This window comes from Dasypus novemcinctus, chromosome 2 (genome assembly GCF_030445035.2).
Source record: "Dasypus novemcinctus isolate mDasNov1 chromosome 2, mDasNov1.1.hap2, whole genome shotgun sequence".
Lineage (NCBI taxonomy): Eukaryota > Metazoa > Chordata > Mammalia > Cingulata > Dasypodidae > Dasypus > Dasypus novemcinctus.
Genome location: NC_080674.1, coordinates 181,967,178 through 182,037,314, shown reverse-complemented (window position 1 = coordinate 182,037,314; position 70,137 = coordinate 181,967,178). Strand labels below are relative to the sequence as shown.

Below are 70,137 nucleotides of genomic sequence, written 5' to 3'. Positions count from 1 at the left end.
TCATTACTATTTCACTGGGATAGTAAAGCAGTAGAGGCAAGGACACCCTGCCACTTACTGTGTGGCCCCTGCAGTCTGCTGAACCTCTCTGAGGGGAGTTTCCTTCCCTGTAAAAGGAAATAACCCTAATACCAACCTCATAGGGTGGTCAGGAAACTTGAATGTGATCCACGAGTTAAGTGCTCAATAAATGTTCGTTATTATTTTATTAATCGTGTGGGCTTTACTTTTTCAATTGATTTGTAATGCTTGGAAAGTGCCCCCATTAACCACTTCTTCAACTGAGTCCCCAACGCCAACTAACTGCGGCTGCCAGATTCCTGGTCGGGAGAATGCTGAACTCTGATTGGCTGGATTAGCCAAGACTCTGACTGTCCTGAATGGTTGGCACGTGAGGGGGCGTGGCCCATTCTCTAGCTTGCACTTGCCAGTAATTCTTGGGTTGTGATGTCAAACTGTGGATTTGGCTCTTTACCTGGGTTATTGTTGTGGTTTTTTTGTTTGTTTTTTTCTTTTCCAGGAAATCTCACCAATGTCCAGCTCTAAGATTTCTGCAGATTAAATTCCTCCAACACACATCTGTCCTTACAAAATGCCTAAATGTTGAGGTATTTGCCCAACGGCACTTGGATGACTGAAATGGGAACGCCCTTGCGTGTGATGATGGCGAGTTCCATATTCTCACGTCAGGCGGGAAGGTGTTCTTGGGGTCCTAGCCCAAGGCACCTGCTCACGTGAGGTGCCCCTGGTTCTCCGTGCAAGAGGGCACACCCATCTGCCAAGCTATCCTCTGGCCAGGCCCAGGAAGTCACTTTTGAACCTTGAAATCAAATGGGGAATTTCTGCACCCCCTGCCCTTCTGAGACCTGGAGTAACTGTGATTATCATTCATTCATTCACTCACTCACTCGCTCATTCTCTCACTATGCATTAAACGCTGTGCTGAGATCTCAGCAGAGAAGAAATACAATACCAAGCAATGATGCTGAGAGAACACATTGTGAAATGATATTTAAAGGCAATATAAGGAAGCAGATTTGGCTCAACTGATAGAGCGTCCTCCTACCATATGGGAGGTCCAGGATTCAAACCCAGGGCCTCCTGACCTATGTGGTGAGCTGGCCCACACACAGTGCTGATGCACGCAAGGAGTGCCGTGCCACTCAGAGTTGTCCCCCGCATAGGGGAGCCCCACGTGCAAGGAGTGCACCCTCTGAGGAGAGCCACCCCACTCAAACAAAGCTCAGGCTGCCCAAGAGTGGCGCCGCACAAACAGAGAGCTGATGCAGCAAGATGATGCAACAAAAAGAGACACAGATTCTCGGTGCCACTGACAAGAATGCAAGTAGACACAGAAGAACACACAGTGAATGGACTGAGAGATCAGACAACTGGGAGGAGGGGCAGGGAAGGGGAGAGAAATAAATAAAAAAGAAATCTTTTTTTTTTAAAAAGGAACACACAGCGACTGGACACAGAGAGCAGACAATGGGGGGAGAAGAAGAGAGAAATAAATAAAAAAGAAATCTTTAAAAAATAAATAAAGGCAATACAGGGTAGAACTAGGAGAGGCCGTTGAAAATGTTAAAATTCTTCATCTCATATTTGAACTTTTTTTTTTTTGCCTCAGCTTCTGGTAAATATTTAAAAGGTTAATATTAGCACTGAAAGTGTGAAAAACCAGGCCCTCCCATATGCCATTAGTGGGAATACAAATTGAAACAAATATCTTTGGAAGATAATTGAGCAAGTTCACATCTGGAATTTATCTTAAAAACTAGGCACACACACAAAGATAAGAATGATGTGGCATTTATAATAACAAGAATTTAGAAATAATACAAATGACCATCAAGAGAGAATTAACTAAAGTATGGAGCAATAATTCATCCAGTGAACCAAAAGGGGAAAATTAGCGACTATGAAATAAAGCTAAGACAAATAAGTTAAGAAGCAAGGTTAGAAAAGTCTACAGTGTCTATGAACATTAATAAATATATATATATAATATGAGCGATTATATAGGTGGAAGATATATGGATATTTTATGGAATATTCTGGAAATTTAGATACTGGTGGAAATCAGAGGGAGCAGTAGGTCACACCCCCATCAGGCCCCCTGAAGAGGAAATGTCAGAAGTTGTGCGGGAAAGGGCAGACTGTGTCAAGGAAACTTGAGCGCGAAGGTAAGAACTTTTTCTTTCGTAGATTGTTTAAGGTGGGAGCAAATGCCAGGCCAGAAACAGAAGCTGTGTGTGGCCCACACTGCCATTCTCCGCGCCTGCTCCCTTAGCAGACATCATCAATCCATCCTGGCATTCTCTCTTGCTGAACCCGGATGTGCCTAATCTGGATCAAACCACCTTCCTTTGCAGATGACAAACCGGGGGAGTGGCGGGCAGCTCCATTATATCGTGCTACCTCTAGAACCCAGCAGCTCAGCCAAATGCCATCTGACCACGTGAACTCTAACTGGACAGGGGCCACTCCTCCCTTTCCTCTCCAGGGGTCCCACCCACACCTGCCTGCAGGAAACGCAGTGCCCTCCTGAGGATGCCTACCTTCCCCAGTTCCCTGAGTCCTGTTCCAAGGCTCTTTCTTGGTTGCTTCTGCCTTTCTGATCACCCCTGCCCCCAGGGGCTGGTGCCTATCTGTACCAAGCGTGCACACGGCCCGCTCTCCTTCATTCCCCAAAGGACCCCAGGCCCAAGGCCTTGGCCATGACAGAGGGATATTGCTGCAAAGAACAAACATCAGTTTAAAACTGGAGGGAAGGTCAGGTGTCCCTACAGCCCACTGGCCCTCCACCCTGTCAACAGCCATCTTTGGCATGTTTTGGGGAATCCCTTCTCTCCTCCTTCTACCCCAAGAAACCCACACTCCTACGTTGGAGCCCCTCTAAAGTGGCAGTTTCCCTAAGCAGGATGTGGTCGCACAGGCCCTGATACGTCCACGAGGGTCCACTAAACCAAATTGCCTGCAGGTCTCCACAGCCCTTCCAGGTCCTCCCCGAGCCCTCACTCTTCCTGTCCCTGCTGCCAGTTTCACCTTCCCCTCTTGCTTCTCCCCCTTCCTACACTCTCCTAACCCTTCCAGGCTCCGGTGAGGTTTGCCCTCTCTTGGAGACCCTCCCAGACTGAGTTAGGGCCCCTGCCTCAGGGGTCCCCCAGGCCCTTTAAAATATACTATCACAGAGGTTATAGGCCAATGGCTGGGTTTGGTCCACAGGTTTGTTTGTCCTGCCCAGATTTTTTTTTTTTTCTGAATATTTAGCTTTTCTGATCAATGCCTTTTCCATATATATATATATATATATGGGAAATATATATATTTAGGTGCTGGGGCCAGGATCTCGTATGTGGGAAGCCAGAACTCAACCACCAAGCTGCCTTGGCTCCCTGAGTTGGGTTTTTTGTTGTTGTTGCTTATTTGCTTGTTGTTTTGTTTGTAGGAGGCACAGGGAACCGAACCTGGCACCTTCCCATGTGGGAAGCAGGCGCTCAATAGCATGAGCCACATCCACTGCTCCTCCTACCTCCATATTTTTAAAAACATTTAAATTAGTTTTCCAGTTTTAGAAAATGGGAGAGGTCACATGAATATCTAAACTTGATTTGACCTTAAAAATTAGAAGTTCTGACCACAGCGTTCCACATTCCCACATGACAACAAATGACTAGAGCTGACAGCAGCCACCATCATCCCATTCCATGGCGTGCCCACTGAGGTTTCGCCGCAATCCCCACCGCTCCCTATTGCTTTATACTTGGCTCCCTTCACTTGCTTCCCTGGCCCTGAATCATGTGGGCTTGTGACCTTGGGCTGTTGGCATCCTCTGTCCCTGATCTGCCTTCGTCTCTAACCAGACTGGGAGCTCCTTGAGAGCACAGCTGCACTCATTTCTGCCTTTCCAGGGCCAAGATAGACCCTGGCTCATAGCTGAAGCTCCAACCATTGATTAGTCAAGAAAATACCTCAAAGCCTCTCTTCCCCACTGGAGGTCAAGGAAAAGTGTCTGCAGCCCCCGAAAGCCAGTGGGACAGATCTCTCCACTCCTTCTCAGGTTCTCTCTGAATGCTGAAAGACCCAGATCCCCTCTCTTCCCTTGCCCTCTCTGTCAGTCAGGGAAAGCTAGCCTCGGAAGCGGATAACCCAGACTCCTCAGGGGCTTTACCCAGTAAGGTGCTCCATTCACATCCTGGTGCTCTCAGCCAGGCAGTCTTCCATGTGGTCATCCGGGGACCCAGGCTCCTTCCATCTGTGCTCCACCCTGAGGCCCTCAGACACCTCCCCTTTCAGTCAATGGGTGAGAAAGGAGGGACGCGTGGGCAGATTTTTACAGGCCCAGAAGTGGCACACATAGCTCACACCGCATTCCACAGCCCAGAAGCCGGTCACATGGCCACACCAAACTGGAAGAAAGGGAAGAGCAGCTCGCTGTGTGGCCGGGAAGAAAAGAACACATGGACTCAGAGGCACGGCTGGCCAGGCTCTGCCGAGTCCTCCTTGTCCTTCACTCCTGCTCAGCAGGAATGCTGGGGAAGTGCCCCAAACTCTCGGAAACTTTGGTTCCTTAAAGAGCAGGAAGCCAAGAAGGAAACAGTTATCTAAGTGTACCCCCAGCCTTCCTTAGTGATCCCTCACAGGTGTTATATCACCTATCTACTGCCTAACGAATCACCCCCAAACGTGGTGTCTCAAAGCAGCAACCTAGGCTGAGCTCACTGGGACATTCTTCTCCTCCATGGTGTCTGCTCAGGCTGGAAGGTCCAAAAAGGCGTCTTTACTCACATGTCTGCCACGTCGGCTGGGATGGTGGAACAGGTGGGGACCGGCTGGGTATTTTTCCCTTTCTCCACCTGGCCTCTCCAACAGGGTAGCCAGAACTCTTTATTTGGTACATCCAAGAGGGAGGACCCCAAACGACAAGCCTCCATGGGTAAGCATGGAAGTCTCTGATTGCAACTGACTTGTAATGTCCCACTGGCCCAAGCAAGTCAGATGGCCAAGCTAGAGTCACTGTGGGAGGGGACTACACAAGAGCCCAGATACTGGGAGATGTGCTCTGTTGGGCCAATCTAACAGGCTTTAGCAGGGCATAGTCAAATCATGCAGGATTTTTGAGTCCCGCTAACCAGGGTACAAATTCCAGGTCTGACACCGGCTGTGCAACCTTACACACACCACTCAACCTCTCTGAGTCTGTATTTATTCTTCTGCGTAAAGGGGTGAAAGCATGAAAGCTCCTACCTCACAGGGTTGCTGTCAGTGCCGTCAAGCTTAACATTGGTTCTGGGGAAGCGGACTTGGCCCAGTGGTTAGGGCGTCCGTCTACCACATGGGAGGTCCGCGGTTCAAACCACGGGCCTCCTTGACCCGTGTGGAGCTGGCCCACGCACAGTGCTGATGTGCGCAAGGAGCGCCCTGCCACGCAGGGGTGTCCCCCCACGTAGGGGAGCCCCACGTGCAAGGAGTGCGCCCCGTGGGGAGAGCCACCCAGCTCGAAAGAAAGTGCAGCCTGCCCAGGAATGGCACCGCACACATGGAGAGCTGACACACCAAGATGATGCAGCAAAAAGAAACACAGGTTCCCGTGCCGCTGACAACAACGGAAATGGACAGAGAGGAAGGCGCAGTGAATGAACACAGAGAACAGACAACTGGTGGGGGAGGGGGAAGGGGAGAGAAATAAATAAATAAGTGTTTAAAAAAAAAACTAAAAACACTGGTTCTGGTCCCCAAAAGACACTCAACACACCTTATTAGTTCCTGTGCCCTTGTCCCCAGCCTGTCCCACCACACAGCTCTGCCCAGCTGCAGGAGATTTCTTGTACATAGTGCAGTTGATCCTACTTACTCCAGCGTCACAGCAGAAGGCAGAAAGTCCCAGAAATTCAACTCCTCCAAGGGAACAGTGGGGACCCCACGTAGGACCTGAGATTTGGCAGTCACCCCGCAACACTGAAAAAGAGCCTCACCGAGCACAGGGACCATATCCACCCTGGGGCTCCCAAGCTGGGCAAGCTGCCATGATGTCATAGATTCAACTCAACCCAGAGAGAAGAGGTAGCATAGCCTTGAGGCAGGATTTCTTCTTCTCAAAACCACAGTTGTTGCTCTTAAGGCCTTCTGTTGATTGAATGAGATCAACCCACGTTATCAAGAGTAATCACCTCTATTAAAAGTCAACTGAGGGAAGCGCATGTGCCTCAAGTGATAGAGTTTCCACCTACCATATGGGAGGCCCTGGGTTTGATCCCTGGGTCCTCCTGGAGAAAAAGAAGGAGAGAAAGCATGCCGGCACAGCGAGCCAGTGCCCGCGTGAGTGCCCGCATGGTAAGCCAGATGAGCCTGTGCCCTGCACAAGTGAGTCACCCAGCAAGACGATGATGCATCAAAAAGGGAGACAAGGGGGGAGTTAAGGTGAAGCGCAGCAGAAACCAGGAACTGAGGTGGCACAATTAACAGGGAACCTTTCTCCCCATCAGAGGTCTCCAGGATCGAATCCCAGTGAATCCTAGAGGAGAGAAAATGAGAAGAGAAGACAACACAGACAGCAAAAAAAAACAGCAAGGTGGGAAGAGGGGAAGGGGGGGAAATAAATAAATAAATCTTTTTTTTAAAAAGTCATCTGAGGGAAGCAGATGTGGCTCAAGCCATTGCACTCCCATCTGCCATATGGGAGGCCTCGAGTTCAACTCCCGGGGCCTCCTGATGAAGGCAAGCTCATCCATGTCGCAGAGAGCTGATGGCCCATGCCATGGAGAGCTGGCACAGCAAGATTACACAGTAAAGAGAGATGCAGAGGAGAGACCAGGGAACTGAAGTGGCTTAAGCAATTGTCTGTCTCCCACACTGGCGGTCCCAGGATCGGTTACCAGTGCCTCCTAAAGAGAAGACAAGAAGAGAAGACAAGCAGACACAGAAGAATGCACAGCAAATGGACATGGAGAGTAGACAGCAAGCACAGGTGGGGAGGGGAAGTGTGGGAATAAATTTTTTTAAATAAAAATTTAAAAAATAAATTTAAAAAGTCAACTAATTGCAGATGCCAATTACTTCTACAAAATACCTTCACAGCAACTGGACACTATAGCCCAGCCAACTTGACACATAAAATCAACCATCCCAAGGGCCCAAATCCCCTCAAGCTACACTTCGGCTGTCACTGCCTATGGCAGCCTTTGCATCAGAGGATCTCCAATCAGGGTTGGGGCCTCCTCACCAGGGGACAGACTCTCGCTGCCCAGTCACCAAGGCCAAGAGTTGAAGCATTTACCCCAGTCTGGACCAAGAGAGGACCTTGCTCTTGTCCCCGAGTCATTGCAGCATGTGGAGTGAGCAAGCAGTGGACTGGATGCCAGGAGGACTGGGCTCCTCTGTCCTGCCCCATCTAGCTCTGTGACCTTGGGCAAATCCCTGCTCCTCTCTGGGATCCAGAGAGGGATACACTCCATCAGGGGTTTGCAAACTAAGGCCTGGGGAGCCCAAGGGTTCAGTGCTCCTCTCCCACCCCCTCGCTTCCACCCACTTCTTTCTCTTAATACTAGGATCCCAGATAAGATTCATTTGAAGGAAGGGAGGCAGTGGAAGTATAGAAGTGAAGAGTCACGAGCTCTGGACGCAGACAGCCTAGGCGCAAATGAGTAAGTTTAGACAAGGCAGTTTAGCTCATCGAGCCTCAGTTTCCCCCTTTGTAAAACATATCCCCATGGGGTTATTTGAAGTGTGGGTGAGATCACAGAAGCAGAACTCTTGGCGTGGTGCCTAGCATAGAGTGAGGGCCCAAGAGATTTACCTACTATTCTACTAAGGTTACTAAAAGAAGCTACAGACTTTCCGATTTTTTTATTTTATTTTGTGGCAACCATTTACTTGGATGGTCTCTGAAGCCTCCGTCTTAGCTCCCTCCCAACTCTAGTTCCCATCCCAGCCATCAGCGCTACCTTGGGGGCTGCCTTTGGGGCCCACCGGACCTGGGATGGACCCTGGCTGGGCATGGAGGATGGTCCCAGTTCTGTCACCTGCCGGCTGGGCAGCCGCGAGTGAGTCGGTTCACTTCTCCAGGGCCTCAGTTTCATCATCTGTTAAGTGGGGATAATGCCAACATGCGCCTCCTCGGCCTGTTGTGGGGGTTGGCTTAGCACCGCGCCTGACGCATAGTGAGGACTCAGTAGATGGTGGCTATGTGACCAAGGTGGGTTGGGTAAGCACTTCTGGGCTTGGGAGTTTTCTTCGTGGTTTGGGGAGTGGTGGGCGCCCTCTAGTGGTATAGCCCCACAGGTGGGGTGCCTTAGCATTCAGCCTTGGGGTGGGAGGGGAGAGGAGGGAGGACAGCTGGGGCCTGTAGTCCAGAGGCGGACCTTCTTGAGAACAAGGTGAGTCTCCACCCAAGGTCACCACAGCTGGACTAGGGACCAGTGATGTGTAAGCTGGTACTGCAGGGAGCACAGAGCAGAGGGGTCCAGCTTGGACCAAAGAAAGTAGGGTGCCCACTGTGGAGCCCGGGGACAGGACGAGTGGGACAGTGGAAGTCGCCATTCTTCCTCCTCCTACTGCTAAATGCACCCTCTCCACCACCTTCCACCCCATTATACAGATGGAGAAACCGAGGCCCACAGAGGTGAAAGGACCCTCCTGAGGTCACACGGGACATCCATGGCTGAATGCAGGCTGTATGGCCCGGACTCCAGGCCCAAGGCCTTTTGCCCTACACTGCAAGGTCAGCTTGGCCAGACCAGGCCATGAGGAGCAGAGGACAGTTCATTGAATCATAGAGTGAAGCTTCGAGGAAGGGAACAGAAAAAAGCAGCAGCAGGCGGAGTTCCCAGGGCTGGAGGCCTGCCCAGTGGGTCCCAGGGCGCAGGGAGGGCGGGAATGACGCAGCCTGGGCCTGCCGAGGTCTCAGGAGCACCGTTCGCCGGGAATCTGCCCGCAGTGGCAGCCAGGAGGGCTGCGGAGGCTCCGGGAAGGATGCTGAGCCGGCGGCCCGGGCTGACACCGCGGGCGCTGCCACCAAGCCTGGGGACAGGGCCCACGCTCAGGATCCTCCCAGGCCCCCGCGCACCGGGGGGCACCAGGCCAGGCAAGGAGGGGTGCTCGGGGTGCACAGCTGTCCCCTCGGGGTAGGCAGCAGGAGGCCCGTCGGCAAGGAGGGGGTCAGCCTGGAGCAGAGAAGTCCCCCAAGGCCCAGGAGAGGGGGCGGCCGCGAGCAGGAGTCCAGGCCCAGCTGTGGCCTGAGGCGGAGGTCGGGAGGCTGTGGACACACCCAGCTCACTTCCTCGGCTCAGGAGGGCCTCCAACCGGGCAGGCCTTGCCCGCTGGGTCCTGAAAGCTTTCTCACGCTTTACACTCATCTGAGACTCTCAGCGCCAATGCCAGATGGTCCCAACCGATGGATAGGGAAGCAGCGGCTCCGTGAGGGGCAGGACCGTGGAGAAGCTGGAGGGCCATCTCTGCACAGCACCACTGTCCATCATTCCCCTTTGGCATCTGGGGCTCTGTGGAACTGTGCTAGGTCGACGAGGGAGTGGATTCTGCTCATTCAGAGAAGGCCGCTGGCTTCCAGAACCCTGGTGAGACGCTAGCTCTAGCCTTCACCCCCGCACTCACCAGCCAGCAGCTCCCAATGAGTGTGTGATCCCAGGGCTGGATCTGGAAGGAGATAATCCATGATGATGGGAAGGAAGCAGACTTTGGCCACAGCTGGACCTGAATTCGAATTCTGGTTTTAACATATGTTTGCTGTGTGACCTTGGACATGTCATGTAAATCTCAGCTATCCAGTTTCCTAAGATGGAAAATGGGCACAATGGCCTCTGGACAGGGTATTTTTAGTAAAAACAATAACAGCTACCATTTAGTGTAGCCTTTTTGATCAGGGGCTCTAATCACTGTAGCTGCATTGATTGATCCAATCATTTCAGCAGTCCTCTGATATCTGGACGGCTCTGTTTACAGAAGGGGAAACTGAGACACACCTGGGAATAGGGCAGAGTGAGGATTTGAACTCAGGCTGCCTGGTCCTTTAAACATCAAACTACACCATCCATTTATCAGGTATGAAAAGCACCTCATAGACAACAGAGAAGCTATGGGGCTGGAGACGTTGGGTTGAGTGGTGGTGACATCACCAGGAGGAAGGAGAGCTTGGGAACAGCTAGGGCTCAGAGAACAGCTCAGACGGGAGTGCCCGTCCCTGCCAGGATCCCCTGAAGCCTGGGAGAACAGGAGGAACCGTCCGGGAAGGAGCCTGGCTGGAGTCTGGGGTTTCAACGCCCAGCTCCTACCTTGTCGCCTTACCAGACTCATCTGCTGCTCGGTGACGATTGAGGTCCTCCTCTGGGCAGGGCTCAGGCCTGGACACGCGAGACACAGCCGAGAATGATGCAGACAGGGGGCCCAGCCCACGATTCCGTCATGGTGAGGAGGCAGGAAACCAGGGCATCCCTGCCCAAGGCGGGGGCTGTCCTGCAGGAAGGCCCTCAGCTCTGACCTCGGGGCTGACAGGCTGAGGTCTGCCCTTTGCTCCTTTCCCAGCCCTGGAGCTGCGCAGGCTTGGAGGTCTGGCCCTTTAAGAGAGGGGCTGGGGCGAGGCTGCCTCCCACCCTGTGCCCCCTCCAGCTGCAGCTGCAGGACTCCTGCCTTTCACACCCAGCTCGGGATGGGGAGCCCCCGTGCTCCTCCCTTGACCTCGCAGCTCCCGCTCGGGGGCCGGCGCCTGGGTCCCGGCCGGCCCCTCGGCAGCCCCGTCAACCCATCCGCTCTTGAACCCGTTCCCTGGCTGGGGCTCCTGGCCGGGGCTGCGCAGCCCTTCCCTTCCCACTCCGTGCTTGGCAAAGGGGTGCGTGTCTGTTCCTGAGCCGAGGCCCAGGGGACCGGCCGAGGCCAGGCAGTGGAAAGGGGGGTGGCTGGGGGGCAGGGCTGTCTAGAGGGAACCCCTTTCCTAAGAAGCTAGCCCTGCCCACCTCGGAGACGCGGGGTACGGGCCCAGCCTGAGCAGAGAGCTGGAGAGCATGCATCTCTGCGGAAGCCCGAAGCAAGTGGCTGGGTTTCTAGAACTGGGTAAGCACGGGTTGTCCAGCTCCTGCAGGAGCAGAACGACCCCATCTGCCTGGGCAGGCCTGGCCTTCCCCTGGGGTATGGCAACCAGTCACCCATCCAGGCCACCGCGCTGTGCCTGGCACTTCATAGACCTGACCCCAGTCCACACGTGTGCCTGCGCCCCGTCCCACCTCAAGCTCCCACCCAAGTAGGAGAACAAATCAGAACCTGGGTTCTGGAGTCGGACAAATTCTGGGTTTGAATCCTGGCTCCACCGCTCACTACCTGTGTAACTGTAAACAAGGCAGGTCGACCTGCCTGGGCCTTAGTTTCCCCATCTGTAAAACAGGGATGACTGTCCTCTCCCCCTAGGCCTGCTGAGAACGTGCAGTCCATGTACCTTCTCCTCCTGGAGTCCAGGCTGCTTTCTCTGCCTGCCCCTGCACCCCCATCCCTGCCTGGCTGGTCCTAGGGTAGCCCCAGGTGAGGATTCCCACCCTTCAGCCACAACGGGCAGGTCTTCCCCTGGGCTCTGCCACCCCATGCTCCGCCAGGGATGTGCAGAGCCACGGCGCAAGCCTCTAGCGCACAGAACTGCACACTGTCCCCACCGCAGAACCCAAGTGAGGCTGAGAGGGGCCCCCCCCGCACCGACGCAGCAAGGCCCAAGGTCAAGTCTGTGTCTGCCGCTCATTAGCAGAATGACCCTCCGCCCTCCTGAGCCTCGTTTTCCCAGCCTGCGAAGTGGGGCGGACGGGAGGATTCCCCAAAGATGCTGGCATGAAGGCGGCGCGGGGCCAGCGAGGACCAAAGCCAAGGGATTGCCGAGTCGGGACTGCCCTCGCCTTTGTTTGCTTTTTGGAGTAAAAGAAAATACTTCGAGCATTTTATGGGGACTTGGGGAGGGGAGGAGGGGTCAGGGAGAGTCTCCATCCAAGAGAAACAGCCTCCAAAGAGCATCCTGCCAAGAAAACCCGAGGGCAGGGGCCAGGAGGGCTCTCCTCCGAGCGCCGTGGACGGGAGCCTGAGGGAGGGGCCGCAGGAGCCGGCAAAAGAGGAGCCCCGAGGTGGGCAGGAGGGCGCGCGCCCTCAGCCTCCGCGTCCTCCCCCACCAGGAGCGGCCCAGGCAGCCCCTTCTTGGGTCACGGCCTCCTTTCCTGCTGCAACTGCCACCTCTGCCCCCAGGACCCCCCGCCCAGCTCACCCACTCACCCAGCGAGGGCATTCGTTCCCTCGTGCAATCCTTCCGTAACCACTGGCTCGTTCATTAGCACAGGTAGCCCCTTTCCTGCTCACCCCATCACTCACTCATTCATTCCCTCTAGCTCAGTCATTCGTTCCCTGATGTGCTTGCCCAAAGACGAAAAGCCACAGATGCTGCTCTCGGAGGGTTCTCGGGAGGGCCTCCTCAGACAGCCTCAGACCCCTCTGCCTGGGCCGGGCTGTGGAGGCCAGCAGGGCCAGGGCATCGCAGAGAAGTGGGGGACCTGGAAAGGTGAGTGGGAGGCCCTGGGCGGTGAAGGGGGCAGACAGCTGTCCAGGAAGTGGCCCCAGCAGGGCCCAGGGTAATGGGGTGAGGGAGGGAAGAGCAGGTAGGTTCAGAAGGGGTACAGGAGACCAGAAAGGAGACGGGGTGCACAAAAAAAAGGCCAGCCTCCACCCCCAACAGGACACTCCACGCCCCCTCCCCACCCCCAAGCTGCGGTGGCCACCACCCCTGAGCCAGGATCCTCTGGAATTTCCCAGCATTTCCTTCCGGCCTTTCCTCTCCAGCTCTTGCCTCCTGGGGCTTAACCCAGACTCCAGTTGGGCCCCACCCCCCGCCCCCGCCATCCTGCCTGGGTAAACCCCAGGGCTCCCCATCTCCCTACTCCTCAGGAAACCCAAGCGCTTCCTGCAGCAGAAGCCGAGGGAGCGGAGAACATGGAAAATGCGGGGCGAAGCTGGCACCAAGCCTGTAATCCCCCCAGCCCCCCGAAAGCCCCTCAATGGTCCCTTCTCGACTTAGCACCTAAAGGCATAAAAAGTCCCGTTCAGTACTCCTGCTGCGGACCCCGGCTGCCACCCAGACCTCCAGGGGCAGGCCCCCAGAAGGCAGGCGCGCTCTCTATCTACTTCTCTCCCTGCAGGCACGTCTCCTCTCTTCTGCCCCTCCACCTCAGAGCCGAGCAGGAAGAGCAGGCTCTGAATGCAAGGGCCGTCCCTGCTCCTTCTTGAGTGGTCTCGGGTCAGCCAAGTAGGACCATCTCAGCTATGACAGGAAGAGTAAATATATTTATTGAGTGCCTGCTACTTCCAGGTCCTGGGCTAAACACACGACCTCATTTAATCCTCATGACAATTCTTTAAAGTAGGTGCTTCTAGTGGAGCAGGTAGAGCTTAGTGGTTGAACGTGTGTTTCACATGTATGAGGTCCTGGGTACCTCAATCCCTAGTACCACCTAAAAAAATTAAAAATAAAGTAGATGCTTCTACTATTGCCATTTCACGGATTAAGAACCTAAGCTCAGAGAGGTTAACTTGCCCCAGTTGACTCATGCAATGAGGGAAAGAGCAAGGATTCCAGCCGCATTGCCCGGGCTCTAGAGCCTGCAGACTGTACTACTATGCTGCATCTTTCAGGGTTGTCACGCATTCAGTGACCAAACAAATACTGAATATCTTTTTGTGCTGGGTACTAGACACAGAGGGATTAAAAATTGTCTTGTTCTGTTCTCAAGGAGCTTCCAGGCCAGTGGATGAGCCAGATAAGACACCAATTATAATGCAGTGTGATTGGCATTATGAAAGGTGAATTACAAGACGCTGGGGTTTTAGTCAGGGGATTTCATGCTAGCTGCTTTAACAAATAACTCCAGCATCTCACAACATCATGGTTCACTGCCATGGGCTGGGCTTCTGCTCCATGCAACTATTATGAGATCCAGTCCTCCCTGGAGTCCTCTACTGATGTCAGTCAACAATCCTCCAAAGGTCACGAAGGACTTCATGGAACATTTTATGGCCTGGCCCAGATGGTGTACCTTGCTTGCCCATATTCCATTGATCAGAACCAGCCACTCCACCCCAACTTTACTGCAAGAGAGGCTGAGAAGGAGGAACGGTGTGGGTGAATATCTTGCGGGCCTCTGCCACAATGGGGGAGACCAAAGAGAAAGTAGCTAACCCTCTCCAGGTTGGGTTGAGAAGCTCCCCAGAGGACACGATGTTTGAACCGGGTCCAGCAGTGAAGTGGGGCAGTGCGGACGGCATTCCAGGCTGAGGTGCATTCCAGGCATGTGCTAAGAACCGTGTAATAGCATCTATCGAAAAATGCTTTGCAACAAATTCTATACATCTTGTTTTTTTTAAGATTTATTTATTTCTCTCCCCTTCCCCCCACCCCACCCCGGTTGTCTGTTTTCTGTGTCTATTTGCTGCATCTTCTTTGCTTCTGTTATTATCAGCGGCACAGGAATCTGTGTCTCTTTTTGTTGTGTCATCTTGTGTGTCAGTTCTCCCTGCGTGCGGTGCCATTCCTGGGCAGGCTGCACTTTCTTTTGCGCTGGGTGGCTCTCCTTACGGGGCGCACTCCTTGCGCGTGGGGCTCCCCTATGCGGGGACACCCCTGCGTGGCACGGCACTCCTTGCACGCATCAGCACTGCGCATGGGCCAGCTCTACACGGGTCAAGGAGGCCCGGGGTTTGAACCGTGGACCTCCCATGTGGTAGACGGACGCCCTAACCACTGGGCCAAGTCCACCGCCACAAATTCTATACATCTTAATTATTATGATTGAGTAATTCCCTAAGAAACCGAGGGAAGGACGGTATGTTAGGTCAGGTTGCCCAGAGCAGCCAAGGATCCAAAGGCAAGTGATTTATTAAGGAAGTGCTTTCAGGAAGGGGATGGGTGGAGGAAAAGGGGGAAGGGAAAGAATTCAAGCCAGGGTCTGAGCTCAGCCCGGCCGACCTCAGCCTGAGGTCCAAGGGACACTCGAGCGTGTAAGTTACCCCTCAGTTTACTCAGACTCGAGGCAAGGGCACTGGGGGCTTTCAGACTCCAGACCAGGCAGTCACCGGCCAAGGTCCGCCCTGGTGCAAGGAGGGAGGAGAACGCAAGCTCCCAGGTAGGACAGTCCCTGGGCGTGTGGGGAGAGCACCTGCCGTCCTGGGCAGCCCTGTGGAGAGAGAGCAGGAGCAGATACTCGAGAGCATCGAAGCCCAGGGAGGGGCACCGAGAACCAGGGAAAGGGGGCCGGGGGCTCTGGGGAGAGCAACAGCTGCATCCAGCACAGAAGACAAAGAGCAGAACTCCAGGGGGAGGTTGCCCTGGAGTGGGGCTGGGGGCTGGCAAATCACAGCAAATAACAAAGACTCACCCCCCAGGGCCTCTCTAACTAACGCAGGAAGAATTGGGGCGAGAGTTATGAATGCAGAACCTGAGATCTGACCCTGACTTCATGTGCAGTGACCCCATCTGTCAAATAGACACTGAAACATTAACGTGGGGGGTTGTGCCAAAGAGTAGAGGTGGGGCCAGGCGCACACAGTAGGTACTCAATAAATGGTGACTCTCCTTGGTCACAGTTGCTCCTCAAATTCTCACCCTTAGCCCCGACACGGTCTCTAGCCTTGTTACCTGCCGGACTGTGGGAAAAACATTTAGAGTTCCCCAGCCCATGAGCTGATTCCCACCCACTTCCCAGTCCTGAAGGCCCTGGGGAGGGGGGGTGGGGGTGGGCAAGAGGGAAAACCAGAGCCAGGAAGCCTTTGCCAAGAGATGTCTTTCCATCCTGCAACTCAACAAAGATCCCCCAGTCCCAAGCTGTCAGAGCCAGAAGGCACCTTACAGATCATTTGGGCCATCATTTAACAGATGGAGAAACTGCAGCCCAGAAAAAAGAAGACATTTTCCCAAAGTACCACAGTCCCAAAACTTGGACTGGCAAATAGTTTCATCTCATCTGCCAACTGCAGTCATTTGGTTGTGGCTACCTAGATAAGATTTCTGGGACTTGATCTGGGCTCAATGAGAATAAGTGCCAGGATCGACTAACCATGTCTGCCATGGGCAAGGGTTGAGAGAATAGAGACACATTTGCCAGCAATTTGCTTTACCGCAGTAGTAGACGAAAAGATACATTGATCTTCCTCACCACCTTTACCTTCTCCCTAAAAAGCTTAGCAGCATCATAGATGGTGGTTCCAAAATAAGTTAAAAGGACTTAAGGAGACAGAAACCTAATGTCCAAAAGTGTGAAATCCCTTAACAAAAGCTAGAGTGTAGACCCTTGCAGTAATTATAACTCTTAACTGTTACCCAGACCTAAAACCCTCGATCTAGTAAGAGTTTCAAGTGTCCTGAATTATAGCTGACACTTGTGGTTGCCATTTCTACTTCTTAACAGCATCCCCATTTCCTCTTGGAGAACTGCTGTTCCCCCTTGTACATAGTCTGATGCATCAGTTCCAACCCACTCCACCCAAGCCTGAAATCTGAATCTTAAGCAGAGGGGCAAGGAGACTGGAAATGGTAGAGGCCGATCCGTTCCAATGGTAGCTTACTAGAGCAGCTCTTCATGCTCAAAATAAAGAGGTGCCTCCGTCAGAGATCTTGTCACACAGCATCGCAAGAGTCTGCAGCCTGCTAGACAGTAAGTTCCTTGAGAATGGGAATCTTGTCTTGTTCGCTGATGTAGTACCAAAGCCTAGCAAGATGTCCACGTATAATAGGGATTCGACAACTTTTGTTATTCTTGAATGAATAAATTGATGAATATGAGAAACATCACCTAAGTTCTGGATCAAAGGACAAGATTTAAATACTAGCTCTGCTTCCCAGTAGCCATGTGCCCTTGGCAAGCCTCTCAACTGACTGAACCTCAGTTTCCTCTCTAGAAAATGAGGACAATCCCACCCACCCACTGTCCAGGGTTGTTGACAAGCTTAAATGAGATAAGGGATGTGAAAGCGCTTTCTGAATGATCAGTGATGTGCAGGGGGTAATTACTCCCATCACCAAGGTAGAGGTTGGTAAAAGGCCTGAATACAAATAACAAACTTGCCTTTTCAGATAATCAGGGTTATGATAAAGCAGGTATTGTTCTTGTCCAAAAACAAGTCTGTGATTTGTTGTCTGTCAAGTCGAAAGTCATAGAAAGCTTAACTCATACTAGCTTAGTCATAAGAAGAATCTGTTAACTCAAGACAATGGAAAACATTGGCCCTGGCTTCAGATACGGTTTGATCCAGTAGTTTAATTGATGTCACCAAGAACCCAGCTTCTGGGCACAGAAGACCCTGTGGCTGAACATCAACTGGTGACCCCATTCCTGAGCACATGGTAAGTGCTGAGAACATGTGTGTTGAAAAAATTTATTCTGCATGCCCTTAATCAAACATGCAGAATAAATATTAACTTTGCAGATTCAGGTATCAGGGTCTTTTGCTTGCATTCAACAGAAACAAACTAAGGCAAAAGAAATTCATTGGAAGGATTGCCAGGAAGCCTGGTGAATATGGCTTTATTTATTTATTTGTTTATTTCTCCCCTCTCTCCCCTGTTGTCTGCTCTCTGTGTCCATTCACTATGTGTTCTTCTGTATCTTCTTGTATTCTCATTAGGCGGCTCCAGGAACTTATCCTGGGGCCTTCCAGAGTGGGAGAGAGGTGGTCATTCTCTTGCGCCACCTCAGCTCCCTGATCTGCTTCATCTCTTATTGTCTGTCCTCTGTGTCTCTTTTTTTGTTGGCACAAGGAATAAGGCTTTAAACAGACAAGAATTAAGGATTGGTAGAGTCAGGTCAGTAAGGGCCTTTTAAGCCATAGTGAATAGTTCCCATTGTCCTGAGGACAATAGGAAATTTAAGTAGGAAGGTAATATGCTTCCAATTGCATTTTTTAAAAAGATTTATTTATTTATTTCTCTCCCCTTCCCCCGCCCCCAGTTGTCTGCTCTCTGTGTCCACTCGCTGTGTGTTCTTCTGTGACTGCTTCTATCCTTATCAGAGTCATGGGAATCTGTGTTTCTTTCTGTTGCGTCATCTTGTTGTGTCAGCTCTCCGTGTGTGCGGTGCCATTCTTGGGCAGGCTGCACTTTCTTTTGTGCTGGGCGGCTCTCCTTACGGGGCTTACTCCTTGCGCGTGGGGCTCCCCTACGGGGGGGACACCCCTGCGTGGCAGGGCACTCCTTGCGCGCATCAGCACTGCGCATGGGCCAGCTCCACACAGGTCAAGGAGGCCCAGGGTTTGAACCTTGGACCTCCCATGTGGTAGGCAGACGCCCTAACCACTAGGCCAAGTCCGCTTCCCTCCAATTGCATTTTTGAAGAATCCCTCCGGACGCAGCCAGCAGGAAAGTGGGCGGCTGGCGCAGGGGTGGTGGTGGCGGAGACCAGAGGTGAGACCGGTGCTGTAGGCCAGAGGAGAATTGATGGAGACCTAGATGGGGCATCCATCACGAAGAGCTGGAGAAGAGGAAGGATCTCAAAAATGTTCATAAAAGAGAATCAACAGGATATGGAGATAGATGGGCTGTGGTAAAAGAGTCAAGAATCACCCCAGGTCTCCAAGCCTGGCCCTGGGCAGGCAGGGGCACCTTTCACTGAATGGGGAACGTGGAGAAAGGATGGCCTCACCCCTGGGGCGGCGGCCTGGTTCAGCTGGCTCCGTGTGTCCAGCAGAAGGCCTGGAGCAGGCAGCCGGCCCAGGGAACTGGTTGGAGAGGGATAGGCTAGAGAAGGACGCCCAGTTTGGTATCAGACATCGGGGTAATTCCAAACCCTTTTGGGTACAGAGATGAGCCCCCAGAGCCAAGTTCTGGGATGCTCTCTGCCTCTGGCTTCCTGCCACGGGCATCATCTGCAGAGAATATTCAAAGATGTAAACATGATGATTTCATCAAGGTCCGCGTGTTAGGGACACATGTGCAGACGATGGCAGCCCATCAAACCGTGGAAATTCTGAGCCGGTAGGTTCAGACACAACAATGCGGAGGCTTCCCTCCCCCGCATCCCCTCTGGCCTGCACCCAGTTCTCAAACGTGGTTAATTAATGTAATGAATTATGACAAACGCGTACGGCGCCTCTGATTTGCTGACAGCTGATACAAACAGAGGCGGTGGCCAAGAATCCCAATGCGTACATTACACACACACAACTCCACCAAAAATAGCTTGCAACTGGGTTTGTAATTCAGTGACTTTTCCATCTGCACTGGAACAGGGCAAGAAGTGACTGCTGCTGTTAGGGATGAAGGGAAGAACTGGGAATGTTTTACGTTCCCCAATTTTTTTTTTAATCACAAAGCCCTCCTTCTCTTCCCCATTGCTACCCCCTACAACACACATTCGTTGGTTACCTTTAGCCAACCCTGCATTCCATGAAGGAAGGAAAGGAGTCAGATTCACTGGGGACCTACTATGCACCAGGGCATTACTTACCAAACCAGAACTCTTTTGGTTGCAAGCAACAGAACTCCAATTAAATCGATCTAGGCAAAAACAAAGGGGTTTAAAAAAAAAAAGGATGTTGAAACGACCTTGAGGGAAAAATAAGGACCTTGAAATACCTCATATAACCAAACAAAAATTGAATAATTAAGCCATGAAAAGAGCAGGGAGCCAGTGACTCAAACCCCATCAAAGTGCTCTCTCATTCTCTTGCTCTCTCTCCCTCTTTCTCTGTGTAGCTCCTGCTCCTGCTTCTCTCTCACTCCAGCTCAGCGTCCTTAGCCGGACAAGGAACACGGCTGCAAACAGCTCCCAAGCCTCATGCCTCACAGCTTCTACTACCAGAGAGGGACTTTTCCCAGTTAGAAAAATTCCAAGGAAAAATTCTAGAGCAACCCACTGCAGTGGGGGTGGGAAAGGTCACATATCTACATGTGTCTCCCAACTAAACCCCGGCAAGTAGAGGAAAAGCAGTTCCTAAAAGAAGCCTCTTCTCATATGATTGGAAAGGGGACTGAGTAAACATATTGCTCACACACTCATGTGCCTTCACATACATTCATACACACTTACACGTACGTTTATTTCATTCTTATCATACAAGTTTTACCATATTCACGTACCCCCTAATGTGAACCAACTTAAAGCTTTCCTTAAAGGAAATTTTTCTGCTTGTAAAATTCTGTCACATTTATAATTCACCCCAAATTTATAATCCTACCATATATAGAAATTGACCATCACAATAAATGCACAACTGTGTAAAATAAAAAAAACAAATGTTAGTACACAAACCATCTGAAACCTTCCTCCCTAAAACTGATCATGCATTTAGAGACACTGGTTTAAGTTTTCGTCTCTGTCCCTGGACTGGGTGCTCTGTTCAGAGGGGACCACATCTCATTCACTCCAGCCCAGCTCCAGGCACTAAGTGGGTCCTCAATAGACATTTTCTATCTAGGCTAAGTTTGCTGCTCCCTGCATCTCCCTCTCCGGCACATTTGGAGAGGAGCCTGAAGGAGAGGAACCCCCCCCCCCCGCCCCCCCAGGAGGAATGGAGGGTGAAGGGGAGGTAGGGAGAGGGGAGAGGGAAAACAGGTTCTGGCATATTGAGCCTCACTTCTCTAAGGTAGACCTTCCAGGAGCCTGCCACCCCCCCCCCCCGCCATGCACTTTTCCCATTTTCTTGCACCTGTGTCAGGGTTGTATCCTCCCCCTGCTGGGAAGTTCTCTCCCTTCACTGCATGGCTCAGTCTCCAGGTTCTATCTCCTCTTCTGTACCAGTTGGCAAGCTTTTGGCAACACCTAACATGAAATCCAACTGAAAGAGACTTACAGGAAAATGTTATCTCAGGCAGTGAGAATTCCCAAAGCAGGCAGGCCACATATAGGCTAATTCAAAGCTGAACAGTGTCATCTAGGACCCAGATTCCTTCCATCTCCTTGCTCTGCCATACTCAGTGCTCTCCTCAGATGGCCACAACAGCTGCAGACATCACGCCCTCACCAAAATCATGAGCCAGAAAAAGCTCATGATTTCCTTGTGCCTGTTTTTAAGAGTTAAGATAATTTCCCTAGAAATATACCCCCTACTACCACCCCACAGATGTCCCTCATAGCTCCTGGACCAGAACAAGGTCACACACGCCTTCTTCGGTCACTTACTGTCATGGGGAAGCATGCTAGCACGATCGGCTTTGTGAATCAAGGCTCTCTGGGGAAGCACACTTGGCCCAGTGGTGAGGGCATCCGTCTACCACATGGGAGGTCCGCGGTTCAAACCCGGGGCCTCCTTGACCCGTGTGGAGCTGGCCATGTGCAGTGCTGATGCGTGCAAGGAATGCCCTGCCACGCAGGGGTGTCCCCCACATAGGGGAGACCCACGCGCGAGGAGTGCGTCCCATAAGGAGAGCCGCCCAGCGTGAAAGAAAGTGCAGCCTGCCCAGGAATGGTGCCACACACGGAGAGCTGACACAGTAAGATGACACAACAAAAAGAAACACAGATTCCCATGCCGCTGATAAGGATGGAAGTGGTCACAGAAGAACACACAGCAAATGGACACAGAGAGCAGACAACTGGGGGGGGAGGAGGGGAATAAAGAAATCTTTTTAAAAAAAAAGGCTCCCTGAGGATGAAGATAGGGCAAGGCTCCTCTGAAGTCCATGTGGACACAAGGGAGCAGAGGAAGTTGGCCACAGCCTTTTAAATATTTCCCCTTTAAATACCTACCCTTCAGGCCACTTGGATAGAATCCCTTTGGTCCATGGAAACCTCATGGCCAATGGTTTGAATGTTTCCAGTCTTGTCTCCCCTTCTAGACTCTTCTGCACAAAGACACTATCTCCTTTGTCTAGACTTGTTGAATTAGGTTGGACTTATCCCATCGCAGTACAATTTATAATTTATCTGGTTGCACGTCTGTCTCTGTCACGAGGCTGGGAGGTCCTTCCGGGATGGGCCAACATTTTACTGGGATCTAAGAGCCTGGCGCCTACGGACAGGCTGGCCCAGAGGAGGTGCCGGGTGAACGCCGCGTACCCTGGATTTACGGAACTGAATTGTGAGGGCAAGGAGGAGGAGTTTTTGAGGGAGAGAGAAGCAAGAAAGAAAGAGAGAAGAGAACAAAGCAGTAAATAAAACACAGGCTTTGGCTGCAGACAAAACACAGGCTGCCTCCAAGAGCCAATTCACTAACAAGGCTGGAGATTGTGTTGTGGAAAATAATCATCTGTTAGCTTAAATAAGCCCCTTTACCTCAATCACATGTAATCGGATACAAAGGTATTGACTCAGCTGAGGAGGAAGCAGGAGTTCAAATGTACCACAGCTTCCCTAGCAGGCACTAATTGCCCCCAAGGCATAGGTCAAAGGTTACTGCCGGATTAAGAACTGACAGTGAAAATAAAAGCGAGGCCTTGACTCCTGAATTAGCTAATTGCTCCTCTCGTCTGAGGGCTGTACCCTGGCTTCATCTCTAATGGACCCACTCTGTTGGCTGGCTCCACTCAACAAAGCCAATATTTCCCACCCTCTCCCTGTTAACCTGAGCCCTCATTAGAGTCCAGCCCCTCCCCAAACCGTCTAGAGGTGCAGAGGGAGTGAAGCATTGGAGGTTGCAGGGCAGAGACGAGTGGAAGCAACTTGTCCTTAGCATAATCACATTTGGCATAAAAATCCTGGAGCCATTCACTGCTGGGAGCTTCACAGAAACCATCTCTCTCTTTCTTTTAGAAATTTATTTTATTTATTTATTTCTTGCCCCTGCCCCTGCCTGCCCCCCCATTGTTTGCACTTGTTTTCTTTTTTAGGAGGCACCAGGAACCGAACCCAGGACCTCCCATGTGGGAAGAAGTTGCCCCATCACTTGAGCCACATCTGCTCCCTGCTTATTGTGTCTCTTACGTGTTCCTTGTTGTGTTGCCTTGTTGCATCAGCTCACCATGCCAGCCCATCACATCAGCTCACTGTCTTATTCATCTTATTTAGGAGGCATCAGGAATCAAACCCGGGACCTCCCATCTGGTAGGCAGGCACCCAACTGCTTGAGCCACATCTGCTTCCCGAAATCATCTCTTTTAAACTTAATAAGTTCTAACATTCTCCATTAAAATAAACCAGGGCTCTGGGAGAAATAACTGATTCCAGGTTGGGAGTGGGAAATATACAAGCTGAACCCAGGACATCTTGTCACGCCAGGAAGCAAAGACACAACAGAGAATTCAGGGGCCACCTGAAGCAGCTCCCGCTGGCTGTGGATTGAAACACATGAAAGAAATAATCCTAAAGTTCATGGTGATACTAAAACAAGTGCATTGGTCATCTTTGGAAAATGCACATGAACTAACTCATTCTAAAAACTGAGTAAGAATGAGGCTCTTGTCCTGTCGTTCCTCTGTGAAACATATCTTGGGGAAACTGAATCGTCAATGGGAGGAAGTTCTCATTTATAGAAGAATTCAAGCCAAGAAATGCAGAAGAAACGTGATAGAATTAGAAAATCACTATTTTGCCACCCTCCTGAAATAATGGATCGGGACCAGGGTTTCACAACCTTGCCACAATTAAAAAATTTTTTAAAGATTTTTTAAAAAATTTCTCTCTCCCCCCAGTTGTCTGCTCTCTGTGTCCATTCGCTGTGTGTTCTTCTGTGACCGCTTCTATCCTTATCAGCGGCACCGGGAATCTGTGTTCCTTTTTGTTGCATCATCTTGTATCAGCCCTCCGTGTGTGTGGCACCATTCCTGGGCAGGCTGCACTTTCTTTCGTGCTGGGTGGCTCTCCTTACGGAGCACACTCCTCGCGCGTGGGACTCCCCTACATGGGGACACCCCTGCATGGCATGGCACTCCCTGTGTGCATCAGCACTGCACATGGGCCAGCTCCACACTGGTCAAGGAGGCCCAGGGTTTCAACCGCGGACCTCTCATGTGGTAGGCAGACGCCCTATCCATTGGGCTGAGTCTGCTTTACCCACAATTAAAATTTTAGGCCAGAAAATTCTCTGGGGGAAGGGGCAGACTGCCCCACCATTGTAGGGTGTGCAGCAGCTCCCTGAAGGCTACAGGAACCAAAATAAAGCCCCTCAGTGCTCCCAGCTGTCAAAGCAGGCAAGTGGCCGGTGCCCAGGAAAATGTCCATAGCACTGAGACTGTATGTGTATGCTTGGGTATAGGGTGTACAGATGCATGGTTTGAACTAGAATGAAGTCTTCAGATTATTTTGCTCATGAATTGCCTAAAAAATTCGGTAATTATAGATTTTCAGTAGCATCCATATCATACTCAATTAATTAAGTTCATCTAAATGGAATAAGTGCACAATGAACGAGCAAATGAGCAGGGACAAGTGACAGCAAATAAGAGATGTGCACCCAAATACAAAATGAATGTGGATTTATAGTAGCCAATAATCTTTTCGCAAAGTCAAATGAAAATATTTCCTTTACAAGTCTGCATAGATGTTCAAGAAAATAGAAAACACTAACTCCCTTCTGATATGGGATATTTTACTCAATGATTGGTAGGAAGTAAGTGGCATTTCACCTTCTCCTCCTCAAATACGGGCAAAATTATGACTCCATAAAGACAGACGAAGAAAGGCATGCTGAGAGAGCACGCCAAGCTCTTTCTCACTACTGAACATGGTAAAAACACAGGTGAATGCACTTTCCCCAGATGAGTTTGCCTAGAATGCTTTTTCCAAATCTTAAATATTGTAATTCTAAGATGAGATGGTAGGTAAATAGGTAAAGATAGATGATTGAAAGACAGACATAGAGATAGATGATAGAAGATGATAGAGATCGATAATAGAGATGGATAGATGGATGGATGGCTAGATATATTAGATAGGTAGATTGATATGATATATATGATTGATATGATAGATGAGAGAAAGATAATGGGTGGGTAGATGGATGGATGGATGAATGGATAGATGATGGATAGATATGATAAAGATAATAGATATAAATGGATGGATGGGTAGATAGATAATAGAGATGATAAGTGATAGATATAGATAGATAAGATAGATGATTAGATAGATGGTATAGGAAGACAGACAGATGATAGTGACACCAAGAAAGAGAAGGCATGAAACTTTTTCACGAGTTTATGCTCCCTGAATAAACTGTTACTTCCACCATCAATATTTCTCTTGCTTTCACAAGACCCTCCCTCAGGAGTGAATACATTCAAGGACAATAATTAGGGAATAAAAGAAAAAAAATTACCCATTCCCCCACCATCACCTGGATTTATGACAATTGCACTTGGGCCAAAACAAGAGCCACATTTTGTCATCCCAGAAGAAATCAGTATTTAAAGTAGGGCAAGCAGGAGGCCTTGCCCCAAGTTCACGGCACCATGGTAAAGGGCAGTCCCCCATAGGGATGCTGTCCCTTCATGGGTGATCTGAAGTTGCCTGCACCCCAAGGTGGTGAGAGGCAGGGGGCGGTGAGAGGTGTACCTTTCTTTTGTAAAGTGGAAGAGGGACCCTGTGAAAAGGGAAGTGGGAAGCCGAGTCAGCCAGCCAAAAGAGCATTCCCTGGCCGATCAGGTCAGGGAAGAGCACTTGGGCAAGTTGAGGACCTGTCCATCAATTCCTGTAAGATTACTGAACCCATGTACCTCCTGGAAAGTCATCGCACACCCTGGACAGAAACACTTCCCTTACGGCAAGGGTATACAACAAGGGAAGCAGAGGTGGCTCAAGCGATTACGCTCCTGCCTACCACGTGGGAGGTCCTAGGTTCGGTTCCTGCTGCCTCCTAAAGAAGACGAGCAAGGCAGCAAGCTGATGTAACAGGCTGGCGTGGCAAGCCGATGCAACAAGGTGATGCAACAAGAGACACAAAGAGGAAACATAATGAGCGACACAATAAAGCAGGGAGCAGAGGGGGCTCGGGTAATTAGCCACTAATCAAGTGATTAGTCCAGGGTTCGGTTCCTGGTGCCTCCTTAAAAAAATAGAAGAAAAAAGAAGACAGTGCACCATGAGCAGACACGGCAAGTGCAAACAATGAGGAGGTGGGGAGAAATAAATAAAGGTTAAAAAAAAAAAGTATACAACAAGAGATGAGAATAAGAGAAAGGCGCAGACCACTGCTTCTCAAAGTGTGGCCTCTAGCCTAACAGCATCATCCTCTCCAGGGAAGTTGTTAGAATTGAAAATTCTCCAGCCTCCCCCTGATCAAACCTCTAGGGCTGGGGCCGGGTGATCTCTGTAATAAGCCTTCTGGTCAGGCTCAGGTGTGGGCCCCACTGGTGTAGGCTTTCCTTGCTTTTGTCCCTTTCTTCCCGTAATAATTCTTCCCCATTCGTTTGTTCTCATTTTCAGTCCTTACGGTTTGGTGGGACTGGCTTATCCCTGCCCCACACCAGCTCCAGGGACCGCCCATGGCTGAGACCTGGCTCCTCCAACTATCCTTTCTCCCTGATGACAGTGGTTGCTTCAAGGATATGCAAGAGACAGAATTGGGGAGCAGATGCAGCTCCAGCAGTTGGACGCCCTCCTCCCACGTGGGAGGCCCCAGTTCAGTTCCCAGTGACTCTTAAAGAAAAAACAGACAATGAGCAGACAACGAGTGAAAAAAAAAAAAAACAAAAACAAGTGGACAATGAGCAAGAACAGTGAGCACAAACAATAAGGAGAAACAACGAGCAAACAGACAAGGAGCCATCGGGCTGGGAGGGAAGGGGGTGGAGAATCAGAATTGATCCAGTCAGAGTCAAACCTGGGACCCTGAGCCAGCGGGAAGGATATGTGCTCTTTCTGCATCAGTTATTAAGTCAGTAGAATGTAAGCTTGGAACTATAGCAACAAGAGCCTTCCTGAGAAGGAAGCCAACCTGGCAGAGGACAGGGAAAGGAAGCTGAGCACCTGGGCACAGTAATGCCTGGGCAGATACATTTCCTTATTAATTTAAGTCAGTTTTCACATGCTTCTGTCACTTGTAGCCAAAAGAATCCTGAATAATACAGGGACAAAAGTAGAGGGGAATGAGGAGAAGAAAAGGCAGGGGAGAAGAGGAAAGATAAGGTTCTAGAAACTGGTAGACCTCGTTTTAAATCCTGGCTTTACCATGAAACAACTGTGTGACTTTGAGCAAGTCACTGTGCCTCTCTGATTCTTCATCCTTGTGTAAAGCAGGAATAACACTACCTCCCTGGGAGGTTGCTGTGATAGTTCAGTGCTGGACTGGGGGCGGGGGGAGGAGGGTGTCAGACAGATGACCTTGACCAAGTGACCTCCTTTCTCTGAGCTTCAGTTTCTTCATCAATAGGAAGCAGATAAAAATAACTACCTTAGGTAAACAGATGTTTTTCAAGCAATTGAGCACTTGCCTACCACTTGGGTGGTCCTGAGTTCAGTTCCCAGTGCCTCCTAAAGAAGACGAGGAATACAGTGTGCTGATGTGATGGGCAGGTGCAGCAAGCTGACGCAGCAAGATGACACGACAAGAGACACAGAAGGAAAACATAATGCAAGACCCAACAAAGCAGGAGGCAGAGGTGGCTCAAGCAATTAGGTGCCTCCCTCCCACAGTGGAGGTCCTGGGTTCAGTTCCCAATGCCTCCTAAAAAGAAGACCAGCACACAACAAACAGACACAGCAAAATCAAACAATGGAGGGTAGAGAGAAATAAATAAGTCTTTAAAAAAATAATACCTTAGAAGATTGTGGTGAGATTTGAATGTGGATGGGGTGAAAATGCCTGGCACATAGTTGGGGCTCAGTGGGGCTGGGGGATGAGACCTAAGCCTGTTAAGGTCTTTATGAATCAGCCTGTCCCAGAGGGTGCTGTGGCCCCTGCAGCTGCAGAGGGGTCAGCCTGAGCAACTGGACCACTGAAAGAGCTGCTCCTTCTACAGGCAGTGGAGCTGAGGGGAAATTCTAGCAAGTGCTAATTGGGTCCATGAAGCTCCTCCGGGAGAGGACAGAACAGCTGATTAATTACTGGCTTGCTCTGCAGGGGGCCACACACCGGGTTTACCTGCTGCCTCTGTCCTGGCCAGAGCTTGAAAGCTCAGGCAGGAAGTGCGGGCTGGTTCCCAGCCGAAGGTAAGCCCTGCCGCCATCTGGTCCCCAACTCACTGCCTAATGTTTGTACCAGACCCGCTGCCTAATTGCAGGGCTGGGAGGAGCTTTCACAGCTTTAGCACCTAATTCACTATTGTTTCTTTGGAAGTCCCCATCCCGAACGCCCCCCCTCCCCAGCTGGTGAGGGAGGGGCTTGGGCCCCTTTATGGGGCTTTCAAACCCCTGGCACCCCGGCCAGGCCTCGTGGGGCTCCAGCTGGGCAGGCAACCAGGAGGGCATCCCCCCACTTCCTGCACGTGGCTTGGGGCTGCACCCCCATCCCCACAGCTTACGTGGTTGGCGGGAACACCCTAAAATGGGACCCCTCCTAGTGGCTGTGCGAGAATCCGCCCCACGACCCGGCAGGGGCACTCGGCTTGACCTCCCCTAGCTTGGGGGTTCCATTCCCCGCTTCACCCCAGTCAAGGTCGGGAAGGAGAGAAAGGGCAAGTGAAAAGGGAAACCGGGAGGCCCGGGTTGCAGTCTCATCTCTGTCACTCTCTGCCTTGAGACCTGGGGTGAATCACATGCTTCTATGGGCCTCAGTTTCCCCAGCTTCAAAATAGACATCAGAATAGCGGTCTTGCTAGGGTTTCGTGTAAATCAAACGAGAGAGTAGCAAATAGCTAAGGTGCCAAGAGCCAACGCTGCTCTAGAACGACGCTGAACAGAACGGGAGTACATTCCCGTGACGCTCAAGGGCCCATGCAGAGGAGGTGCCGGAGGAACATGGGTGGGTGGGAGGGGTGGCATTAGAGGGAGAAGACGATGAATCCAATCAAGGCCCAAGTCTGGGGCAACGGAGCGGGCAGCCTCTTCCTTCAGCCCACTTCTCTCCTGGAGACTGGGGACCCATCCCGCCGTTCTTTTCTGCTTGCACCTCACAATGCTGGAGCAGGGCGCTGCCTTTCCTGGCTCCAGGGCCTCGGGCGCACGACTCCGTCAGAGGGGTGGGCAGGCAGAGTGTCCAGACCAAGGGGCTCCTCGTGGAGACCTCGTCGTCGTCCTCCCTGCTACTTCGGATCAGAGAAGCCGACTTGGGAAGGGCCTGGCTGGCCCCTGAGGGCACCCTGACCCCTGCACTCCCTGGAAGAGCCCCAACGCCCCTCCTCTCGCTCCACGCCCCCGTCCTCGTGGCTCCCGGCCCTCCTGGGAGCTGGCCGTGTCCTGGGCTCTGTCGTGTACTCACGGGTCTCGTGAGCTGCCCTCGGGTCTCGGTTGCCCCCTCTGTAAGGTGATGAGACAGAGGCGAGATGGACACAGCACCCCGAGAGGATGAAAACATCCACACCGGGCAGACACAATCCCCAACGATTTGCTCTGCTGTCTCCATGGAACATTCCATTGGCCTCACAATAGGAACAACTGGGTTGACAAGAGGCAGAGCACATAGCAAAATGTGACCAGCCCAAGGTCACACTGCTGGAAGAGGGGCTGAGCCAAAACCAATCCTGGATCTCTGGCCCCTCCGTGACGCCGACATCCTGGGGACAGTCCCGAGGGTCAGAGAAGGGCTGTCACCAGGCACCTGGCAGTATGTCCCTATCTGCCTTCTCCCTCTGGTAGGTTGGGAGAGGATGCACGTCTAGGCAGGCTTGGGGGACGGGGGAGGCGTGGAAGGACTGCCACCCTGAACAGATGGCCAGAGCTCCAAGCACCCGGACTTGGGTCATGCCACAGACAGGCCTGGGTTCAGATCCCAGCTCTTCTATTTACTAGCTGTGTGCCCTCAGGCAGGCGATTCCACCCCTCTGAGCCTCCTCTAGAAAGTGGGGCTAAAACCTCCGGCCCCAGTGGTTGGTTAGGCAGATTCAGTAAGATCATGCTTGGTACACAGTAAGTGCTTTGAAAGTGGGGAAGGCTTAGTACTCCGGTCCCCACCCAGCTGGACTTGGGAAACGCTTGCCGGTCTCCTCCCTCAGGTTAGCGTTCCTAAGAAGACACCACCCGGGGCAGGGAAATCTTCCCGCCAGCCCACTGTGCTCATCATTAACATACTTCTCATTGCTAGAGAATGTCCAGAAAGCTCTGTCTATAGTATAAGAAGCTGGAGCCACATCTTCCAAAGGCAGGAAGTCTCTGGAAGGGCAGGAAAAGGAAATAACCATGGGTCCCGCTGCCTCTGGGCTGAAGCCGTGTCAAGGTCTGAGGGTAGGAGGCACCAGCAGCTCCAGCCACGGATCGAGGCCCAGGGATGTGCTGGAGTGGGGGTGGGGGACGCAGGTGGGCAGAGCCTGCGGCAGAAGGCAGTGCAGGGGAGAGATGAGAGCCGAGGTTATGGAATCAGACAGCCCCCGCCTGAACTCTGCCCGCCCTTCCCCGCTGTGCAGCCTGTCCTTTCAAAGTGTAAGGGGCGTCACCTTTGGCTCCTCGTCTCACGCAGCCTCGGGTGCCCTACCTGGTCTGCCTCCAACACTCCTCTCTGCTCCAGCCCCACTATTTCTCGGCAGTCTCAGGGACTTAGCTCTCTCTGTTCCCTCTGCCTAGAATGCTGGTCCCCTGTTTCCCCGGCTCCTCTCTCACTCCAAGTCCTGCTCAAAATTCACCTCTCCAGAGGCCTTCCTTGAACATCCTGTCTCAAATAGCAGCGCCATCACCCTCTGTCTTCTTACTTAGCTTTATATTTCTTTGACTCACCACTACCTGGCATTATATGTTCTACAAGTATCGACCCCAACGGAACATCAGTTCTGTGAGGGCAGGTGCTTTGTTCAGTTCACCCTTGCGTCTCCGGCCCCTGGAACAGCATGTGGCACAGAGTAGACACAATACATATTTATTGAATGAATGAATGAATTTTGACTCCAGAATCTTCTAGCTTGTGTTGCTTTGGGCAGGTCATTTCACTTCTCTGAAGTTTCCAATGCAAAAAAATTAGCAGATACCAATCTCACAGGGTTATTGTTTCAATTAAATAAAATAACATAGAGACAGTGAAAGGAGCTGACACAGGAGAGTGTCACTATTGTTATCACCAAGATTCTCAGGCTCGGGCACCTGCTTGCGGTGAAGTCTTGGGCAAGTCAAGGGTATCTCTGAGCCTCAGTCTGTTCATCTGTCAAATGCGGGTGTTAGCTTTTATGGAATTATTAGAATATGCAAATTCAAAGCCAGAAATTAGAATACAGGTTACAGTGGCAAGGGTCGGGGTGGGGAAGGAGGAGGTAATGCTTAATTGGGGTGTCTGGGGTGATTGAAAAGTTCTGGTAACGGATGGTGGTGATGGCAGCACAACACTGTGAATGTAATTAACCACTGAATGGTATACTTGAAAGTGGTTAAAATGGGAAATTTTATGTAATATATGTTACCACAATAAAATCTTTTCTAAGAAGACCCAGAGAACTCTACAATACAAAGAGTGAACCCTAATGCAAATTATGGGACTTTAGTTAATAATATAATTATCAGTTCATCATTCAGCAGTTGTAACAAAGGTACCACACAATGCAAAATGTTAATAATAGGGAAAACCATGTGTGACAGGTGAGTGGTATATGGGAACTCTGAATTTTCTGCATGTTTCTGTAAACCTGTAACTGCTTTTAAAAATTGGAAAAAATAATTGCAAAAAATTGGGTGTTAGGAGTGCCTTTCTCCTACACAGGATTGCTGGGTGGATGCCCAGCAGTGCAAGTGAAGTCTAGCAGGGGATCTCACACAAATAGGCACTCACCAAATGACACCTCTTTAATCCTAGAGAGTCTAGGATTTGAATACAGGCCCCACCACTTTTTCATTCTGTGATCTTGGGGAAATGGCTTAATGTCCCTAAGCCTCAATCTCTTCATCTATAAAATGGGGATACTAACAGTACTTTCCTCAAGTTGTCCTGAGGATGAGATTAAAAGGAGAGAGCAGACGTAGCTTACTGGTTTAGCATCTGCTTCCTATGTATGAGTTCCCAGGTTCAATCCCTGTACCGCCTTAAAAAAAAAAATTAGGGAAACAAATGTGGTTCAAGTGGTTGAGTACCCTGCTTCCCACAAGGGAGGTCCCAGGTTTGGTTCCCAGTGCCTCCTAAAAAAAAACCACACAACAAGCAAACAAATGAAAAAGCAACTCAGGGGAACCAAGGTAGCTCAAGTGGTTGATCACCGGCTTCCCACCTACGAGGTCCCAGGACCAATCCCCGGCCCCAGTATCTCAAAAAAAAAAAAAAAAAAAAATTAAAAAGCTTCACAGAACCCTAAGGAAATGTGCAAGGATGAGCCACATCCAGGACCCATGGAGGAGAAGAGAGGGAGGGCAGGGCCCAGACAGCACAGGGCTCAGACGTCCTCTCCTTGAGACTCACTGGGGATTCCCACCCGCCGAACTTGGCAGGGGGTGTCTCCAAGGGCAGGGGTAGAGCAGGACCCCAAGAGGATGCCCTCTTAGGCAGCCTCCAGCCCTCCCTGCTGGAAGTGGGATGCACACTTTGCCCGAGGAAGAGACTCTGGAAGCCAGGAGAAGGAAAAGATCAGAAATTACCCACTGCAGCACTCCACGGATTGCTGAGACCCACGCAGCCCAAACGACCCTCAGTCAGGGAACGCCAGAGCCCTCACTCTTTTAATCCCAAGCCTCTCTAGAAGCAAAGGACCCTGGAAGTCAACAAAGAACCTGAGTCCTTGATGATGCAACCAAGCTGCTATTCATTCAACCTTTGGGGCCCACTTTTTCCTTTGGACCAACAGAAATGGGAGATAACAAATGTCTCCTTCGCATGAAACACCAGCTACAACCTCATCCACACCTTCTGACTCCTCCAGATGGAAGAGAATGGGGACCACGGCTGACTTGTTCAGCCTGTGCCCGGAAAAACCAGTATGTGGAAGAGAGTAACTGATGACCCAATCGTTACTCAAGTCATCCCTGGACTGCAAGTTCCACGCGGCATGAATTTTTGTCCATTTTGTTCTTTGATGAATTCTCAGCACCGAGAACAGTGCCTGGCACTTCGGGGGGACTTAATAAACCTATGTTGAGTGAATGACTCAACATAAATCAATGAATAAAACAAAGGGTCAATAAATTACTAGAAGCATGTGCGCTGCAGGAGAGAATTTTTTTTCTTCTGACCTTTGATAAAACCCTAAAGTCTAGAATAGAGCTCTGGCACATGGGAGGTACCTGGTAAATATGTGTGAGTGAATGACTCAATCATTGAATCAATGACTCATTAGAATGTACTCTCCCAGAAGGCAAAGACTTCCATCTATTTTGTTTAAGTCTGCACTCTCGGTGCCTAACAGTGGCTGGTGCGGAGCAGGTGTTAAATAAACCAGTTAATGAACCAACGACCAAAACGCCATCTCTCAGCGCCAAGACAGAAAAGAAGACCGAGACACACAGGGGCCACCCTGCCTGAGCCCCAGCGCCCCTTGCCACCACTCGCCTCGTGCTTGGTTTGTTTTTTTTAAATAACTTGTCGGTTGTTTTTAATTGTTGAGGCAGTAATACTTGGTTCATGAAACTGCAATATACAGAGAGGTGAAATAAATAGCTTATATATATATAATATATATAATAGAGCTGGTTTTAAAATATTCCCTTGTCATTGGCGTACTAGGTCACGTGAGTCACGGGAGGTCGATAGCAGCATCCCCCAGAAGTGCGCGCCGCGCAGGGCCGCCGCGATTGGACGAGGCCGGCTGTCGTCACAGGGCGAGGGCGGAGAATCCCGGGGGGCACGCCCTCCCCGCGCGGCGTCTCGGGGCAGCGTGCAGCGGACAATAAATAAATGACTGCAAACCAGAGAGCGATTTTTGTTGGAGTTCGGGAAAGGGAGGGGATCGGGGCAAGGGGAGGAGGGGCAGTCTGTGGGGCGGAACCACTTCCTCTTTCTTGGTTTTCTCCCTTTTTTTCCTTTTTTTTTTTTCCTTTCAGAACCTTTGGGAAAAAGGACTTTGGTTTCTCGGAGTGTCGCGTTGGTTTCCTCGTTCCAGTCCTCCTCTGGGGACCAGTTTAGAGTTGTCTGTTCCTAGAGAGAGACAAGCACCTGTGGGTTGACAACAGTTCCTTGACGCGAGTCTTTTGTCACAGGGGGCTTCAAGTCAACAATAAAATCCTTATTGCTACTCCCGCCCCCCTCCAAAGTTTGGTTCAGTTTTTGTCTTCTTTTCAACACAATGTACAAAAATAGAGCTTCTTCCTTATTTTTCATGTAAAAATATTCCTCTGATACAGTTCTCCGTGAGTGTGAGTGTGGACGGCGGCCCGGGGCCGCGGCGCGCCTAGCCGGGGTGCGTGGGCCGGATGCGTCGGGACCTCTTGGTCACCGTGGTGTACTTGAAGGGCTTCTGCAGCTCGGCCTGGCCCTTGGGGTAGCGCTTCATGAAGTGCACGTCCTGCTGGTTCTCCCGGGTCTTGGGGCCCTTCCGCGGCCGCCCCTTCTTGGTGAAGCCCACGTACCAGCCGGAGTACTTGGCCGACATCAGGGCCGTGTAGTTGTTCTCCAGGACCTTCTCGATGAACACACACTCCTTGCTGGTGCCGTCGGGCTGCGGGGGGGAGAGAGGAGGCGGCGTGAGCGAGGGCCAGGGCGCAGGAGGGCGGAGCTCTGTGCGCGGGCCGCGGGGGAGAGGGGGCCCGCTGCTGGCATCCTACCCCCAGGACTGGGCGGGGCCTCAGCACTTTCACCTCCCCACAGGACGGCGCTACCCGCCACCTCTGCATCCTGTCCCAACCTCCCAGGAAGGTGACAGGCTCCCCCGGGCGTGCAGGAAGCCACGCCTCCCCACGCCCACCCTCAGAGTCCAAGGGGGCGGGCGCCCAGGCAAGGCCCCCTGCGGCTTCCGGGCCCAGCACGTGACCGCGGCTGTGCAGGCAGAGCGAGCCCCGAGATGCGGGACTCAGCGGCCTCAAAACACGCAGGCAGGGGCGCCGACGTGGCTCAGTGGCGTGCGCCGGCTTCCCACGTGTGCGGTCCCAGGTTCAATCCCCGGCCCCGGTACCTCAAAAAAAAAAGGGAAACCCCAACTTGAGGAAAGGTAAAGTAGGGCTGAGGTAGGCACTTGACTCCCATGAGGGGAAAGTCTGTTTGACCACAAAGCCAGCACGGAGGAAGCAACACCAAGAGGAAGAGGACGAGAAAAATCGAGGCCCGGTCACGTCATCTGGGCCCCGGATGAGCCATAGCTAAACTTGTTACCCACAGTTCCGTGGGCCAATAATACATCGTTTCCTGTAAGCCAGTTCAGATTAGACTCTGTTACTTTGCGACAGAAAGAAGCCTTGACAGATGTGCACGGAACCTGGCATGAAGTCAACTACTGGACTACAGCTCAACTCCACTGTTACAGAGTTACATGTAAGTTATATTTCATGTGAGACGAAAATGAATGCCTTCTAATGTTTGGTATGAGGGACCTCCAGAAATAAGAGCTTTATGACGGCCAAACTCCTGAGCCTGTGTCTTTGGTTTTCGTTCCAGGCTCCTGAGCAGATGTGTGAACTCCTGGGAGACTAGAGGTGCTGGCAAGAGCACTCAACTGGGAGTCAAAGAGCACTCAACTGGGAGTCAGAAGCCACTCAGCTCTGACACCTCCTTGTGTGACCTCGGGCAACTTAATTCCACTCTCTAAACTTTAGATTCCTTTGTCTACACAACAGGGACAATGACCTGTGCCTCACGGAGATGCTGTGAGGGCTCAGCAGAACGATGCTTATAAACGAGTCTGACGCACAGTAGGCGCTTGCTCGATTATTTGTGAAGAGCAGGTGTTTCTGTCAGGCCTGGCCTCCCTCCCTTGGATCTGATCTGGACAAAGGGTGTTGGGAAGGCAGGGCTTTGAATCTCCTCCCCGGGAAGGTCCAATTGCTCGATGTGGAAGAGTGGGAAATACACAAAGTTGGAAGGCCTGAATTAGCTGCTCTCCAGTTTCCAGCTAACATCTCCAAATTTAGGCCGGGCCCACTCCTCGTTACAGACGGATGCCCAGCCAAGCTGGAAGCCCAGAGGTCTGGCGCTGTGTGGAGACTGAGGTGCGAGTTCCAGCCTTTTGTTTGAAGTGGAAAACGGGCTGGAGCTTCCAGGAACATTCACCTTTGAGAGGAGGGCAACCTTGAGCCCTTCAAAGTGCTGAACTTTGCAGAAAGGGACAGGCAGGGTAAGAAAACACTCTTGGGAGGACGAGTTCTTTAGAGCAGACTGCAGAGTTGGCAGGGCACGGGCCTGGGAGACAAACAGGGGACCCAGGGGACAAGTCTGGGTGGAGTGAATAGCTGTGGAGGAAGCCAGGGTATATGTGCAAAATGGGGAAGAAGGGAGGGGTCCCTGGGTTCTGGGCCCCCATGGATAACTCTGGAAGCTGCCCATCCAATAAGCCTCAAATGACCAATCAGAGCAAAGTGAAAGAATGCCACGCCATGCATTCACCCCACCTTAGAAGACCAACCACTGCTTAGAAAACTGCCTCCTCTGGGAAGTCTTCCCTGACTGCCACTTTTCTCCCTGGACAATCCCTCTCCTTCCTTCAAGACTCCATTCAAGCATCAAGCTTCACTGGGCTCACATGCTCTGTCTTCTGAACGCCCTTGGTACCCATTTGCCCACTCCCATTCCCCAACAGCAATTCTGGTCTGCCTGCCTCCTCACTAGCCCGAGAGCTCTGTGAGGTTGGGGCTGCTTCTTAGTCCTCTCACAGCTCAGCAGAGGCCTTAGCCCGACACAGGGGGGGCCAGAGCGCGAATGCAGTGCAAAGGATGAGGGGCTCACTGGGATGAAAGTGACACGTGAAAGGGTTTTCTTCTAGAAGAAAACAGACTCTGTCTCCTGGATCCTTTACGAATGCCCCAGAGACAGTCAGGAGTTCTGAGAGGCCCTCCTGGGACAGGGGGCAGAAAAGGGGAAAGAGCAGGCAGAGGGCTGGGGTGCTCTGCCTGGCCCACCTGCTCTCCTTCCCTACGCATTTATTCACTCATTCATGCAGCGCTTACTGATTGCCTTCTCTATGCCAGACCTTTTCCCACCCATTATTTCATTAAATCTTCTTAATTCATTGAGGTAGATTCCACCAGGTAGAAGAAAGCAGAGCTCAAAGAGGCAAAGGACTTGCCCAAGGTCATGGAGCCTGTAGGTGGTAGAGCCAAGCTCTGAACTTGGCTTGGCCACTGCAGCTTGCCTCTCCCCTGTGCATTCCAGAGTCCACGAGGAGGAAGCGTGTGGAGAAGGTGCTGCCCGTTCAGCCCCTCACCTCCCCCAGGCCCGCACTGCCACCCACGGCCAAGGTTCTAAATGTGCAAGGGGCTAGCACAGTGCCCAGTGCACATGCTTGATGCTTGGGTGGGACACCCACCCTAGAGCTAGGGGAGCCACTGGGAGCCAGCCGTGGGACCTCTGATGATCACAAGGTCCCCCAGGCTAGAGATGACAGGCATGCTGCCCCAGCCGTGGCTCTCGCTCTGCTCCTGACCAGCTCCATGGCCCTGCGCGTCCCCTGCAGAGATTTTAAAGCTACCTCTGCCTGGTTGCCACCTCCAGAAATTCTGACTCAATTGGTTCAGACAAGGAAGAGGCATCTGTATTCATAGTCAGTGCCCAACCCGTCCAGAACCTTGGCAATTTGATCACCTCTTCCCTCCCACCCACCCCCCAACCTCCTTCTTGCCCCGCTGGAGTCCTGTTCCTTTTATTTCATCTGAAGGCTGACTCCTGATGACATCATTAGGCCGTGAGAGCCAGTCTTACCTGCAGTTAGAACTACCCCTGGATTTTTTACTTATATAAGCCAAAAAAATTTCCTTTCCACCTAAGGCATTTTGGATTAAGTTTCAGTTGTAACCAAAGCAGTCTTACCAAACGCACAGTGGTGGGCGGGGTACCCCCTTGCACTGAGAAGGTCTGTGGCCCTATGTCATCCCCAAAGAGGACTTGCCAGCAATCAAAGAGGTGGGGGCAGATGAGGAAACTCCTGTCTGGGTTGAGTCTCTGGAGGCGAGGGAAAATCCCTAGCACATAGTAGGCATTCAACAACTATTTACAAAATGAAAGGAAATGTCACTTCTTGGGTCAGACCGATGTGTACTCCGAGGTGGCAGGGAGAGGCGAGCTCCCGGGGCACTCAGGGGCATATGACTGGTACAATGCAGCAGAGGGAGTGACTATGGCCAAAGGCCTGGAGCAGCCGAAATGGCTCTGCTGGGGCTCAAAGTATGCATCCTGCTGTGGCCAGAGGCTGTGCAGGGCTGGTTCCCAAGGTCAAGACAGCTCAAGGCAGCTGGCAATTGAACCTCTCCGCCACTCCAAACCAGCCCAAGCCTGAGCTGACACCAGGGGTGGCCTCAAAGGGAAAGGGAACTTAATATTTAACAAGGTACCTAGTAAGTGGCAGGCGCTTAACTCACAAGATCTCATAGCACATTATCATTCCCATTTTACAGATGAGGGCACTGAGGCGCTGTAAGGTCAGGGCGCTGTGACTCCCTGGCCTGACGTCATTAATTCTGGCCGTGGGATTCGATACCGCTGTTTCTTTCGTGTCCCTGCAGCCCTATAGTCAAGTACATGGAGTAAGGATGAATGGCCCCAGAATTGGCCCCTGATGAGCTCCCAGTCTAGTGGGGGCAGTAGACACAAAGATAGACAGTCACAACCCGTTAAGCAGCCAGGCTATAGAGGACCATGTAGGGTCTGTGGGCTTTGGGGAGAGTGGGCTGACAGAGGGGAGGGCTAGCGGCTTTGGGAGGACAGGGCAGGGCAGGTGAACAGCGGGAAGGGCAGCCCCGATGGAGGGAAGAGAATGTGCAGTGCCTGAAGGTCCCGTTCAGGGGAGGGTGGCTGTGGCATAGGAGCGGGAGGGTAGGTGACAAGGCCAGGAGGCCAGGGAGGCTCCCGGCGCTGGAGTGTCCCACCAAGGAGCACAGCTTTCTCTAGCAGGTGATGGGGCCCCATGGACCAGTTTCGAGCTGTGGGAGAGGGTGGGGGGGAGCAGGACAGACTTAATCGTTTTGTGCTTCAGAAAGCTGAGGGTGGGGCAGTGGGAAAAGGGGTGGGAATGAGGGAGGCGAGGCTGGGAGCCTGGGAGCCCGGGCAGCGAGGCAGGCAGCTGGGGCTGGGGCCCCAGTTCCCATGTAGGTCTGAGGCCAGAACAGGGGTGGTGGCAGGGCTTAGGGAGGGAGGAGGCTCCTGCCAGCTAATCACGGGGCCGGGCCTGCCAAGGAGGCTGTAGATAGGATGAGCGCCTGAGGAGTCCAGCTACAGGAGCGGAAAGGATGAGGGGAGCTCTGCTCCCCACAGAGGTCCTGCGCGGGGAAGTCAGTACAGGTGGATTTGGGGGGCACACTTGGTACCCCCGGGGACATCCCGGAAGAAGGCGACTGGAAGGGGATGGCAGAGCTGCAAAGAGGGGGCGGGCGCGGGAGGCGGGAAGGGGGGGAGGGCGGCGGCTGGGGGGGGCTCCTCCCGCTGCGCCGCGCCGAGCGCCAGCTGAACCGTCACCAATATTAATGACGGGAGAGAGGGCGAGGGGGCAGGAAATCGGAGCCGGCTCCTGTGGAAGCGGTGACTCAGCGGCCAGCCGGCGGGCGGGAGGGCGGGCGGCGCGCTTGGGGGGGGTGGGGAGCGGCCCGAGGGGACGGGGCTGCTCTTTTGACCCCGCGATGGCCCTCCTGGGGTCCCCCTGCCGGGAAGCGTGCGCAGCCCGGGAGGGGTGCGCTCCGGGCAGCGGCCGGCGTGGGCATGGGCACGGGCGGGGCGGGGCGGGGGGGGGGGGGGGGACACCAGCCCCTCCTTTAAAAAGAAAAAGAAAGAAAGAAAACCGAGCCTAAAACTCAAAGCAGGTTGGGCCTGGGAGGCTGCCCGGGCGGGCAGGAGAACAAAGCGCAGGGCCGCAGCGCCACAGGAAACGGCCAGGAGCACCCGGCGCCCGCGCCCGGCCCGCAGCGCCCCCTCCCACCCGGACCCCGGCCCGAGCGCGGCCACCACCCCAGTCCCCAGCCGCCCGGCCTCGGCCGGCGGGGAGTGAATCACTAATTAAAACCACTCCTCAGCAGCCAGAAGACGCGCTCTGCGGATTACTATTATTTTGCTCTTTGAGAAGCTGAAGTTGGTGTGGGCAGTGCGGGTGGAATCTTTTTCCTTCCAAATAGGGCTTCGCGCAAGTCCCGCCTGGCTCTAGCGAGGGACTCGGGATAAGGGCCTCGGCGGTCTCATCTGTGAAACGGAGAATGTACTGGTACCAACCTCAGGGGAGTCGGTGTGACCGTCCTTGCTCAGTGTCTGGCAGAAAGTAGGTGCTCAATTAATGGAGGCTACTGCTACCGTTATTAATGCAACAAAACCCTGGCTCAGGCCCCTGGCACGTTACACTCTTCCCAGGCACTTGGGTGTGGGAAGTGGTGAGGGGAAGGAGTTAGGGGATTCCTGAAACCAAAAACATTGCGTAAACAAGACTGTGGTCGCACACCCCCTCAAACAAGGTGCCAAGAGTGCCAAATGGTCAGCCAGCCCTTTGCCCTGGAGCAGGAGAAGCCCGCCCCCTCCTTGGAATCTGGGTCTACCCTCCACCCCTTCACACTCCACCTGTCCAGACAGAGCCCCCCCCCCCACCGTGCCCGCCAATTACACAAGCTGGAGAGGGGGCTGAGGAAGGAGGATCCCTGCAGAGAGAAGAGGGAAGCCAGAGCAGGACTCTGCTGCAGAGCTAATGCGGGTGACACCTCCGCCTGAACACCCCAAAGAGGTGAGTGTGGGAACTCCACACCCAGGAAAAAAGGAGGGGCCCCAGAAGCAGCAGCGGAGGCGCAGGGCTGCCCGCACGTGGGTCCACCTCCTCCCCACCCCACCCCCACCCTAATTCGTTACATGCGGCTCTCTTGCCGGTTCCAAAGTAATAAAATCTTCCTGAAACGCTAGAACCGTGAGGCCCGGCGCTGAGGAGGCGGCTGGGTCCCGAGGCGCTGCCGCCGGGCTGTAACCCCTGGCGATTGTTAAAACAATCCCTGCGGCCAACGCTGCGGGGTCCCTGTTCCCAGACACCAGGCCCATTGAGGCGGGGCTCCAGGGCACCTGGACAGTGCCCACACGCTCCCCAGGAAGCCGGAGCCCACGCCTGCCAGGAGAGATCTGGGACCTGCGTGCACCCGGAAGTCACAGCCGGGAAAACAGCCTGGCAGGCTGGGAGGGCCAAGGTGGGGGGGGGGCGGTGAACAGAAGAGAGTAGGTGAGACTCCCGCACACACACTCGCGGGCCACCACCCCGACACACGGCCCCAGCTCCGCAGAACGGCCTCCCAAGCTCCCTGTGCGTTCCGGGTCATCACTCACCTTGCCCACCAGCTTGCCCTTCCGGTTCATGCACAGGTAGAATTCCGTCTCCTTGCCCTTGATCCGGACTTGACTACCGAAGGTGTCTGTCTCCACTAGGAGCTGGGCTTCGGAAGACAGAAGGGAACAAGACACGTTTTTTACCAGGAGCAACGGGTTGGCCTCAAGGCGCAGCTCCTCGTGGTCCCTGGCCCTGGCCCTTGTCCCCCATGCCCGGTGGCAGGGGCATGGGGGGGGCCTCTGACAGGTGCCACCCGAGCACCCTGCCACTCAGCCAGGGAGAGGGAAGCTGTCCCTCACTTGACCCCCCCGCCTCCCAGATGGACCCATCATGAGGCACATTCTGCCCCTTGTGGCTAAAGAACGCTGTGCCCTTCTCCTCCTCTTCATCACCCACCTCCCTCAGCCCCTCACCTCCGTCCCCCACAGCAGGACCCGCAGCCACACAAATAGCCCCGAGACAGCAGCGGTCCTGGAGCTGAGGGGACAGAGGGGCGTGCGTGCACACGTGCTCTCTCTCTCTCACACGCACACTGCTTTCAAACTACTTCCTCCAAAAGTTGGTCAGAGCCCCCTGCCACCCAGGGCAAACACCTGGAAGCCCTCTCCAGCCCCCCTCTGTACCTTGGTCCTGGCCCTCTGAAGTGGGGGAGGCCCGGGGAGGGGAGATGCAAGCCCCAGGAGAAGGAAGGCTACATTCAGCCTGTGCCACTGCCCTGGCTAGAGGCCACCAAGGCTGGGCACGGAGTAACTCCCAGAAGCCCAGACGCCCCAATCAGGACCAATATCTCTGGCCCAGGGCTAGGGACCCCACATTCGACCAACTCTGCTCCCCAGAGGCTCCCTCAGGATGGGGGTGTCCAGGCGTGATGTCCAAAGCGCCCCCTGAACAAGGACCCCAGGTGAGCAAAGGGTGACTGTCCCTTGGTTAGGCATGCTGTGTCCAGACCCCTCTCTGCCTGCCTGCCAGGCCATGATTTCTCCCCTCCAGGGTGCTGTGTCACTTTAGGTAGGCCATGCGCTCTCTGAGCTCTCTTTTCCAGTCTCAAGCCCTTGTGCCTGGCCCTGCTCCCCTTCCTTGCCTTTCCTCACTCCCCATTGTTCTGCTACCCCCCCCCCCCATACTCATACTCCTTTCCTTGACCCTTTGCTTCCCAGCACCTGCCCCTCCCTCACCCACATAATTTTAATTTCAGTGACAAGGGACTTGCTTCTCCATAATAAAAATCACAGCCCCAAATTCCTGAATACAGTATCCTTGGAGCCACAAAGAGTGTACCTCGGTGCCCCTAAAATATACTGGGAATGATTTTAATAATAAAAAAAAATTAAAAATATATACCTTGGTCCCCTGCTGTGAAAATTAAAACCATCTGGAATTTGAGAGTTCCAGTAATTAATCTAGCCCTCCTTTGACACCACTACTAATTAAAATATGATACCCACCTTTCCAGGGGGAAAAAAAAAAAAAGAAGAAGAATTTACATAAAATTTAAAGATCTAACAAGAATTCAGTAATTCTAGAAACAAGGGGAGTTACATTCTGCTCGCCACCTTCCCCCCATCCCTAGTAAACACTGAGTCAGGACTATTAGCCTATGCCAAGATGGGGGTGGGAGTACAAGCTCTCGCTCCTCCCTGATCCCCTTCAGTTCAAGCTCCCTATAACTTCCCCCCCATTTGCTTGGTCGCCGGGAACGTGGGCTGTGACATCACAGCAGCTCTGGGACTTGCTTGCTCCATCGCCCCACCCAGATCAGGCCCCACGCGGGGATGAGCTGGGGCACCAGGAGGGTCTCAGCTCCCTGCAGCTTCTGCTGATGAAGACAGCACACGGCAGGGAAAAGGCGTGCGCTCTGGAGCTCACAGATCTGGATGGGAATCCTGGCAAAGCTAGGACCTTGGGCCTCAGTTTTTGTCACCTGTAAAATGGGTATAATCGTCCCTACTCTTCAGCGGTTATTGTGAGGAACACTCAAAACGAGGCTGTGAAGAGCCAAGCAACTTGTTCTCAGAGTTTGGGCAGGAAAAACTCAGTGATGGTTATTTAAGATTCCTAATAATTACATAATTACACCGTTTTCCTGGGGGAAAAAATAGTAGAAAAAAATCAGATGTGTGTAAAGGCTAGAGGTGGAGCAGACCTTGCCTCCCAAGCCTCACCCTCTGACCTGAACTGCCTGCCCCCCTCCAGGGTCACAGGCATCCCTGGGTTGGGACTTACAGGGACTGTAAGCCTTGCCACCCTGGCCTGTGTGAGCTTAAGCCAGCCAGCCTGCCCTCTGGCATTCAGTTTCTTCGCCTGTGCTGGGGGCGGGGGGTGCTCCTGGTTCTCCCTGGTATAGGGGACAAAGGTGGGGACGGGAGATTGGAGGACGGGATGAGGCCACAGTTCAGCAGCCCAGGCAACGCCAAGTACATCCAAGGGGCAGCTCTTCTCCGTCTACCCCCTCCGCAGAGCAAAGCTTCCACTGTTCGCCTGCGAGCCTCCCAGGGCCGCACATCCCCGTGAGGTTGTCCCCATCCTTGTCCCCATTTTATAGAGTAGGAAACTGAGGCTCTGAGAGACAACCCAGCAAGAGAGGCTGATGTCAGATCCACTGGCCTTTCTGCTGAGGCCCTGGGCTCCAGGCTGAGGCGCCCCCAGCTCCGGGGAGATGTACCCCAAAGCATATACCACCCCCACCCCCCAACGCTCATCAGCCAGGTCCCACCTGTGGGCCTTTGTCTGCGCGGCCCGCCCTCCCCGCTGTCAGCCGAGCCACCCCTACCCAGCCCAGGGAGGACCGCGCCACCCCAGGGGAGCCAGAATTCTGTTCTCCCGCCGCCGGCAGCCTGCGCTGGAGTGACCTAGCCTCCACTCGGCGCATGACGTAAGGAGGGCTCCGGGCCAGAATTAGGTAAAGCCTTCGGGGAGCAATAGCAGCAGCAGTTCTCAGAGAGTGAGAGCCACTCCGCCCAGGCCAGGTCTGTCGCCACAGCCTGCCTAGCCCTCAGCCTCGCACGCCCCCGGCGCCCCCAGCCCCCAGCCCCCAGCGGGCAGCGCTCAGGAGCTAGAAGCCTCCTCTGGCCCCACCACTATTCCCGGGGCCTGCACCAAGCCAGGTGGGAAGGCTTTATGACATTGCCTCGTTCAATTCCTCATCAGCTCTGTCTTCATTCACCACCTCCAGCCCAGACGACTCAACAGCCCCCTGCCTGCTGCCTCTCTTGCCCCCCATCCCTCTCTGGTCTACCCTCCACACAGCAGCCGGGGGGAGCCTTTAAAAATATAAATTTCAAGGAAGCGGACTTGGCCCAGTGGTTAGGGCTTCCGCCTACCACATGGGAGGTCCGCGGTTCAAACCCCGGGCCTCCTTGACCCGTGTGCAGCTGGCCCATGCGCAGTGCTGATGCGCGCAACGAGTGCCCTGCCACGCAGGGGTGTCCCCCGCGTAGGGAAGCCCCATGCACAAGGAGTGCACCCCGTAAGGAGAGCCGCCCAGTAGGAAAGGACGTGCAGCCTGCCCAGGAATGGCAGCACACACACTGAGAGCTGATGCAGCAAGATGACACAACAAAAAGAAACACAGACCCCTGGTGCCGCTGATAAGGATAGAAGCAGTCACAGAAGAGCACGCAGCGAATGGACACAGAGAGCAGACAACTGGGTGGGGGGGGGGGGAGAAATAATAAATAAATCTTTTTTAAAAAAGAAATAAATATAAATTTCATTATGTCTCTTCCCTGCTTAAAGCCTCCTAGGGAACCCCAACCCCCTCGAAAGAAAATCCAAACGCTTTACTGGGGCCCACACTCCTACCACAGGGCCTTTGCACGCGCCGTTCCCTCTGCCCGGAGATCACTTTGCCCAGCTCTTCCCATCATGGCTTCTTCTCTCCCAGGTGCTAACGCAAACGCCACCTCTTGGAGAGGCCTTCCCTGACGGCACTAACCGGCACCGCCCTCCCCAGTGCAGCTCCCCCCCATTCCCCTGCTCTCGATTCCTCCTGCTCCGCACCACAGTCATCTTCCTTGTTACCTTTGTAATGGCCGGCCTCCACCCTTCGGAAAGGAAGCTCCACAAGGGCAGGACTTACCTGCCTCGTTCACTGCTGTGGCTTCCAGCCCCTAGCACATACTGATCATAGTAAATGATCCACAAAGTTTTTAGTAAACACATAGCCTCATAAGGTAGGAATGACTAACGCCATCTTAGAGTTAAAGAAAATGAGACTCAGAGAGGTGAAGGGACTTGCCCTAGGTCACACAGCTAGTAAGGGTAGTTAAGAATTTAAACCCAGGTCTCTGATTCCACAGTCAGTATTCTTCACCACTCGGCTTCCTCGCAGTCAGAGCAATCTCTGGCCTGTGCTACTCAAGCCACTTGCTAAAACCCTGGGCTCCCGCCCACCTTATCCCTGCCTCAGCATGTTCTGTCTTGCTGTGTGACCAAGAGCAAAATCTGTCCCTCTCTGGGCCAGGACTAGGTGAGCCCTGAGCCCTCTTTAACTAGGACATATCAGTAACTCACATTTATTTGGCACTTATGTTTTAACCACCTTACATGCATTATCTCCTTTCATCCCCACCACTTAGAGCTATTATGATAACCCCCATTTTACAGGTAAGAAACCTGAGTCCCAAGATCAAATAGTGAGGGAGCTAAGAGTCAAACACAGAATCCTTGGCCTTAGCCTGCCCACCCCGCTACTCACTTCTCCTTCCTGGAGGAGTGAGGCAGCGAGCACCGGAGGGACGGAGGGACGGAGGCACCGCGTTCTCTTTGGCCTAGACTTCTTGGGGGCAGACGTCAATGGGTAAAGACGCCCGCCGGCTGAGTGCTGGGGCCCATCCCTCCCTGCTCCCCTCCCAAACAAGCTCGAGGCAGGAGCTGACCCCACCACTGCCCCCAGGAGGATGCCTTGACGCCGACTCGGGAGGCGGCGGTGCGCCCTTAGGAGCACCCAAGGCCGGCCGCACACTGCAGCCCAAGAGGCAGTCTCCACCTCCGGCTGGTCTCACGGCTGGGCAAGGGAAGAGAGGGGAGCCAGTGCAGGGTGGGGCACCCCACGCCACCGTCCTCTCCCCGAAAGGCTGGTCTCCCGGGGCCCAGCCCAGAGCAGGAGCCGCATGCCTGCTCACGGCGGGCGCCAGGGCGGGGGCGGGAGGGAAGTGCTCGGGGCAGCCACTCCTTTCTCCAGCATCCAGAGGCAAGCAGAAAAAGGAGTAGAAAGAAAGCCCTTTCCATTAAAACAAACAATTAACTCATGCTGTCCTTTTCCCCTATTTCTCTTACATGCCTGGAATAACAACGATAATAAGAATAATACAATAACAATTAATGCTTATGTGAGCACTTCCCACGCACCAGGGTCTGAACAGGGATCATCTAATTTGATCCCCACATCAACCCCATGAGGTAGGAACTATTACGCCCAATTTACAGGGAATGAAACTGAGGCATCAGGAAGTTTCAGTTACTTGCCCAGAGGTACACAGGTGGCAAGGGGTGGGAGCAGGATTTGAACACAGGCAGAGTAACTCCAGAGCTAGTCAGAGACAGAGAATCAGACACGGCAAGCAGGCCGGGGGTGGGGCACAGACATCATGCAGGCTGGCGATGACAGATAAAAGAAAGTGACACGGACGGTGGGCGGATGGGGAGGTGGCTGGCTGGATGGGTGGATGGGTGGGTGGGTGGATGGGTGGGTGGATGGGTGGATGGGTGGGTGGGTGGATGGGTGGGTGGATGGATTCTGATGTGATTCCCCCAGCTGGGCTCCCCAGGGGCTGATCCAGGGCCTCACTTGGAAGACATATGGTTTGAAGAGCAGAAAATAGCAGGGAAGACACGAGAAGCAACTAGAAAACCAAAGGGAGGCACAGGACAAAGAGAAGGACAGAGACACAGGAGACAGGACCCAGAGAGAGGGAGGAGAGAGAACAAAACTGGAGATGAGCTTATTTCCCCCAAGCCGGGAGGCAAATGCCCACAGGCCAGTGAGGGGAGTGGGGGTCTAGGAGCCAGCCAGAGGCTGGGCAGAGCTGCCCCTCCATCGGGGGCCAAGCGGGGTGGCTGCACCAAGCAACTCCAGGGCCGACAGTGCTGCTGGCCCCTCTCCAAGCATCGTCCTCCGGCAAGGAAATGTTCTTGCCACAAAAGGAGCTTGGAGGCCACGCCAGATCAGCGCTCTTCCTCCCCTCCGAAGGTGGAGGACTGGGGAGAGAGAAGGGGGAGGGCGCAGCGGGAGTGCTTTCTGGAGATGTCTCCCCATCACTACTGAGCACACACTCACACAAGCACATGCATGCTCACTTGCTGGGGCCTTTTCTCCAAAGGTCTCCACAGTTCCCCTTCTCCTAAAGTCCCCAGAGGAAGAATCACAGGCCATGTGGGCTCACCGGAAAGGAAAGGGGGAAAAAATCAATAGGATTGATCAGGAGCTATATTTACTGCTAGCTGTAGCTCTAAGGTTGTCCTTTCAGCTGTGGGGTGAGCAAGGCTTGGGTGGTCACTCCTCGCGGGGGACAGAAGTTGTGGAACATGAGCCCAGAGAGCAGGGCCTTTAGACAGCTATTACAGCCCCTTCCCAGCTGGAAGAGCGCCTCAGGGAAGCCGGGTCCGTATATTGCTGCGTCCCCATCACACAGTGCAGGTCAGCCCCCATAGATGGAAGGGAGGAAGGGCAGGGGACTTGCCAAGGACCTACTGTGTGCTGAGCTGTGCCAGGCGCCACCACCCCTCCCCCAACATGAAGAGATGCCCCTTTGCCTTGACGCCCCAGGGGGAATGAGCCCCTGCCCACACTGCCAGATGCCCGCAGGGAGCCAGCCACTCATTGGTTACTGGCTCAAGCCCCCGTGGGAGGCTCTCTGCGCTGGGCACGCGGCAGTGAATGAAACAAGGACCCCTCCCGCAAGGAGTTTGCATTCTAACAGGGGAGATGAGCAGCGAATAACCAGATACATCAAATAATGGCAGGTCGTCCTAAGCGCTAGGAAGGGAAATACAGCAGAGGGGCACAGAGGAGAGGGCTCTGCTAGGTGGGCAACTGAACAGAAGCCTGAGTGCAGGCGAGAGTGGGAGTCAGGAAGGGCCTTCTCAGGTAGAAGAGCAGATGCAAAGGCTTGGCATGTTTAAGGGACAGCAAGAAGGTCCCCGCGGCTGGAGCAGAGCAAGTGAAGAGGGGGGCAGTGGGGCGCGGGCTGGGGCCGTCGTCAGCACCCGGACCCACGACGTGGGCTTTGTTTAAGTAGAGAAAGGATTGGGGGAGGGGGAGATGCAGAAAGCCAGGTCCCTGCTGCCTCAGTCCCACAGCAGCCAACCGAAGGACCTCGCCCCTTGCTCCAGCAGTTCCCCCCAGCAGGCCAGGGTACCAGATGAGGGAAACAGGCACGGGAGAACCCCTCCCACTGCCGCCAGCTCGCACCTTTTCCAGGTGGGCCAGACAGGCCAGCCCCTGACTGTGCTTCGATTGCCCCCTGTTTATTTCATTTCATTCATCCTGGGGGGCCAGGCCCGGTGCTGGCCGGGAAAGCACAGCAGAGAGCAAGGCAAGATCACCCCTCTCCTGGAGCTCGCGTTCTCAGAGACACACCGCCAGGCGGGATCCTTGCAGCGACAAGGTTGAGCACGGGGACTCCGGGTCACCCTGCCCAGCCTGGGGCTCCGGAGGGCTTCCTAGCGGGCAGAACCTGAGCGGAGGCTGGGGACGCGTCAGTGACCCTGGGCAGCGGGACACAGCCTGAACAGAAGGCAGCCCACAGGGGCTCACCCCACCACGTGCAAACTGTCCCCATTCAAACGGGGGAAACCGAGGCCCGGGAAGACGGGAGGGGCCCAGGCTGGCGCCACGGGGTGGTGACTCAGGTCCCTCCCCTCTAAACTCAGCCAGGGGGCTCTCCGGCGGGCGCCTGGAGCGCGGGGTATGTGGTGCTCGGCAATGAAGTGCTGAATGAGTGAGGGACCCTGGCGGTAACTGAGAGGAGACTAGCCCACACCCCACAAGCGGGTCCTAAGACCCTTCCTCATCTGGCTGGACTTGGCCAAGGACGGTCCGCCTGCCCCCTGCCTGGAATCACGCTGAAAAGCCCGTTCCACCGGCCCACACCGCGTGCCAGGGTCCCCGATGGGAGAGAGGCAGCCCCCAGCCCCCACCAAGGGTCCCTCTGGAAGGCCCAGGAAGCAGTGCCGGAGAAGGGGGCCTCATCCTCAGCCCAGGACGGCGCCTGCACCCCCACCCCCGCGGGTGCCTCTTATTAATATTCCTGTTTTAATCGTAACGGAGCCTTTGGACCTAACACGTTCTCTCACTGCAATCAGCCCATTCTGTAGAGGAGCATCAGGGGGGCTTCCTCACAGGACCACAGTCTCCCGGTGGCACAGCCAAGGTTCGAACCCCCTCGGACTCCAGAGCCCCTCAAAACGCTGCCTCCCCAGGCCGCTGTCCATCCTAGGAGGCTGGACTACCGCAAAACAGTTTTTTAAATAATTTTTGTCTCAAGTAGAGAAATCCTCTTTTTCTAAATGAGATCAAGCAGGAACATCCAATCACGTGGTTTATAAAAGCAGAGCTGTCCCCTCACCACCTCCCGGTGCTGGGGCGCCTGACACCCCCTGAGCCGGGGCTCGGCAGGCCCCAAGCCTCCAAGTGCCTGCTCCTCTCGGGGCCTCAAGCCCCCAGCAGCCAGGAGGCTTCCTGCAGCCAGGAGGAGCCCCCGCACCCCAGGCTGAAGGGCATCAAGCACGAGGAGAGGGGCTGCGGAGAGGGGCCGTCTCATTCCTTCTCATTCCCGCTCGGCAGATGAAGAAACCGAGCCCAGAGCCAGAGACGCCGGCCCGGGCTCTGCAAGGTGCCTGGGAGCAGAGCTGCAGCTGGAACCCGCGGCAGGTCAGGAAGGAGCAGGACCCGCGCAGGAGGGGTGGGCCGACGCGATCCCGGGTATGCAGGGCAGCCCTGCCTCCCCGCCCCAGGATTACCACCGCCCAAGACCCCCCCCCTCCAGCCGGCAGTCCTCTCCCCCCAGACCCAAAGCTAAGACGACCCCTTCCTTCCTGGAGCAGCACACCCTCAGGGCTCCCAGAGTGCTCTGGGAAAGCTGGGGGTGGGGGCACCAGGGGTACCCCAGAATACCCAGGGGCTGCGGCCTTACCCACACCTACGCGGATCTCACCAAAGGGCAGCCCACGGCCACAAAGCAGCCTGGAGCGCCCAGGTGTGGCCCCTGCACAGGTGGGCCCGCACCTGGAGCCCTCCCGGGCAGAGGCTAGGGCCTGGGGGGCCACCCTCTTAGGAACCCTGGGTATTTATAGACGCTGCGATCCCCGGTGTTCACAGGAATTCTGGATTGCAGGTAGGGATTCTGTTTACCCTTGGTGTTTGCTGAAGTTCTGAGACTGCGTGTTATTATAAGATTATGAGATTCTAAATTGTATCAAAAGTGTCAGATTCTGTGATTCTTCCAGTCCGGACCCAGCCCGGAGCAGGAGGGAACAGGTTCTGTTCCCCGCCATCCTGGGCCCCAGGCCCGACCCGGGATCACCACCGCCGCCCCTCCCCCACAGGCAGGGCGGCCCGTGCAGCCCCACCCTCCTGCCCCAGCAAGGCCACATAAATCACCCTCCCAATAATATTTGTATCGATTATCTCGATTGGAAGCCTCGGTCGGCTCCATTGTCTCCCCTCCTCTCCCCAGGCTCACAGATGGGGTCCCTCCGCCTCATCTGCGTTTCTAATGGACGGTGTTTAAATGGAGCGGCAGCAGCCAGCCAGGTCCAGGATGCCCTGGGTGCTGGGAGGCTGGGGAGTGCTTAAAAATCCTCCTTGAGAGAGGATGACTGAACCATGAGGTTTGCGGAGATGCACGAGAGGCCAAGACGGCCCAGGGCCTCGCGGCTCCAAGCCTGGTCCATTAGCACTACCTGGGAGCTTATGGGAAACGCAGGAGCCCAGCCCATTGCACACCTACGGAGAGTGTGGACAAGGGGCCTGGGGATTTCGCACGAACTTCTAAGAAACACCGCTCCAGTCCAACCCTTGTGTTTTACTGAAGGGAAACTGAGGCCCAGAGAAGGCAAAGGGCTTATCCAAGGTCACACAGCAAGTGAGAGTTCCCGATTCCCTAGCGCAGGCAGAGGAAAGGAGAGGGCAAGTGGCTTCTGGAGGGATGGGCCAGCGGCTCCCAGACTGCACTCCTGCCCGAGCTCCTGCCTCTTGTCTCGGGGCATGGACAGATGGTTCCGACCAGAGCCTGACCCCCCTGTACTCTCCCAGCCTGGAGGGGCCAGCGAGAGCTTCGGGGACTCCCCAGGAGGGCACCTCCCTCCCACCTTGACCAGCCAGCTGCCCCTTCCCTGGCAGCAACTGGACAGCAGCTCCCAGGGAAAACGGCCACCTGGGTCTGCCCAGCACGGCCCGGCGTCCTGGGAGGGGCAGAGAGGGGGCCCAAGGAGGCGACCAGCAGAGGCGGGAGGAAGGAAGGGATGTGGTGGTCAGAGGGGGCAGGACAGAGATGTGGGGAGGGGGAGAGGGGCGGAAACAAAGAGGAGGCAGAGCAAGCACAGGAAGGAGGCGCGAAGGAGCCACTCAGATAAAAGAGGACACGGCAAGACCGAGCAAGGGGACAGGGAAAGCGAGAGGGAGGGCGACGGAGGCAGCCAAGGGCGAGCATAAGCAGGGAGCAGCGACGGAGGCAGCTGGCCCGGGAGAGGTGCCGGCCGCGGCGGCCCAGCCCTGCCCTGCCCGGCCGGGCCCAGCCCCCAGTGCCGCTGCAGCTGCCACTCGGCCCTACCGTGAGGTCAGCCCTGCCCTGGGGCTGAGGGAAAATAAATGGTGTCCAAGATAAAAGGTCCAGGAAATTATTTGTCTTGTTGTCACGTCCTGGGCAGGGGCCGGCGGGCAGGCGGGGCATCGTCCCAGAAGAGCCGGGGCTGGCAGGCTCGGCAGCCACGGGCCGGGGCGGCGGGGGCCCGCGAGGCTGGCGCAGGTGCTTCCCCACGTCGGGTGGAGGGCCAGGCCTCACGGCAGCCTCTGCTTCTGCTTCCCGGCAATTTTAAATAACTGGCGTGCATGGGGATAGTTGCTCGCTGTCTGTCTCTGCCAGCTGCCCCCCAGGCTCGGGGAGGGAGGAGTCTCATCTGTTTCACTCACTGCTGGGGTCTTTGTGGGCTGGGGGCTCGAGGAGTGAGGGGAGGCAGGGGGTCTCCCTCCTCCCAGCCCCCTCTGCAGAGGCAGCCTGGGAGGGTGGTGCCAAATACCCCCCGAGGAGGGTCAGGCAGTTCCAGGGTCAAGGATGGGTCAGAGGGAACTGTGACCCAAGGTATCACCAGTGCCCATGGCCAGCAGGTGCACAAATTCAAGCTCGGAGCGCACACGCGTATACGGGCGCGCGCACACAGGCACGCACGCATCTCCGCACGGGGCCGATTTCCACCACCGGAGGCAACATCCAAAGAACATTATCCAGAGGCACCCACCCGGGAGCACCTGAACCTGCAGCTGATGCTGCAACGGCTTATTCACGTCCTCAAGGTCACACTCCTGCACCCCCATCTTACGGATGAGGAAACCGAGGCCCAGACACTCCGAGTCACCTGCAGCCAGGCTGTGGCGGAGCTGGGATTTGAACTTGCGGTCTCCGAGGCCGGGAGAGTGGGTGTACGGGCAGAGGGATGGGCACGTACCATACTTGTCCCCGTCCTCGCCGCGGGCGCTGATCCTACGGCCCAGCACCTGGATGTGTTTCCCACTGGTCCGGCTGTAGAGCTGGTACAGCCGCAGCTGCTTACGGCTCACATCGTCCCGAGCCCGCGTCTGGTTCTCCACGTGGATGCGGAAGTCCACGTTCTCCTCGGCCGCCAGCACCTGGGCAGGGAAAGGGGAGAGAGTGAGCCCCCTGGAGCCCCTGGATCACAGAAGAGGCAGCTGAGGCTCAGAGAGGTGAAGCAAGGTGCCTCAGGTGGCCCAGCCAGGAAGTGGCAATGCTAAGAATCAGGCCTAGGTCTGTCTGACAACAAAGTGTGTTATCTTTCCACCTCAATCCAGGATTAAGGCACGAAGGAGGGAGTGCAGCTCTCTCATGCGACCTTGGGGGTGCAGCCGGTTCTGCCCCAGCTTCCTTCTGGGTAAAAGGGTAGGGCAGAACCTGATTACACACCAGGGTCGCTGAGGGGATAAAGTAAGCAAATAGGAAGAAATGTTCCAAAACCAAGACAGGAGAGGAATGGGGTAAGGATAACTGCTCTCGTGGTCCACAGCGGGGAAGGAGAGGGGCCTGGCAAGCCTCCCGTGGGAACGACAGAGCCAGCACCCAGTGCAGTTTCTCCTGGGGAAGTGATGCTGGGGTCTCCTCCCCACTCCCAGGAACCCGCATGCTGATCCCCACCGCCAGGCATGCGCCCACCTCCCGGGCCCCTCTCGGGGACACCTTCACTTTGCATTCCCGTTGAAATCTCCTGCAGCCCTCTGTCCACTTCCTCCAGTGGACACGTCCTCCACCTCTGCTTAGGCCAACACAATCTCCCCAGTCCCCCTGTCCACAAGCACTGGCCATCGCCTGGACCGCTTGCCCCCGCCTCCTCGCCAGCCTCCTGCTGCCACTCTAGCCCTCTAGCAGTCTGTCCTCCACCCACACCCAGGTGCCTTGTCTAGTGAATCCTTCCTCTGCACGCTCTCCAGGGCTTCCCGCAGCCTCCAAGCCCTGCGTGGCGAGACCGTGGCTGCTCTTCTGCCTTCCTCTCCTACGACTCTCTCCCCTGCAGGTGCTATGGCCCCCCTAGAGCACTAGGCCTGTAAGCATCCTGAATACACTCCTGCCTCAGAGCCTTTGCACCTGCTGTTTCCGCTGCCTTGATGCTCTTTCCCGGATTTACATTCTGGTGCCCCCAGTTCATCCGGGTCTCTACTCAAATGTCACCTCCTCAGGCAGGCCTTCCCTGACTGCCTTTCTGAGACAGCACCTACCTCTGTTACTCTCTACCTCTGCATCCACCATGCTTTCTTTTTCTCTCTAACCTGATGTAGCCTGTATTTATCTATTTCTTTTCTTTTTCCCCCACTAGACGGGCAGCACCATGAAAGTTGGAGCTGTGTCTTTCTTGTTTGCTGCTACATCCCAGCACCTAGCACAACAGAAACCCAAACGTTTGTTGAGTGAATGAATGAATGTTGAGAAGACCTGGCATCCTGGCCTGCCGTTTAGCATTAATGCAGGTTTTCCCATGACCCACTAACTGCCTCCCTGTTCCATCCCATCTGAAACATAAAAGTGAACGGTGCTCTGGGTTAGTTCTGTGCACTCACGAGGCCTATGGCACAATTCCAGGCACACGGGAGGCCCCACGGGACCCTGTTCCCATGAAACCCTGTAGCAGAGCCCCCAGAACCTTGGCTGCCCATGCCTCTGTCTCACATGTTCTGCTCATGGCTACAGTCCCGGGTCTCTGTCCCCAAGCTGACCAGCTTCCGTTCTCCCACCCAAGGCGGGCCCTGCAGGGCTGTATTATTATACAATATTATACTGTATTAGTTAACCTTCACAATAACCCTTAGGGTAGAAGCATCCTCCCATAGTGCAGATGTGGAAACTGAGGCTCTGAAGCTTAAATGACAAGGTCACAGAGTGGGCACCCGCACAGTCAAAGCCAGGTCTTTGTGGACCCCAGGCCTGGGCTGTCTTCCACAGCTGCCGGGCCTCAGGCCCCGCTCTTAGCCCCCTCTTGCAGAGCCCCACTGGTCCCCCCGGTGCTAAATACTGTGATGACCAGGAGCACCAGCCCTAGGTTCAAAACCCAGGGGCAGGGGAGCAGATGGAGCCCAGGAGTTGAGCACCTGCTTCCCACATATGATGTCCTGGATTCGCTCTCGGATACCTCCAAAAAATAAAAAAATAAACCGTGGCCACCACCCCCTTGCTAAGGGACTTTAGAGGCGGTACTAACCTCCCTGTGCCTCAGTTTCCCCTCCTATGAAATGAGGGAGCTGATGATGCTACCTGCCCCGTGGATCACTGTTAAGGTTAAACACATAAAGCAATACAGAAGGTGCTGCACAGGGTAAGCGCTCACAAGGGGTAACGGCTCATATCATGACAGGGAGCCCCTTTAAGAGGCTCTGAGGGAAACCCTGCAGACCGGAAGGCTCTCCAGAACCCAAGCCCGTCACACTCACATGGACTCGGGACAGCAGTTGGGGACCATCGCCTTGGATGCTACCAGCGACCCCAGGCGGGGGCAGGGGGCTGGCCCGCTGGCCCCAGGGTGTACCCTCTTTCACCCTGCCCCTCCACGGCCGCCCACCCACCCACCGCACCAGCCGCAGCCTGCGTCTTGCACCTGGGACCCTCCTCAGGGCACATCCTGCTCTCCAGGAAGGCAAGTACCGCAGTACACCCCGAGGCCCACACCTGGCAGGCATTTGTCTTCAGGACCCCCTGCCCCGACCCCAACCTTCCTGGCCCCTCCCTTCCTGCACCCCACCCCCGCCCCCCGGGCCCGCCTCCAGCATGCCTCCCTGCCCCCCAACTCTCCTCCTGCTCACGGGAGACCTTATCGACCCGAGGTCAAACCAATCTCCTAACCCCGGGGCCCAGAGGGGCGCTGCCCTGCCCTAGAAGCCGGCCTCCCATTAACGATTTTTCTCCCCGGCCCACTGGAGAGAGGCAGCGTGGGTGACCCAGGGTCAGCAGGGGCTATTGGGTGGCCCTTTCCCAGGAGGGGGGGGACAGTCCATCTTGTCCAGCTCCCACCATGTAAGCCACACTCTGTGGCCTGCTCAAGCCCGAGGGAGGAAGCGGGGGTGGCCTCGGACCCGGAAATAGGGGCCGTCCTCCCCAAAAGGCTGCGGGAAGCCTGGGCTTCCTGTGTAAGCCCCCTGGTGGGCTCTCGGCCTTTGCACAGGCCGGACACCCTGTCCCTTCTGCCTGGCTGACGCCTGCCTCCAGGTGCCTCCGCCCGCAGCCTTTCCCTACCCCAGGCTGGGGAGGGGCCGCCCCGGGCATCCCTGGAGAGCTGAGAGCTTGTCTGGTTCATCCCTGGACATCCCACCCTGCCGGGGGAGGTGCTCAGCACACGTTCGTCCCACGCAGAGCAGAGTGCCCCACGCAGGGATGGCGCGTGACGCTTTACACTCTCGACCGCTGAGCGCTCCCTGGTCCAGGCACTATGCTAGCAAGCACTCCAGGGCCAGCGCATCATTCTCACAGCCACTCGTGGCGAGGGCACCAGTTACAGGCCTCGGAGGGGCCCAGCCTTGGAACAAGGGGCAGCGGAGGCCCGGGGACCCCAGAGGCAACCCGCCCAGAGTTCACGCAGAGCAGAGCTGCCCCAGGGAGCGCCCGCTCCTCTGGACTGTCCCACAACAGCCAGCGCTGCTCTCTCCCTGGCTCACACTCCTCCAGGCGCACAACCATCAGGGGCACTGAAGAGCTGCAGGGGAGCCCATGTAGCTCAAGTGGTTGAGCACCTACTTTCCATAGACACCGTCCCGGGTTCGATCTCCAGTGCCTCTCAAAAAAAAAAAGCTGCAGTGTGAAAAATGTCAAATGGTTGCAACCCTGGCAAGGCAGGCAAGGGGCTGGCCTAGAACAGATGTCTCCTCGCGGCTGGCAGGCTCCTCTGATTGCTTGGCTTTCCCCACGCCCATCCCCACGCGTGAACTATCCTCGGGGCAAGCCGCTGTGCCCACAGCGGGGAGGCCCACAGTGGGGCACCCTGCAGCCTGAGATCCCAAATGCCCCCCTACCCTGTCCCTTCCCCTACCCAAGAGCTTTTGTCTTGGTGGGAATACTCGCTCCCCAAACCAGGGACTGCCCAGACGAAACGTGGGGACCCAGGCCTGCTAGGGTCCCCAGGGTGGGGACATGGAGAGTGGATGCCATGGCCTCACCCTCCCCAGGGGCACAGCGTGACGCCACTTCCCTGCTGGAAACCCCGTGGCCCCTCATGCCCACAGGCACAGTCCTTTCCCACCAGCCCGTCTGCCTTTCCCGCTCCTCCCTCAGGCCCCGTGGTGATGCGCTGATGTGTTGAACTGTGTCTCCCGAAAATAAAAGTTAAGGTCCTGGCCCTCAGGACCTCAGGATGTGAACTTATTTGGAAATAGGATCTTCGCAGAGGGAAGTACATAAGATGAAACCAAAACAAGACCAGTGTCCTTGCAAGAAGAGGGACACTGGGACACGGGACAGACAGACACAGGAGAGAAGGCAGAGGCAGGAGTGGAGAGAGAAGGAACGGCGAGGACTGCCTGGCAAACCACCAGCGCGGGCCCTGCCCACACCTGGACACCCAGAGCTGGGAGAATGGTCCAGGTGTCCTCAGCCCCCCAGGTGGCGGCCAGTTGTACGGCAGCCACAGGACACCAAGGCAGATAAAAGAGCCTGCAGTGATGAGGCCCCAACCCGCGGCAGCTTCCAGAGAGCCGTCCAGGCAGCCCCCTCCTCCCACAGGGGCATCCAGCTCCTGCAGCTCACAGACCACTACTGACTCTGGAAGGCACGTTTGTGGGCTTCTGGTTTCCTCCCGGGCCACATCTCCACCTTCCATGGACATAACACACATCACCTACGTATATTCACTACGTCACCACACACCCCCCGTGGTGGGCTAACAGCACAGCAACGAGCACTAACGGAGCTCCTGTGTTACCTGGCTCCACCCCAAATTGCCAACTTATTTAACTTCTTTAAGCCCAAATGATCTCATCTGCAAAACAGGGATTGTACAAAATAGTTATTTCAAGAAAAGATTATATAGTACTTTTTTCCTCCTTTCCGTGTGCGCGTTTTGTTGAGTTTTTTTAACAGCCACTACTTGTTCAGCACTTGCTCTGTACTAAGAGCCACTGGAGGTCATTAGCCCACGCAATCTCCAGAACAATCCTATCAGTTGGTATGGTCCTGACCCCCATTTTGCAGATAAGGAGACTGAGGCTTGGAGAGGTTAAATCCCACTTGTTCAAAGAGACAGAACTGGAGAGCAAATGAATCAAGATTCAAGCCCAGCTTCTCCTCACTCTAGAACCACCACTTCACCCTCGTTTACGTCCATTCTCCCCTCTCTCCCTCTTCCCTATTTCAGGACAGCCATGGGTCTGGCCACAAGTCTTTGTTGGAGGGTTGGGGATCGTGGAAGGGCAGGGGGTCTTGTGCTCACTCGCCCCCCGCCGAGACACACACACAGAGGAGGAGGAGTCGGGCTACCCTCGGCCCAGGTCCCCCTCCCCAGGTCCCCCTCCTCGGGGCGTCCTGTGAGCCGTGCCCCTGGCCCCAGGCAGCTGCCCCGTGTGGGGCGATTGCCCCCTTGCAGGGGGCAGCCCTCAGGCTTCTGGCCATGTTCTGGCCCCCAGGCAGCTGAGCCGAGGCCTTCAGGGCTCCCCAATTCTGGATGCAGGCCAGAGACCAGCACTCCTCCAGCGGTGGGCCCTGGAAGGCCACCCCCCTTCCCTCAAGGCGGTTCCCAGTTCTTCCTGGAGAGCCGGCTGGACTCGGGCCCGGAGCTGCCGCCAGCCACAGGGCTCTGCAGGTCGTCCTCGTCACTGAGGGTGGCGACGACGCACACCCGTACCGGGCCCTCGGCTGTGCCAGGCCGCTCTCCTCCCTCCTCACACGGCCGAGCAGGTGGGAACCTTTACTACCCGCCGTGTGCCAAAGCAGACACGACGCAGCCCAGGGAACCTGTACAGGAAGTGGCAGCGCCAGGATTTGAACTCATCTCTTGCTCTGAAGCATCTGGCTTTCCCCCAGCCGGCACCCCCTCATACGACAGGGAGGGGGAAGGCCGGGCGCACCCCTGAATCAGAGCTTGGCTCTGACTGGTGTCCACACCCACCCCTCAGCCCCTCTCTCCTCTCACAACCCCCACACCAAGCTCAGCCAGGACCTGGAGTGACGCTGCACAGGGCTGTCCCCACCCCCGGCCTGTCCATTAAGCTCCCAGGGCTATCCGCGTATTGATTGGCAGGGCCGAGCATCAGCACGGGGGGGGGCACCGAGGCGCGCCGCCCCGTGCCCATACATCAGCCTTCCTGTACAGGTCGTCAATACAGGCGCCGTCGCTGCTGGCCAGCCCTGGAGCCAGCCTGGGGCCTGGGGGCAGGGCCCAAAGACCCGTGCTCTCTCCTCCTCCGCCGCCCCTCTCCAATCTCCATTTCAATCCCCTCTCCCTAAAAATTCCTTTAGAGTGGGAAGCAGCTGTGGCTCAATCAGTTGGGCTCCCGTCTACCATATGGGAGGCCCTGGGTTCGCGTCCCGGGGCCTCCTTGTGAAGGCAGGCGCGCCCGCACGCTGCAGAGAGCCACTGGTCGGGGCGCCACGGAGAGCTGACTCAGCAAGGTGACCTAACAAAAAAGGGGACAAGCAAAAAAAAAACAACAACAACACAGAAGAGCAGGCAGCGAATAGACACAGAGAGCAGACAGCACGCAAAAGCCACAAGGGCGAAATAAAAAAAAATCCTTTGGAGTTGGAGAGAGTGGTCATGCATGCACAGGAGCCACGCACAAGCCCTTCGGCATGGTATGCAATGCCCACCACATGAGAAACCTGGTCTTTCCCATCACCCCCACTCCCGATCCTGATGCTCAGCCACCCAACGGCCTGGCATGCCCTGAGCACACCAGGCTGTTCCCGCGTCCACGTAGAACTGTTCCGTGTGCCTGCGATGGCTTTTCCATAGACATGCGCACACACAAACACACATGCACACATTCACACACACACGCAGGGTCCTCTCCACCTGGCGTGCACCCATTTCAAGACTCAAACTGGGCACCTCCTCTGGCCACATCCTCTTCTTGCCCCAGAGTCCGACCTCAGAGCCCTTCGTCTGTGCACCTGCTGCACCCTGACCCCCTGTGCCCCGGCAGCAACCTTGGACTTCCGTCGGCTCCCCAGGGACAGGAGCAGGTCCCAGCCCCCTGTGCCCCAGCATCCCGAGGGGGTGAGAGGGGTGCTCAGTCCAGGCACTTGGCCCCAAAAAACCTCCCCCACCAACCCCCCCACTCCCTGAACCAACGCACACCCTCACGCCAGGTCCTGGGGCAGGTGCAGGCGGCGGGTCCGACCCCCCGACTTCCAGGGACCTGTGAGCTGGAGGGCCAGCGGGCTTCGAGACACACCAGAGGAAACGCACCGGTGCTGTTCCGCTGTCCCCAGGGCCCCGGGATGGCCACACTTCACTCTTCCAGCAACCCCCGGGGGAGGGTCTATCCCGCCGCCCACGCTGAGACGAGCCGCAGGGAGGCCGAGCACCGGGCTCCAACGCACGGCCGCCAAGCCGCGTGGGCACCGCGGCAGCCCAGCGGTTTGGGTCCAGAGCCTGCTTGCCTACCCGTCCCTCTGTAAGTCCCAGCAGAGAAGCTACTGGGCCACAGGAGGGGCACAAAGTGCTATGGGATTCCAAGAGAGAATCTGGGAGGGGTAGAGGAGGGGGGTAAATACAGCTGCCCCAGGGCTGCCATCCCTACCAGCAGGAGCACTTGGAGAAAAAAGCTGACGCCTTGGATGTCTTCTTCATTCCCCCCCCCAAACCCATTCTAGGACCAGACGTGCAGCAGGTGTCCCGTAAATGTGTGCCGGTTGCTAATGAGGCGCAGAACCGTTATTGAGTGCCTACTGCCTACCAGGCCTCAACTTCCAACAGGCTTGGGAAGTGATATTAGTCTCCCTATTTCACACATGATGAGGCAGCAGAGACTCAGAGAGGTTAGGGACCTTCCCAAGGCCACACAGCCTGTGAGTGGTGGAATGGGGATTAAACACAGACTCCAGTTGAATGCCTGTGGCTCCTCACTCAGTCTGGAGGAGGGCCGATGTCCTGTGACCAAAGAAACACGGCCTGCCTAGCTTTCTCCAGCACCCTGCCGCGTGTAACGTAGCTGGCACACACATAAATATAGAATTTGTTGAGCAATTACCATGACTCAATTACTTCTTGAGTATCAGTCACTGTGCCAAGTACTTGGTGTGCCTTATCCCTTTTAGTCCTCACAATAGCCCTTAGGAAGTAGGTACTTCTCATTACCCCATTTGACAGACGAAGACAAGCGAGGGGCAGACCTGACAGCTGAGGACTGTGCCTAACAGCTGGTAAGCAGCATGGCAAGATTCAAACCCGGGTCTCTGCCATGCCAAGGCCCCTGCACTCAAGGACCACAGAAGCCACTTAGCCCACCTTACTGTTAGGCAGCCGGGGAAACTGAGGCACAGGAGGGCCACCCCACAGTGCGTCAATGACAAAGCGAAGACGGGAACTTAGGGATCCCGGGAGTCCGTCTGCTCTGAGGCCCACGGGAGGCTTGCCCTTGGCCCCGTTCTTGGCACGGCCACGCTTTACATGGGCCTGAGACCTTATGCTACTTAAATGTCTGAGCCAATGAAATCCAGACATCTCCCAGCTCCTACCAGGAAGCCTGACTACAGCCCGCGAGGCCCTCTTATGCATGGACATTCTGAGGTTCCAGGCTGAAGCCCCATCCTCAGGCTCAAAGCGTGGGCAGCAGCCCATGTCCGTCCTGGGGCCAGATGGCGCTCCTCCAGCCCCGGCTGTGCTGCCGGCCCTCGGCCTGTCCTTCCCCTCAGGCCTCTGCCCCAGGTCCCTGTCCGTGGGCAGCGGGCAGAGCCAACCCGCAAACAAAATACTGCGCGCACGAGGCCCAGCAGGCCAGCCCAGACCCCAGAAGGGAGTCGGGGAAGACCTCCTCCCCCTGTGACCAGGAGGTGGCAGTGCCCCAGCCAGGGGGATGAGACGGAGGCCAACCTCCCACGGCGAGAGAGGCACGGGAGCTGGATCTCGAAACAGAAACCGACTCCACCGAGCAGACCCGACAGGAGAAGAGCCTGGAGGCTTAGCAGCGTCTGCAGTTTTAGTGAGCCAGGGAGCAGATGAGGCTGGAGAGAGACCAGCTCACAGGGGGCTCCCACGTCCCAGGCCCCTGGGAGAAAGGACTGCAAACCTGAGACTGGACTACCAGTAACAGGATAACAACACTTACAACATGCTCAGAGACCTTAGAAAGGAGAAGCTGAGGCCCAGAGAGGCTAAGTAACTTGCCCAAGGTCACACAGCAATGACATGGAAGAGCCACCAGGGACCTTCTGAATGCAGCCTGTGGACTCGAGCCCTTTTAATAAGACTGGGTCCTAGAGCTGGGCAGACCCAGAGTTGAATCCCAGCTCTGCCTCTAACCGTGCGGCCAAAAGCAGGTTACTTCCTGCCTCTGAGCCTCACTTTCTTCATCTGCAGAATGGGAAAAGTAACCCCTAACTCCAGCTGGTTCTGAGGCTTAGCCCCGTGATACAGTGAGCACTCGCTAAGTGGCAGCTGCTAGGAGGATTGCTATTGGTGTTAGTCTCACAAGCCTGTGCCCGGGCTTTCCACCCCTGCAGTGTTCCTGCTGGAGGACTAGCTTAGAACCAAAAGACCCTGCTGAGGCCAGGTCATCTCCTCCCTGTCCCCCTCCAGTCTCCTCAGGGGGCTGATGAGCTGGCCAAGTTGCCCAGGCCGGGGTGAAGGCAGCACCTGTTCCCCCCGACATGCCACAAGCAGGCTGACACTGGCCGTGCCAAACACAAGAAATTTTAAAAATCCACCTCCTTATCTCGGGGCAAGTGACACTCCCAGGCTACAGGAGTGCTGATGGGGCACCCCACTCCCCTTCCGTGCCAGGGAGAGAACCTTGGGGGGAGGGTATGGACCCTCACACCCCGCCCCTCCAGCTCCCATCCCTGGCCCTGGGACCCTTCCAGATCAGCACATTCCGGTAAGACTGGCGCCTGCAGACTCCAAGCCCGACGCCCTCAACCCCGGAGACACCGACCTGGGCTCTGATTGCCCCCCTACCTCCACCGGTGCCATCCAAACAGAATCTCTCACTGTGGACTCCGAGCCCACCTCGTGGGACTCAGTTTCCCATCTGATGTATTCTATCAGAAAAAGGCAGCTTGGTATGGCTGGAAGACAGGATTTTGAAGCCAAGGTCCTGGATCTTGGTCATGGCCTTGAACAAGTCTCTTCCAGGGTCCACGCCTCCCTGGAAACAGGAAAGTCCTGCCCTCCCTCCCCAGCCCCTTGCAGGGTGGTGGAAAGAAGGAAGCTTCCCGAGGTAAAACAATGCTTTGAAATTCTCACTGGCAGCACTTTCTCTTCTTACCCTGGGCAAGCCACTCCTCCCGCACCGTGGGTCCCTCCTCCGTTAAACCGGAGGGGAGGCACCCTACCTCCCCACACCTGCCGGCAGAGGAGGGGCGTGATTAAGCTAACTCCTGTGATTGAACCAGCTCCTGCTGGCTGGCTCTAAACTGGGAGCCTCTGGAGGCCGGGGCCTGGCTAGGTCTCCTTCCCAGGGCGGACAAGAAGCAGGCTCCCGGCAAGGGTGACCTGACCGAATGGACAGATGGGCGCCGCGGTGGCTTCAGGAAAGTCAAAGTTCCGGCCAATAGGGCAGCGGCCCAGAGCACCCTGTGCCCGGTTTCCCCCTCCTAGCCCGCTCCAAGGGGCTGCGCCTCCCGGAGGCGGCTGTGGGGGAGGTCAGGCCGGGAGGGGGCGAGGACGGGAGCTCCCAAACTCGCACTCACCGTGCGGGGAGAGAGGAAGCGGCGCTGCGGGAGGGGCCCGGGGCGGGCGGCCGGCGGAAGCCCCCTCCCCGCGCCCCGGGCCGCCCCGCGCCCGGCCTGTCTGGGGAGCGCCGGGACCTCGCGGAGCCTGGCGGCCGGAACAATGTCGGGCAGGTGCCGGCCGAGCTGCGTGAAAAGCCCAGCCCGGTGTCATTGTCAGCGCTCAGCCAAGTGCAGAAAAGCAATTTACTGGTCACGCCGCATGCTCCCTGCGGAAATTTTTTAAATTCTTCCGATTTGAGCTATCCGCGGTGTCCCGAGTCGTGTGGAGAAGGGATTTTATTAAATTCCCAGCTTCCCGCTTCCTGGGGTGGCCGCCGGCGAGGGCGGGGCTCACCCCACGGAGGGGGCAGGGCAGGGTCTGGCATTGACTGTGCTCACGGAAACGTGGCTGGGGGCGGGGACCCATTCTGGGCCTGGGGGCTGACGGAGGGAAGGGGGAGAAGCCCCTAACCCCACGCTAAGACTGGACCGACCCCCAAAACACGGAGGTGGGGGGGGGGAGAGCATAGGTGTATCCTTTTCCCAGCAAAGCTATGTGCCCTCCTAGGTGGATGAGAATTTGCAAAACTTCTTCCATCTCCATCGTCTATCACTTCAGCCTCCCAGCTACCCACATCACAAATGAGGAACTAAGACTCCCAGCAGTCGGGGTTTAGACCAAACAGTAAAGGGAGATCCTAGTCACCACCCCAGAAGCATCCCCTGCCCTCTGAAGTAGCTGCTCTCCTGCAGTCTGGAACCACCCCCAGCCTACCACCAACGCCACCCCATCTTTGTCTGTGGGGCGCACAAGGGGATATTAGCCTGCCAATCTTGCCTGTAACCCTCTAGGGTAGCTTTTCTTTCAAGGATGCTGGGCGCTTTTGAAAATCTGTGGGGGACTGGGAACCCCCGCCAGATGTAAGCCCATTTGGGTACCATTTTGCAGGCAGTGTTTCAAGGATGCCCGCTCCCCTCCCCCTCAATCCCATCCTTAGACACCAAAGGGTGCAAGGTCCACGGGTTAAATACCAACAGTCCTGGCATTCTGGATGGAGAAAGGCTGGGAGGGACAAAGGGGCAAAGGAAGGGGGAAGGTAGAGGTAGGACAAAGGTAGGGGAGGGGCCAATCCAGGGAGAGGGCAAGGAGGCGGCTGTGCCCTCACCTGCTTGGCGGCTGCCTCTGAACCGGACCCAGGAGGACCACCCAACTCTTTCCCCAAGAGGCTGGCTCTCGCTCTGGCCAAAAAAGTAGAGGTGGGATGAAGAGTCAGGGATCCCTCCCTCACACTCCCCCAGAGAACACAAGGACCACACAGCAGCTCCTCCAGGCCCACCTGCCCACCTCATCATCCGCCACCCCCACCCCGAGGCTCAGCGCTCAGGCCACGAGCCCTCTCGCCCAGGTCAGACAAGCAGACACCCTAACGTGACCCCGGGGCCTGCCCTCTGCTTGGGGACTCAGCTGCAGAGCGGGCAGGCCATGCTGGCACTGGCCTTTCTCGGACACATCCACTCCACCTCCCACCCCCGTCACCACACAGGGTAACATCTGCTTTGGCCAACAGCCAGTCTTAAGTTACTGACTCCAGTTGTATTGATTCAAGGAGTCACTGGGGATCCCCCTGCCTGCCCGAAAGAAGGAAAGAATCCATCAGTTTGTCCATCCATCCATCCTTTCATCCCACAACGGGCTGCCCGCAGCTCAATGTCCATCATGATGACAAACAACCCTCCTACACAAGGGGGCAAGGAGAGAGACCCATTCCACCACCACCACACACCGCCAAGAGGCTGCTGAGCCTCCAGCACACTCCACACATGCAGCACCCCTGCTAGAGGTTCTCTGTAGCATCTGGAGATCCTGAAGGCAAAGGTACAAGCATCCTCTCTGCTAACCCCATGAAGACACCTGCCTTTAACAGAAAGGAGGTTGGGGCAGATACTTCTGTTTTGCCTTGAGTCCTGCTTCTCCAAGGGACCCTCCCTTGCAGCCCTGGGTAGGTGGGGGGCTCGGGCAGTTGGCGATTCCTATTCCCTTTGCATGCCACTCCCCCCACACCCCCATGCTGAGGCAGTTCTGGTCTGGTTCTAATCGGGGCTGAAGTCGGCTCCCTCTTCCCCTCTCTCTCTCTCTCTCCCTCCCCCCTCCTTTTTCCTTCATTTCCACGGCTTTGGAAGCCAGAGCGTTCCAACTGTCTGCGTGCCAAGACCTTCCCGAGTCTGAAAGCTGCTGAAGTAACAGATCAGATTTTAGCAAGTGCTTTCCAGGCTGAGCGCCAAGCCCTCTTCTGATTCACGGAGAGCGAGTGAGCGGGGAGCAGGCGGGGAACCAGCCCTAGGGCTGCAGCACCTTGGGCGAGGGCGTGCGCGGCCCATCCCGGAGCGCCCTCCAGGACCACGGCCCCTCGCCCGGCCCAGGCGCCCTGCTCTGCCCCTCTCGCCCGCATCCCGCTCGTACCTCGCTCCTTCTTTCTCTCAGTGCTGCAAACGTCTTTGAAACCACAGAGTAATTTACAACTGAAGCTTTCTCCCTGGACTCGAAATCCACTCGGCTGAAAGGAGCTTTTTTTGTTTGGAAGAGCAAAAGAGGATGTTAAGGGACGGCTGGCAGAGAAAAATCCTAGGTTCCAACTCCTCACTGGCTGTGGGCAGGGGGCTTGGAGCCGGGCACACTGCTGCCGCGCAGCACACCCGCTCTAAGGATGTCCAACCAGACGAGGCCGCGGGAGCCCACGCCGGCCTGTCCCCTAGCGGAGCCCCTTGCCCTTGGCGGGTCCCCAGCCTGCGCAGGGAGAGCGCGGAGCCGCCCTTCTGCGTCCTGGGAACAGGTGCAGTGGGCTCAGCGCCCAGGAGGGGTGGGGCACAGGGAGGGGGCGCGGCCCAGGGCGGGGGGCTCCGCATCTAGCGCTTGGCAGGGTTTGGAGGGAGGCCAGAGGTAGGAACCCACATACCTGTACCTGGAAGCACAGCAGCAGGAAGTGTAAACACCTGCGGAAGAGAGATGAAGAGGCGGTCAGTGGGACTTGAGGGAGGGGGGCCCGCGGAGACAGACACAGCCGCTGTCGGAAAGTCAGACGAACGGACCCGCGGGCAGACAGAGTCACAGGCACATAGACGGCCAGACAGGGCGGGCAGCCCCGCGCTCGGGCACTTACAGGCAAGTGCAGGCGGAGGGCGCTGAATACATCGCTGGGCGGAGGGGAGGCGGCGGCTCCTAGCCCAGCCTGCACATGTCCGCTCCGCGCGGCCGGGACCGGGCGCCTCCGCCGCCGCCGCCGCCGCCGCCGCCGCTGCTGCTGCTCTCTCCTCGCCGGCTGCTGCTGCAGACTCTGCTGCTCCGGGGCGCTCCGCGGCGCGCCCTGCGGCATCAGCGCCCCGCGCGGCTCCTCCCGAGCGCTGCGCCCTCCGGGCTGGCGCGGGGGCTGCGGGGTGGCCGCCGCTGGGCAGGGGGCACCCGGCCGGTGCGGGAAAGCTTGTTCACTGCTGGCCGTCCGGGCGTCCAGGCGTCCGCGGGAGGCTGGCCGCCTAGCTCACTCCCGGGGTAGCATTCGCGGCGGGGCCGAAGCTGGGGCGCGTTCTGCGGCCGGGGCGCGGGGCTGCGTGGGGCCAGGGGTCAGCGCTCCGGCGCCGGGGCGCGCGGCTGCAGCGCGAACGCGTCACGGCCGCTCCGTCTGGGCGCCCGCCGGCTCATGTCTCCTCCTCCGCGTCTCTCCGGCCGTGCGCATCGCCGCCTCCCACCGCTGGCGGCGGCCGGGGCGTTTTCTACGCGCGGGCGGCGAGGGGGCGGGGGGCCGGGGGCGGGCCCGGGCCCGAGCCGGCACAATGAGGATGCGGGGTCCGGGGGCTCCCCCCTCGGGGCGCGGCCGGACGGGCGTTCAGCTCGCCTGGGTGCGCCGCGCCCACATCAAAGGCGGCCCTGTCTGCTTGCCTGCCTGCCGCGGCCTCTCCGCCGCCTCCTCCTCCTCCCGGCGGCTCCGGGTTGGAGGGGAGGCTCTCAGACTCCCGGCGACGGGACCTGCAGCTCCGGAGGGGCAGAGCTCCAGAGGCTGATGCTGGTGATCTCTGGAAGCCGTCGGTGCTTTGCGCCCGGGCGCAGTGACCCCGCGCGACGGCGCAAACGCTGCCCAAATTGGCCAGGCAGCGGGTCCCAAGAACGTAGTTAGATGCGGAGCGTCCTCCCACGCCCACATTCGATACTCGCAGGGACACCAACCAGCGCTTGAGTGGGGAGCGAGGAGAGGGCGGGTCAGGCCCAGCTCCCGAGGTGGCTCCACCGAAGGGGGGTCGCTTTTACACCTCCTGTGGGTCCACGGATCGTGGCGTTTCCCAGTCACCCTCCCGGTCGGCTGGCCACACTAAGTGAGCTCCCCTTTCTCTGTCTCGGCCGCTGGGATGGAGAGTGAGGACTCCGAGGAATCGCCCCCCACCCCCACCTCCCGGGGCGCCGGGGTAGGTTCTCGGGATCCCAGCCCGGCTCCTCGGCGGGCAAGCCAGCTTTGGAAACGCACGGCTGCCACCTAGCGGCCCCGAGGCGTTGCTGCCACCCCGGCTCCGGCGGGGTTACAAGTCCGGGAAGAGCCAGCAGGACTCTGGTCAGCGACTCCTCTAAGCCCTCCTCCGGCCCCCTCCCACCAACCGGGCTGCGATTCGCTTCTATTTACTTACTAACCAAGACCTTTGCTCCTTTGACGCGACCTTCTCAAGATCCTCCTTCTCACCTTCCAGACAGTTCAGTCCTTCCCACCAACCCCACAATGCGGGTGTTCTTGTCACACGCAACTGCCAAGCCGTCTAAATAAAGCCCTTATCAGCCGGGCCCTGCTTTGACCGGATGCTGAAGGAAACAAGGTCATGGTGGGAACGAAACTGAGAGCAAGCTCAAAAAGCAAAACCCAGGAATCCAGACTATTTGGTTAAAAGCCTTTTTTGTTGGCTGAGGTTGATAATTTCCATTTCACAAGAGCATAAACTCAGGCAGGTGCTGTCCAATGGTGCTAATTCCTAGAATTGTGGAATATGAAATATCAGTAATTGTTTCAATTATCAAGCCTCTCTGCAGGCTATTTTAAGCTCGACTAATCAGCTTTCCCTCCCAAAGCTGAAGCTATCTTAGACTCTAATTTCAGCATGGAACAAAAAACGTAGAAATCCTTTTCAAAACCAGGTGCTAACTGGTGGAGAAAGTTCTAGCCAGAAGCTTCAGGACTGAATTTACAGACATTCGATTGCTAGAATTGACCTGTAAAGGTGTTTTACTGGTAAATTCCCATATTCTGGAGGAAATGAGCTGATCCCAAGACAGGATGTAATGACCAACCAAGAGATGAACAGAAATGTGTGCACTGGCCCTCAGTCATTGCCGCCATTCTTGATTTGCTTTACATAAAGCACTCTGGCAGACCTGGGCAAGAGATAATTTGGCTTTACTATCTGCTAAAACAGTGCTTTTTAAGGATCTCATTGCTCAGAATACATTTCCTATTACATTTGAATAGAATGGATACATATAACCACTTACTTCCCATTTAAAAGCATTTTCGGCTCTCAAAAAAGTACATTTGTTGATCTCACCGGTCACACAAATAAGACTGACCAAAAAAAAAATGCAGCCGAGAACAGTTCTGAGTATAAACTCAAAAGTCAGATGGCCTGATTTGAATATTGCCTTTAACATTTACTGATAAATTTCAGCAACAAGTCTCTGAGACTGCTTCCTTATCTGCAAAACATGGCTAGCAACAGTTAACTACTCTTGAGTTGTGAATGAGAGAATCCAGAGGCTGGCACATAATAAAGGCTCCAAAAGTTTATTAACTATTAACTAATGATCATAATTAGGGTATTCAGGCTTTTTTTTTTACCATGCTGTTTTTATCTGCGTGACTTCATTAAGTGGAGAGGCAGGATCATTTTCAATTTACAGCTGAAGCATCTAGCTAGAATCTTTTAACCTCAAATCCAGTCATCTTATCACGTTATTCCTTTTTCCCACTATTCACACCTTCAAACTTAGCCTTCATGTACCCGTTTACTATATGCACAAATCTTGGTTTTCTGACTTTTGACAGCTTTATGTAGCACTTACTATGTGCCATTAATTTGGTAGTCACTTACCGATTCAATCACTTTTTACATAGATCCTTTTCTCAAGCACTGAGTGAACAAGACAAGGTTCCTGCACTAAAATCACTTAAGCTTCTACTAGGAATGATAGACGATCGGCAAATTAGCCAGGCAATTCTCGCTTGT

The 70,137-nt window shown here is 55.3% G+C and overlaps 1 protein-coding gene across 3 annotated transcripts; it reads right to left on the bottom strand.

The window, feature by feature from the left end:
- Positions 1-33,537: 33,537 nt before the first annotated feature.
- Positions 33,538-67,588, bottom strand: FGF18 (fibroblast growth factor 18). Of its 3 annotated transcripts, none has more exons than XM_058282232.2 (5): positions 67,044-67,588; positions 66,846-66,876; positions 52,976-53,156; positions 41,311-41,417; positions 33,538-34,546 (listed from the first exon to the last, which is right to left on the bottom strand). In XM_058282232.2, the coding sequence occupies exons 1-5, from the start codon at positions 67,073-67,075 to the stop codon at positions 34,280-34,282; spliced, it is 618 nt and encodes a 205-aa protein (XP_058138215.1). In that variant the 5' UTR covers positions 67,076-67,588; the 3' UTR covers positions 33,538-34,279. The 3 variants fall into 3 exon arrangements, with proteins under 3 accessions (XP_058138215.1, XP_058138209.1, XP_058138223.1); XM_058282226.2 differs by having other exon boundaries at positions 66,840-66,876; positions 67,044-67,587; XM_058282240.2 differs by lacking the exons at positions 66,846-66,876; positions 67,044-67,588 and adding an exon at positions 63,131-63,384.
- Between the last annotated feature and the right edge of the window lie 2,549 nt (positions 67,589-70,137).

Coding starts and splice junctions, on each gene's coding strand:
- FGF18 (XM_058282226.2), bottom strand. CDS start 67,075: ATGTATTCAGCGCCCTCCGCCTGCACTTGCCT. Junction 66,877..67,043: donor CCCTCCGCCTGCACTTGCCT/GTAAGTGCCCGA, acceptor TCTCTTCCGCAG/GTGTTTACACTTCCTGCTGC. Junction 34,547..41,310: donor AGGGCAAGCTGGTGGGCAAG/GTGAGTGATGAC, acceptor TCCCCCCCGCAG/CCCGACGGCACCAGCAAGGA.